Source organism: Cupressus sempervirens, chromosome 10 (assembly GCF_028749045.1).
Source record: "Cupressus sempervirens isolate cs-2001-9-10 chromosome 10, ASM2874904v1, whole genome shotgun sequence".
NCBI lineage: Eukaryota > Viridiplantae > Streptophyta > Pinopsida > Cupressales > Cupressaceae > Cupressus > Cupressus sempervirens.
The window spans coordinates 242,739,519-242,811,607 of NC_143127.1; the positions used below are offsets into that span (position 1 = coordinate 242,739,519).

General features: G+C 34.0%; 2 protein-coding genes across 2 annotated transcripts; one reads left to right on the forward strand and one right to left on the reverse strand.

The window, feature by feature from the left end:
• The first annotated feature begins 31,017 nt into the window (after window positions 1-31,017).
• Window positions 31,018-34,402, forward strand: LOC149533533 (protein NRT1/ PTR FAMILY 2.9-like). Its single transcript, XM_089804341.1, has 4 exons — window positions 31,018-31,258; window positions 31,532-31,749; window positions 31,835-32,400; window positions 33,324-34,402. The coding sequence occupies exons 1-4, from the start codon at window positions 31,018-31,020 to the stop codon at window positions 34,201-34,203; spliced, it is 1,905 nt and encodes a 634-aa protein (XP_089660467.1). The 3' UTR covers window positions 34,204-34,402.
• A 19,129-nt stretch (window positions 34,403-53,531) lies between these two features.
• Window positions 53,532-54,543, reverse strand: LOC149533534 (uncharacterized). The gene is made up of 2 exons (XM_089805883.1): window positions 54,450-54,543; window positions 53,532-54,352 (listed from the first exon to the last, which is right to left on the reverse strand). Exons 1-2 carry the CDS (start codon window positions 54,541-54,543, stop codon window positions 53,532-53,534), a joined length of 915 nt encoding a protein of 304 aa, XP_089662009.1.
• Window positions 54,544-72,089: the final 17,546 nt, after the last annotated feature.

Consider the following 72,089-nt stretch of genomic DNA (forward strand, 5'->3'; position numbering starts at 1 on the left):
ATTTTCACTTTCCTAGGTTGTTTAAAGTATTGGACAATCTGGTCTTTGCCTCTTCTTATCTCTAGTAAGGAGCATACCCCCAAAATTTGAAAAACAAAATTCATTGCAAACCTTGCATTCAAAAGAGAGTTATACCTTTCAATTCATGGGTCTTTGATAGATTACTACACTAACCCATTCTATTATTAACTTCTTTGTTCTCCACAAGCCATTAGGCAATCTAAGAGTCAATGTATAAACCAAAAAGAGATAAGGGAGACAAACAGTTAACCAACACACATCTTGGGAGATCACTTAAGACCATATAAAGATTTTTCAACTTGCAAAAAAAAATTTCTTAAATGAAATTCTCTAGTTGTGACATATAAATTTCTTCCTCAAAGTCACCATGAAGGAACATTGTCCTCACATCCATCTATTACACTTCTAGATCATACATTGTTGCAAGTTATAACAAGAATTGAATAGATATCAACTTTGCAACAAGAAAGAATATATTTGAATCATAGCCAATTCCCTCCAATTAAGAATACCCCTTAGCCACCAAATGTGTCTTGTAATTCTCAAAACTTTCATCTAAACCAATTTTTATTTTGAACACCCATTCACATCTAATAGGTTTTCATCCTTTAGGAAAAGGTACTAAATCCCATTTACTTTTCTTCTTTAAAGAAGTCATTTCTTCATCCATGGATTTTTATCTAGGAATTTGCATCATTCATACCCATAGCCTCTCTAATAGTCCTAGGTTCATCAACATTAGCAACCAAATGAAAAACACAACTGGAATCTAACAATAAATAACTAGATCTTTTTGGTGAATAATCAAACCTTTTTGGTGACCTCCTATCTTGTGTAGACCTCTTGTCTTACTATGGTTGTGGTTTTTCTTCTTCAAAACTTTTTAGAGTTTCTCAAAATCTCCTCATCATTAGGTTCAAGAGGAGTATTTAGTTCTTCTATCATAGGAGTAGGTAGAATATGAGCTACCTCCTTCAATTTCTCCTTTTTCTTAGGCTGCAACTCAACTGTGGAAGGTTTCATCTCTCAAAATATCACATTTCTACTATAGAGAACCTTTTGTGCCACTACATCACAAAGCTTGTATCCTTTCACACCAACACTATAACTAATGAAGATACACTTAACCACAATGTTCTCTAGCTTAGATCTCTTATGTACATCGAAACATCAATATAAGCTTCCCAACCAAGCGCTCTAAGATTTCTTAATAATGGATTTTTATGAGACCATGCCTCCATGGGTGTCTTGTCAACCAAATATGATGTAGGAGATATTTTGATTAAATAACATATATAGTGACGATTTCAGACCAAAATTTCTTCTCAAGGCTAATACTACTTAGCATACTCTAAGACCTCTCCATCAACATCATGTTCATCCTCTTAGAAATTCATTATTTTGTGGTGTGTATGGATTTTTCTTATGTTTCTCAATCTCGTGCTCTTTGCAAAACTTGTCAAATTCTATTGGACAAAACTCACCAACATTTCCAATCTTCAAACATTTAATCTTTCTTATAGTTTGATTTTGAACAAGATCCTTCAACTCCTTAAATCAACTAAAGACTTGAGCTTTACTTTTAAGGAAAAAAACAAAATTCCTTCTACTATATTCATCTATTATTGATAAAAAGTACATAGATCTAGATAATGAAGGAACATTCACAAGACCAAACACATCTTCATGAATATAGTCCAAAACCACAAAACACTTATGAGGACTAGAATAAAAAGAAACACAGTGTTGTTTTCCAAATACACAATGTTCACAGAAGTTGAACTTGATTACAATAATCAAGGCCTTGAATAAGGTTCTTAGATTTCATGGCTCTAAGATGCTTCTCACCAATATGACCAAGTTGTTAGTGCCACAACATTGTCTTCTTTGTAAGAAGCTTCATATTCAAAGAATGAGCACTTTTAGGTACCCAAAATACATGACCATCTTATGTAACTACTAAAGAATTCACTAATTGGTCCAATTTTAAGGATGAAGAATCCAAAGATTTCTTCTCCAGTTTATTATATAAGTTATTTCAATGTACTATGTGTACTTCTAGCTTGACAAGATGCCAATCTAAACACCTTTAGCCAACACCATAGCTTCTCTTGTCATCTTGCATCCACCATTTGAGAAAACAACTTGCATTCCCAAATCATTCAATTTACTCATTGAAAGAACATTCTTGCTAAACTAGGCATATGCATCTCACCATCAATTCTCTTCACTCTACCATTAGGAATTTTATTCTTGACTCTACTACAACCAACAATCTTGAGATGATATTTGTCACTGAAATACACCTTTTCACCATCATATTCTTCATACTTCGATAACCAACCCCTATTTGAGGTCATATAAAAAGAAATACTCAGCTCTTTAGTCACACATCTTCTTATGCATGAGTTTCCATGGCTGCAATAAAGGCATCTGAATCTTCTTAAGATGACTTTTTTGAGTTACAATTTGAGATGTTCTTTTTACCTTTCCTCTTTTCTCTTCCTTGCACTCTTTACAAAAAAGCACAGATTTGCCACAATTTCAAAATTTTGTCCTGGACTTTCTTGGAGACTTAGATATCCCTAGAAATTTGGATTTTGACCTTTTGATTTTCCATGAATAGAAAGGGATTACTTGGTCATCTCAAAAGATTGTGTTCACATCTCTTTAGATAACAATAAAGAACTCACATAATCAATTTTAAAACTTGTCGTGGTACTTCCAATTGCCATAACTAGGTGATCCCATGAGTCTCGCAAAGAGCATAACTAAAACATGCAACAATCCTTGTCTTCAACCTTATCAACAATAGAACTCAATAGAGCAATTAAGATATTAAATGCATTTAGGTGATTTGCAGTGGACCCTCTATCTTCCAGCTACTACAAAATACAATTTCTTTCACAAGAAAAATTTGTTTGCTAGAGACTTATCCTAGTAAAAATCTCCAAGCTTCTTCCAAAGAGATTTTGTAGTCTTCTCATCATGGACATTAAGGAGTATTGAATTTACCAAGAAAAGTCTATCCAAAACATTGGCCTTTTTATCCTTCAGATCCCAATCTTCTTGAGACATGTTGGTTGGTTTTGTTTCATATATTTCAACCCATAGATATATATCCATGAGCATATCTTCCATCTTCAACTTCCATAATTTAAAATTAATTCTATTCAAATTATCCATCTCAATTCTACTAGATGTGTTTTGCATCTTTCTTTCCTTCAACAAGACTTTTAAATAGTTTTCGAATGACTTCCACTCGATCAAAGATCATTACAAAAAAACCCACTACCTAGCAATGAGACCAAAACTAACTAAACTTTGATATCGATTGAAAGGAATAAGAGGTGCAAAATAATGCTTCCAAACACTAATCTTAGTGGATGAGAAATTCATAATTAATGATTATTTATGAAGATACATGGAAAGATTGCACTTCCAAACACACACTCAAAGAATAAACACATAACAGACCAATTTATGCAGGGAAAACCTTCGCAGATTTTTTAAAAATACACCATACCAAAAGACATTATTTTGTATTATTAGCAACAATGGTTACAATAGAATGCCAACACTAAGATCTTTAGGCATTTTCCAGGTCTACAACGAATTTGGAATAATGTGGATAGTTTAATTGTTTCTCTCAACTCTATTTTTAATCCTTTGCACAATACAATAATGCTTTCAAAGTATATCAAGCTAAAATAAAGATAACAATATATTTTGCTAAAATAGAGATCTTTTTTCCCCCCCCTTATTATACTCTAAATTTGAAGCATCACCTTTTAAACTAAAAAGGCAAGGCTAAAACTGTAATGCATAAGCATTAATTTACACAACAACTAGTAGTAAAAGCCTATCAAGGTTTGCATGATAAATATTGGTAGCTACAACCAAGAAACCACCTCCCAATCCACCGCTAATAGTATGTGTTGAAGATTATAATCTTCATCATGTGATCAATAGACTATGACTTCTACTATTCAAACTATTTCATGCATCATTATCTTCTCCATCTGGTTAGCAAGCTAAGACTTCCCCCAATGAAATTGGTTGAGACAATCATGTAATCTCAACAATTTTTTTTGGCTATGGTGTTGGCATGTCTTATCTCTATCTTGGAATGCTCTTGAAGGACCACTTCATAGCATTGACCAGATTGTAATATCTCTATTTATGTTCTAGCGAAGTCACTAGTACCATTCCCATGGAGATTGGAAATTGATAAATACAAAGGGTGATTGACTATAGTTACAATAGTCTTAGAGGTAGTATTCTTGTTGTCCTAGTGAATTGTTCATCTAGGGAGAGCCTAATTTTGGCATTCAATTCCTTGTACGATACTGTTTCACCAGAATTGTGTTCACTTGGTTGACTTTAAACATTGTGGTTCACTAATAAAAATATTGGAGGATCAATTTATTTTCTCTTTTATTGTACTGAATTACAGATCCTATCAGTAGGGGAAAACAAGTTTGAAGGTACAATTGTGGGTGTTATAGGGTGTAAGCTTCCCAAATTGCAATAGATGGAGTTGTTCTTCAATTAGTTAAGTGGCACCATCCCAAAATCTCTTGGAAATTGTTCCACACTCTATTTTATTTTGTTATATTATAATAAGTGAAGTCTATCAAAACTATCAATCAAATATTCTTTTAATTACATTTTATAAGTGAAGGGATATAAATATAAAAGCATCTATAGAAAGTAATTATAGAGAGATGAGGAAGTAAAGAGAGGGAGTATAGGAAATATGGATGGATAAAGATACAATGCGTGTTTGGAGATAAAGAGATGAAAATAGAGGAGAAGAGAGAAAGTAGGAGAAGATAAAGAGATAGACTAAAAGAGTTGGGAAGATGGAGATGAGATGATCAAAAGATAAGAACTTGGAAGAGGGATAAATATAAATATATAGATTGTGAGATGGGTTAATAATGAGATAAAAAGTTAAGGAGATATATAGGGAAAGGAGGATGGAGGCAGACAGAGAGACATCAACATAGATAAGTACATATGTACAAATAGATATGAAGATTGGGAGAGATAAAGAGTAGGAGACAAAAAAAATGGGGAGATAGATGGAGTGAGGGATAAAGAAATAGAGATTAAGATTTATGTGAAGAAAAAGAGAAAGATACGTGACCATCTAAATGGGGGAGATATATTAGGGATAGAGAGAGAAGGAGATGGGGGGATAATAAAATAGATATACACATATGGGGAGATATAGTGGGAGAAAAATGGGGATGTAGAGATTTAAATGTATATGATGTGAAAAATCAACTATTGCAGTCACTGATTATTAATCTCCTATCGTAAACGATTATTAAACTGCTGAAAACAAATTCTCAACTAATATTGAAAAATAACACAACTGCAACTTTACTTAAAATACGGAAAGAAATGCGCAACACAATGAACACAATATTTTTGGACAAATTGTCCCTGGAAAAACCCCTAAGGGAAAACTAGTTCTATAGATGAGGAATTATATTAAACTTCAGCAAATCAAGAGATACAAAATTCCTTGCCTCTTACTGGCAGAACTTCGACAACCTCCTAATTTCTCCCGCTGATATTCCTCACTGCTATCCCTGCGCTAACACTGCGCCCTTGCTAACACTACAAGACTGTTTGCTAACACTGCAAACGTTTCTCCCAAAGCTTCACATCCAAATGACCCAATGACCCCTTTCTATACTACTCCTGTTGGTAAACCAACGACCGAGATTAAATCTAACCAACGGCTGAGATTAAGACAACTCGACAACCAATAATAGAATTGGTTACAAAGTGTCCAAAAGGAATCACTAAAATTAGTAAATAATAACCATTTACTAATTTTTGGCAAGTGGACAAACAGCTGTCCAAACCACCCATAAATACAACCGCTATTCATAGATAAGGACAAACAGCTGTCCAAGCTACCCATAAATAGTGCTGCTATTTCCGGGTCAGAAATAACAGCTATCCAACTAACAATAATTAACACTCCCTCGTAGCGAGGAAGCTGTTCTGCATGACACCCATCTTATCTCTGAAGAAAATAAATTTGGCCTTTCCCAAAGCCTTCGTCGGAATGTCTGCTACCTGCTCATCTGTAGGTATGTATTGTAGTCGAACAACTCCCCTTTGTACACAATCTCTAATGAAGTGATATCTGATATCTATATGTTTAGACCTATCATGAAACACTGGATTCTCAGACAACTTGATGCAACTCTGATTGTCACAATGTATCACAGTAGTCTCAACCTTCTGACCAAACAAGGCTACTAACAACTTCCGAAGCCATATAGCTTCACATGTCGCCATGCTAGCTGCTATGTATTCTGCTTCTGCTAAACTTAGAGCCACAGACTTCTGCTTCCTGCTGAACCAAGATACAACTCCTGATCCCAAGCTGAAACAACACCCTGAAGTGCTCCTTTTGTCTGTTGTACTTCCTGCCCAATCTGTGTTAGTATAGCCTATCAACCTGATACCTTCACCTCGAACATATCTGATCCCATACTCGACTGTACTATGCAAGTAACGTAGCACATGCTTAGCCGCTATCCAATGCATTCTCTTTGGTTCAACCATGAACTGACTAAGAGAGTTAACTGAAAATTCTATATCTGGTTTAGTGTTGACCAAGTACATAAGCGAACCAATCAACTATCTATATAAAGTGGGATCTAGATCTTTCTCCTTAGATGTATCTACCTTCCTCCAATTCGTGATCATGGGTGTAGACATGGCTTTGCAATCCTCCATCCCAAATTTCTTCAAAATTTCAATGCAATATTTCCCTTGACCAAGGAAAATCTCCCCATCTGTCTGCCACACTTCCATGCCTAGAAGTAGTGCATAAGTCCTAAATCCTTCATCTCGAACTCTTCTGCAAGGTTCCTCTTGCAATCCACTATGAGCCCTAGTGAACCTGTAAGAAATAGGTCATCCACATAAAGAACAAGAATGAGAATCTCACCCCTAACCATCAAGTAGTAGAGATTAGCATCTGCTTCACTCTTCACAAAGCCCATTTTTTGCAAGTATGTATCAATGCACTCATACCACGCTCTAGGAGCCTGCTTGAGTCCATACAATGCTTTCTTCAATCTGCACACGTGGGTCTCTTTGCTGTGTGCTACAAAGCCTTCTGGTTGTTCTATGTATACCTCCTCCTTCAACTCACCATTGAGGAATGCTGTCTTGACATCCATTTGATGGATTTGCCATCCCATCTGTGCTACAAGTGAGATTACAGCTCGTATAGAAGTATACCTGGCAACTGGAGCAAATGTCTCCTCATAGTCTATTCCCTCCTTCTGAGAGAACCCCTTTGCCACGAACCTAGCCTTGTATTTCTCGATGCTACCATCTGCACCGTGCTTTATCTTATAGATCCAGCGTGATCCAACTACAGCCCTATCTGTTGGTCTAGGTACTACCTCCCACACATCATTCTGCATTATTGAAGAATATTCCTCAACCATAGCATCTTGCCATACCTGATGTTCTGCAGCTTCCTGATAGCTAGAAGGCTCACTATCTACCAACTGACTAACTAATGCCACATAGTCATTGAACTTGGCTGGTTGTCTTCGTTGTCTAGTACTCTTCCTAAGAGCTACCAAAAACTCCTGAGTATCCCTTTGTGTATCTGGAACTAGATGGTTCCTGCTGCCAACTGTAGAGGATGAAATGTCAACCTCTAAGTCTTCTAGATGCATTTCCTGTTGCCCTGTTGCTCCATACTCTGTGAATCTTCACTAACCGAGTCTTCATTCATACTGGTAACTGTACTTGAGCTTTGCTGCCCTTGACTTGGTCTTGGAGCTTCTGTTGGCTGCTCACTCTGATCATCTGCTGGCAAATCTCTAGATCTCCTGAATGCCTTGTCCTCCATGAACTTGACATCCCATCTGACAATAATTCTTTTAGTCCCTGGAATGAAAATCCTATATGCCTTTGAGGTCTCACTGTACCCAACAAAGTACCCCCTCTCTGCAGTCTGATCTAACTTTGTACGTGTATCTCCAGGAATATGACAATATGCCAAACTCTCGAATATCCTAAAGTGACTAACATCTGGCTTCTTCCCTGTGAAAGCCTCCTCTGGTGTCATCTTCCCTAGCACCTTGTGTGGAACTCTATTCTGAATGTAGACTGTTGTATTACATGCCTCTGCCCATAAGTAATGGGGCATGTCCTGGTCATGTAGCATAGCTCTTGCTGCCTCCGATATAGAACGGTTCTTCCTCTCAACAACTCCATTCTGCTATGAATTGTAAGGAACAATCCATTCTCTCTTGATTCCTTCTCTGGTGCAGAACTCCTGGAAGACATTTCCTTTGTACTCGCCTCCATTGTCTGACAGAAGAACCTTTATCTTTTTTCCTGTCGAGTTCTCCACAAGAGCCTTGAACTCTTGGAATCGACTGAAAACCTCATCTTTAGTCTTCAAGAAGTATATCCAAGTCTTTCTAGAGAAGTCATCAATAAAAGTAACATAGTACTCATATCCTCTGAGAGATTTCATTGACATCGGTCCACAAACATCTGAATGCATTAGATCAAGAACACCCTTAGATCTGGTGTCACTCTTTGGAAAAGATGCTTTCGCAAACTTCCCCAACACACATCCCTTACATACATCGTCATGCTCTGTGCTCACCTCTAGAACACCTGTCACGGTCTCACGAAGCAATCTAAGTGCTCCATGATGAATATGGCCCATCCTCCTATGCCATAGCTCTCCAAGATCTCTAGGATTACTGTTGCTCATAAGTGCCTGAGGAGTATCAAACTGCAATCTATAAAGGCGACCACTCCTAACTCCAATAGTTATGGGTGATTTCCAATCCTTGTGCTTAATCAACACATGTGTCCCTCTAAAGAGTACATTATACCCCCTATCCTGAAGAACAGATATAGAAAGCAAATTCATACCTAGGCCTGACACATATAACACATCATGAAGAGGAATTATCTTTCCATTCTCCCTCTGAAACTGAACAGTCCCTTTCCCATAGAAATCTAGATGTTGGTGTCCTCCTCCTTGTAACTGGAGAAGTACTCTCTAACTCCTGTCATATGAAATGGCGCCCCACTATCTATATACCAAACACATTGTGAGGTTGAGGTAACCATACAAGCTATGAGTGTAAACTCATCTTCCATTTTGCTGGAGAGTTCTTCTGCACTTGCTGAAGCTGCCACCTGCTTCTTACCCTTTTTCCTCTCTGGGCAATCACTGACATAGTGGCCAAACTCGTGACATCCAAAGCACTTGACCTTAGAAAGGTCCTTCTTCTTCTTTTCACTTTGTGAATTTGATCCTTTGCTAGATCCCTTCTTTGCTTTCCCTTTACCCGCTAGGGCAACGTTCTCTTGTTCCACCTCATTTTTTTGACTCTTGTTGGCCCCATTGACAAGACTTAGTCTAAACTCCTCCTGAGTGAAATCAGTCCATAGTTGATCCCAACTCGGTAAAGTATCTCATCCACTGACAACTTGAACAAAGACACTCCATTGTTTAGTAAACCCATTTAGGGCTATTCTCACTAGCTCATCATCACTAGGGCTATCTCCAACAGCTGCTAACTCATCCTTGACAAGTCTGAGCCTGGTGAGGTAACTTGTGACGTCTTCTCCCTGATTCATCCGAGTATTCTTTAGCTTCTCTCTGAGAATCAACTTCCTGTTGGTGGTAGCATTCTAGTACAGATTTAGAATGGCGTCCCACATCTTCTTCGCTATATCTAGCTCCAAGATATGTGGAACAATATGATCCTTGACACCATCAAGGATAATCCTCCTCGCTTTGGCATCGTCCTTCCTATATGCTGCAAGTTGTGTTGCATCCGTTGGTACAGGTACACCACTGGTAGCATAATCCTTGATACCATTCTCTTCCAACAATAAAGAAATTTTGGCCTTCCAGACACCAAAATTTGAGGCACCATCCGATCTATCCTGATCTCTCAAACCAACTGAAGCCATCTCAAGGGTTTAAAGCAATAATAAATCTAAAGAGATCAAAATTTCTTTCCTAAGGCAAAACTCTTCTACCCTTAACAATGCTCTGATACCATGTGAAAAATCAACTATTGCAGTCACTGATTATTAATCTCCTATCGTAAACAATTATTAAACTACTGAAAACAAATTTCCAGCTAATATTGAAAAATAACACAACTGCAACTTTACTTAAAATACGGAAAGAAATGCACAACACAATGAACACAATATTTTTGGACAAATTGTCTCTGGAAAAACCCCTAAGGGAAAACCAGTTCTACAGATGAGGAATTATATTAAACTTCAGCAAATCAAGAGATACAAAATTCCTTGCCTCTCACTGGCAGAACTCCGACAACCTCCTAATTTCTCCCGCTGATATTCCTCACTGCTATCTCTACGCTAACACTGCAAGACTGTTTGCTAACACTGCAAACGTTTCTCCCAAAGCTTCACATCCAAATGACCCAATGACCCCTTTCTATACTACTCCTGTTGGTAAACCAACGACCGAGATTAAATCTAACCAATGGCTGAGATTAAGACAACTCGACAACCAATAATAGAATTGGTTGCAAAGTGTCCAAAAGGAATCACTAAAATTAGTAAATAATAACCATTTACTAATTTTTGGCGAGTGGACAAACAGCTGTCCAAACCACCCATAAATACAGCCGCTATTCATAGATAAGGACGAACAACTGTCCAAGCTACCCATAAATAGTGCTGCTATTTCCGGATCAGAAATAACAGTTGTCTAACTAACAATAATTAACATATGAAAGGGGGCGATGGAGAGGGAGATTCATTTACATTTCGAGGGGACAAAGAAAGACATAAATAGAGATCAATATACAGAGAGAAGATTGGAAGGAAAATGATAGATAATGAGCGAGAGATAGAGATACAAAGAAAAATATTTATAAGGAGATATATAGGGAGACATATAAAGGCAATGCTACGTTTACACCGATCTTATCGTAAAATAAAATTAATGACGTTTTTTTCCCACTGTAAAACACTACAAATTAAGAGTGCGAACTTCAATCAAAGCGATCTGAGAAAATGGAAGACCGAAAGACAATTTTGACCATACAAAACAAGACGACTACATTATTGGGGTTTGTCGTGAAGGGGGAGAATGTCAGCGCTTCACGATTTCTCTTTGAAGGAATTCGTATCAAAGAGAAATCGAATGAAAAAGAAAGGTCTTGAGATAATATGACAGAATATTTAGGTCTACGTTTCACCACGAAATTGAAATTTTGCATTTCAACGTTTCCAAAAATTGCAGTTAAAATATTGCTGATGTTTTTAAATTTCTTGTGGTATAAATTTTCACAACATTTGGAAAAAATAATTTGTGATCCATATTAAACTGGCCATTATTATATTCAGCCTAGTCACTACCACATTGGCATCTACCATTCTAACACCTCTACCATTCTAACACCTGTCCGTTTGGTTCCTAGAAGATGATAGGAATTGGCTTTTTCAAAACTCGGATTTAAAAATTTGTACGTTTGTTTTAAAATTTGCAAAATGGAATTAGCATATGGGACTTCCAATTTTGCTTCAAGATTAGGTTTTCCACTTCTTAAAAAATGTAGGAATTAAAAATCAAAACCTGGTTATGTTTTTTAAGGAGTGTAAAAACAATAGATTGGACTGCTTTTTGAAATTTGCCTTCAACTCCAAGCTTATGCATAAAAAAGTGTCTTCACACGCATCTTCTGAGTGAAACAAAAGTAAAATCTCAAAAATTGGAATGAAGATATACAAAACCTTGATTTGGCTAAACCAAAGTTTGTAGAAATCCGGATTTTTTAAATTCCACGAACCAAACCGACTAGTGGATGGACTCTCAAATTCTGTGTGGATTATCCTCCATTTTTTTGCCACAGATGCTATAATGAGAAAACAGTAAAAAGTTTACATTGAATTATGTACAATCACTTATTGCTATAACATTGTCAAGTATGGTCTTATAATGGGACCATCTGAATAGCAAAAGACTCTGCAAAGTTATTGCAGCATTGTAGACTGATAAACGGACTCAGCTTTCAATATGAACACACTTTATTTCAATGTAGTCTTTCAAGGAAAATTTGGGAAAAAATATTTAAAAACATGGGAAATTGTGTAACCAATAGTAATGGCACAGAGGCCAACGAAGAACAAGAGCTCCTGTGAGAGCTAGAGTCCCTGCCCTCTAGAAAATAGAGAATTAAGGAAAAAATAAATGAGCCGAAAGGAAAATACATTCCTAAGTACAGCTAGACACCTCTAGAAGACTGATTCATAGACAAGTCATGTGCAATATCCTCTTGCAAGTAGAAAGTCAAAACAAGATGGCAATAACAAAATTGGATACAGAGATAGTTTGTTAGAGTTACCATTAAAATCAGCAGTTATCAGTAAGCAAAGTCTATAGCTCGGTTTAATCAAAAAAGTTGCTATATCGTTTGACTTTGATATAGATACAAAGAACAAATATTACATTGTGGCTACTGTATTAAGGCAACAGTACACGTACCGATGTCAACAAAGATATTCCTGTATCCGGCAAACCTAGTCAGAGAACGTCTAGTGAGAAGATTTATGAACCTAAATAACGTTTGCTACTTCAAAAGAACCAAAGCCTGCGATTGACTTTTCCTGGGGAGACTTCTGAATCTAAAGAAGATTTCTATCATACATACACGTTGTTCTGAAGTTTAAACTCGTAATTTCCTTAACAAATACGGAGTACAAAGAAGCTCTTTTATCTTACAGCCTTGTAATATTAGCTAACAACTTGACTCACAAAGATGAAGAGATTCCAATTAAGCTAGGTTAAACCGCAAGCTAAGGGCTGAAATTGACCCTAACAAGAATATGTAACATATCCAAAATCTGTAACTTGTGTATGCTTCCTTACATTCAGTTTTGCAGGGGCATTCTCTAAAACTTTTATTATATGAGAAAATGTATAAAATGTTTTGCCTGGTATATTGCCAAAGTTCTTAATTCAACGGTTCCTTCTCCAGGTGGTGGTCTGGGCAGCCATGACAGGATAAGGCTTACGCTTGCCGGCACTTTACACTATTCTCATACAGATATCCTGAAAAAAAACATGTGATTTTAACAGTGAAACAATCAAGCAATATTCTAAAAAATATGGACAAAAATCTTTTCAAATTGTCTCATGAAATTTTCAAGAATAGATAACAAATTTTATTAGATGAACAATCTACCAAATAAATGAATCGTTTTTGGTTTACGAATGCTGATAAATAATAAAGACTTTTAACCTTTTAGCCCACCTGGCGCCGTAGTCTCAGCTTCCTTTTTCTCTCCAAAGCACACTGTTCTTGAGAGTGTAGTTGAATAGTCTTTTCCCTATGTCGTCCCCTCTCTAGCAAGCGAATGAATCATATTAAGTTGGACTGTCGTAAGCCACAAATCTCTACGCTATAAACAAACAAAGCCACATACCTGGACAATGCCAAACCTTGTTGTAGACTTCGCTTACTGGTAACAGCTATACACCGTCTACGCCAGAATGAGAAAAAGGTTTTACACCCAGTTGTGATTTGAAGTTCTCCATGGCAGTGCCTTCTAGCGCTGTATTAAAGCCTCTGACAAGCTTGAACTGCTCGTCCAAATTTTTGCACGACTATTCAATGCACAGTAAATGCATGCCTATGTGTCTTATTGTTTTTTTCCCCCAATTTTCGTCTCCAGAAAATGATTTTCTGCTCGGCAAATTCGTTTTTAGCCAATCACAAATAACAAAATAACCACTAATAATATAATTATTAAATCAGACTTCAGGTTATGCAAGATATGACGCCTCCAAGGTGTGGAAAAAAATCCAAAATGGGTCATGTGGGAACATTAGTTCCCTCCCTTAATAAGGGGCGCAAGCGCCAAAGTTCTTGCCTTCATGATTTTATGGTTGATTGAAGTAGGTTTTGGTTAAAATATAATGTATTTAGTTTAATAAAATAACAAATAAATAGTAATGACAAATAGAATATTATAGTGGTAAGCTAAATTAAATTATATAACTGCAATGATATATATTAATTAAAATAGTAAAAGAATATATAAATAAATATTATAGTATCATGGTAAATTAAAATTAAATGACATCGTAAAGAACATTTATGAGACCAAAGATATTTATGAACTAATTATATATAAGATATAGATAAAATTATATATTTTTAAAAAAAAAGAATTAAATTGATTAGTTTTAATGATGAAATTGTTTGATATATCTTGTTTAAGCGATAAATTCATCTAATTCAAGAAGGTGGACAATATTCTTAAGCTTAAATCTAATGCATAAAAATAAATAAACATAAATTAATTTAAAAATAACATTCATGCTTTAAAAAAACCAAACACACTTATCATACCTTCTTTGACAACGTTTGCCACATTATTTTCACCACCAGCCATAGACACATTAAATTAGTTTGCTTCTAAAATGGTGAACTTCTAATACATATGATATGTAAGTGTTTTGTTTTTTATTTTGATAATTTTTAAAATATTTTTAACTTTTAATTATAATTATATTGATTTTAATTTTAACATTTTCTAAACTCAAATTTAAATTAATTAATTATAATTACCAAGAAATTTAATTTTCTATTAAAATCAAATTTAAACTTCGGATTTAAGGAAAGTTATAAATAAATATAATTACAGAAATAGTTCTATATTAACTTTCAAAATTTAGTGATTTTCATTTTTTAAATCAAAATTAAAATAAATTCAATTAAATGGTAATTAAATTAATTGCAATAATGGAGTCAAAATTAGAGAAAGTTTTTAAAACTTGCAACTTATTTTTTTTAAAATTTTATTTTTAATTCAAAATTCGATATAACATTTAAACACAAATATTAATTTATTTTCTTCACAAATAATTTATATTTATTATTGATTTTTTGAATTTTTCATCATTACATTATCAAAATCAAATTATCAAAACACTTATTAATTAATTCACATTACATTTTTTACATCAATGTATTAATTCGTCAAAATTACTTAATATCCAATCATTTTTGTAAAAAATCATCTTCTTGCACATACATTTAACATTTTATACTATTAAAAATTCCTAATGTGTTTCACCTATAACGTAAGATAGGGACTTAAGCTCTCCTAGAGCTCGACAAAGCTAAACAATTTGAACTTTATTAAAATTGATACAAAATTAGTATTATGTATTTTAAAGTATAAATTAAAAATATCAATATAATAAAAATTATATATAAAAATAAAAAATAAACAATAAATCTATTAAAAGCATTGGTTTAGATATGTCAAAATAAAAGAAACTAAATTCTAATTTAAACTTATATCTAAATTAAAATTAAAATAAATATGAAATTAAGCTATATAAAAAATAATTTTTGGAAATTGACAATTTAAAAGAGTTAAAATGTCTATATTTGATTAAAATACCTATACTTGATTAAAATATCTATATTTAATAGCATTTTACAAATTACAAAAATAAACATCAATTAAAAGTGATTGTTTTTTTTAAAAAAAGTTTGTCCACTAGTCACAAATGTGGAAAAGGTAAAATTGAAATTAATGCATTCATAAGGTGTTAGGAAAATGATTATTTTTTAATAAAATTTATCCACTTATCACAAGAAAAGAAAAGATAAAGTTGCAATTTATGCTTGCATTAATAGAGGTGTTGGAAAAAATAGTTGTATTTTTGTTGAAGAAAATTTTATTTTTTCATTGCCTTTTTCCTCATGAGCCAATAAGGTTTTCAAAAAATTGTATTTTCCAATTCCAAAAAATCATGCAAATTACAAAACCTTTTGCAAACATTACTATATGAATGAAATCTAAAATCTGATTGGTGCAGCTATTAATACAATGGACTAAGCGAAAGCATAAGTTACCTGCTGTAGGCAGGAACTAATAAGGTAGGGACTAATAATTGCACCAACACCAGCAAACTACAAAATAAAGATTGTTGACAACTAATGTAAACTTGCTGAAAATATGGTTTCATTTTGTATTATTTTGATGTCAATTCATCCAGGTATAGTTCCATATCATTACTCGTTGTGGGGCTGGATTAGTTAATGATTACAAGTAACATGTAGAGGATGCAAGAGGAGCCCGTGTAGCGCCAAAAACTATCTGGACTGTTAAAAGGGATATTATTTTTGTTATGTAATTAATGGCAAACACACATTGACCTACAATGGCAAGGATCGTAAATTTTCACTTTTATGGCTATAGATGTCTTCAGTACAAAGGCAATATATATTCAATCCTCCTATTAATGGCATTTCATTCTGTAATCTTCAAATGTGTAAGTTTAAATTCTTCCTTCATTTTTAGTCCTGCTGCCCATAGGCGGGGACTAATGTTTTCACTGCATTTCTCTATTAGTTTCTGCCTTTGGAGTTGGGCAAAATGTTAAACCAATGCCACAAAAATTGCATGCTTACTCTATTTCTATTTTCTACTAATTTTCTTCTGAATTTCACTACTCTTTTATTGGCTCAAGACACTTTTCTTGGTTGTCTTTTCATTTTGTTTGCATAAAAATAAGTTTAATTGTATTCCACCTATTTTTGGCAGCATTTAACACATGCCTCTTGTATGCTCCGCTGACATGACTGCATAGCCATGTATCCCCTTACTTTCGTAGCTCATGCTAGTTCCCTCAAAATAGTTGTTGTTGCTTGAATTCTTTTTATTATTAGAACTTGACTTTACCACTGGACATAATTCCTTCACTTTCATCTGCCGATTATCAGGTATGTCTTTCTGGCATCTTTGGCTAGCTGTTCCATTTTATTTTTTCCTTCTTTCATTCTTAATGTGCATCAATGTGCAAGATTTCAGAACTAACAGCTCTTCGTTGCGCTTATTCCATGATGGGGAACAGGCCCAACAATAGGGGAAAGGGTACCCATTCATTTCCCTCTCAACTTTGTGAAATCCATGAAACCATTCACATGTTAATCTTTTGGTGAGGTTTCATTTTTCGATTCATAGACACAAAATGTTGTCCACTATTTGTGCCCTTCTCATTTCATCAAGAATAAATTGAATTAGAAAATGGGATCTGCATTGACTAGGGCTTCCTTTTGTTACTTTCTAACTCCACTCGTTGCTTGCTCTAAAAAATGATATAATACCCATTTAGATGTAATTTTCTTGAATTCTTCTTATAGCATACAATGAATGCAATTCTCAAAAAATTTGATTCTGGAAGCACATTGACATTTTCATTTTGCGGTTGTGTTAGTTATCTGCTCAACAAGTCATAATACCATGAAATCTTAGTTTCCCCTCATGCCTCTTCATTTTTTCTACTATTCGGCTTCCAAGCGTATATTCAAGGGTTTCAATCTGGCTGGTCCGCCACCTTATCAGCAATGATAGAAAGAAAAAATGGCAGGTTGTGAAAGACAAAAACCATTTGTTGAAGATGACAGGCAAACAAGTACAATAATGTAGAAGATGAGGCTATACAACTATGCAAAGTATTTTATAAACAGTGAGGTTCAAATTCCATTTTTACCATGAACCTATACATTTTATTTATCATGCATTCAAAATGATATCCATTCTCATCTTTTGCATCTCTTGCAACAATTTTAACTTGCTTTTCTAATTTTTTGGATACTAAGCTTATTTTACGAAATATCATTACAATAAAATCCTTTGGCTGATTGAGAGGAATAGAAGAACTCTAGAACTAATGTTATCATATTTTCCAATGAACTTCTTCATGATGCTACTCTTTATCTTGAAGCTTCTTCTATTACCTTAAGTTACGAAGATGATTTCTCCAACTCTACATATGCGTTGGGGCTCTGTTTGGGCCTTTGACTATCATTCAATCTTGTTTTTTCATGCAACTAGCGCTAGGATTCTTGTGAGAATTTTTGTTGTTAGTTTCATGTTGTAGCCACTATGTTTTCCATTTTCCAAAGAACCCTACAATTTTGTTGATGCCATAAAATGCTCTACTTGTAGTAAATGTGAGCTCTCTTTATCCATCTAATGTTGTTGTATGGGTCTGATATTTGGTATTTCCCTTATTCTATCTCTGCACATTGTATCCATTTTGTTTTTAATAGGAAGAATTTGAGACCAGAATTTGTTTTGTTAGAACTCTCTCTTCAATAATTCAAAATAATTGCCCTCCAAATTATAATTTGGAAAACTATTATATACTTTATTTATAATTATAGTTGTATTCTTTAGTAGTGGGAATCAAATACAACTCAAAATGCATTGTGCAGTCTATGTAAAAATATTATTTTCTAGTTTATACTGTGACTTGACTAATAGAGATGTTCATTCCAACCCATCCTATATCTAAGGCAAAAAATTTTGATGTTGTGAGCACCATCAAATAGAAACAACATTAAATTTTGATGCTTCTATGTTTAAGTATTCTTCAGCTGCTGCTCTCACATGCAAATCACAGCTACTCTCTTCTCTACATTCCCTACTAGGTCTCTCTCTATATGGGCATACTATCATGTGCATTTAAACAATGTCTTTCATTGGCTGATCCATTCCAACTACCAGCCACCTCTCACGTGTGCATTTAAACAGTGTCTTCCATCGGCTCATCTAGCCCAACTAGCAACCACCTCATAGGGACTAGTGTTGCGCACACATCCCTTGTTATTTTTGTAAACTCTAAACATCAAATAGTTGGTGAGGTTAGTATTTTTTTAAATGATGTTACCATGAAATGCATATGTATCATCATAAAGAATATCTTTATATAAAGATATAGATTTTATATATGAAGGAAGTTATATTTATAAGAATAAATGTGCTAATAATATATTAAAGTTTAGAAGTTATTTTACAGTTTTTAAAGTGATTTGGTGGAGTTTGCAACCTTCCTTTCTAGGTGACAAAAGTATATGCACTATACATATAGATTTAATTAGACATTTCACTTCAACCCACACAAGCTTAGTTCATGGTTTGCAATATGTGGTTTTTCCTTCTATGATGATATCCCAAATGAATGGTTTGAAAACACAACCTTCATCTTTAGATAATAGAGAATTGCACCTCAACAAGATTCTACTCATCATAATATCTTATTGTATGATTGTGATAGGTTTTCATGGTATAACTACACATTGTATTTATCTACCTACACAAAATCTTCCTCTTTAGTTAATAGAGTTATGCCCATAGAAACAAAAGTGTAATCCTATTTTTATGTTGTAGAGTTTTGATAGGATCACATTCTTAAAATACTCTAGATACTTAGAATATGGGCAAAATTCAAGGGAAGGCAAATCCCTCTAGGGGTTAAATCTAGACCTAAGAGTAAATCTCATTGGTCCCCTTCTAAAACTATTAAATATCATCTCAGAAGGAAACCTTCTCCTTCATTTGATAAAAGTGTAGACAACTTGGGTAGGGTTGTATTCAAGAAGGAAATTAATGTTGAACCCCTATAGCTATTGGAAAATATACCCCTATAAAGTTTGTTTCTTCTATTCAAGAAAATCCCTCTATTGGTAGTTTATTGAATAATTTTCTCCATAGTTAAGAAGCTCTATTTAATTGGTTTATAGTGGAGTCAAAGTCTATTAAGAGTTGTTCCCTTTCTACTTAGAAGTTGGATTATATCCTTGCAAGTACCTATAATAAGGAATTTAAAATATGACCATAAAGAGAAAATTAAAAAATCCATTCCTAAAATTTAATATATTTTCAAGGAATTCCTTCTAGTTATGAGAATCATTAATAAAAAATGATGAGCTTGAACTCCTTCGTACCACTCTATAAAAGGAAAAGAGAACCCTTATTTTTTCTCCATACTAATTGAATCAATAATTCAAATATCTCATAGATGACATATGATTATGATCTAAACCCACACAAAAATATCAATATCTATAAGTATATTTCTCTTGTTATTCAATTTCATGATCATCTCAAAGTTGGGCATAGTAGAAAGAGCAGTGGCAATAAAGAACTTAGCATTTGTTTCTCCATTTGATACAAGGTTTTGAGTATAGCCTTAAGTAGCTACAAATATTTCTCCCATCGGAGAGTGTGTAGTTCTCAAGCATTAATATGATTTTCTTATCTCAAGAATTGAATAGGGTGGATAAAGGGGAGGATGATAAATGTGTAGCTCCATAAGAGCCATCTCTCATTAATAATCACTAAAAATTTGTAAGGAGAAATAAATGCATCCAATCTAAATAAAAGGTTATGTAAATCTTTATGGGGTGGGTGACCACTCACTCATGTGAAGTCAACCATCACCATGATAATAGAAAAAGTCCTTCTTAAATTAATTCTTCAATAAGTAAAAGGTCATAAAAATAAGTATAAGTATACATATTTAGAAGCTAAGGTAAGGGAAAAAAATAATATCTAAGATAATCAAAATAATTAAATTAATTTTCAATAAAAATTATGCAATATAGAATAAACCAATCTATTATGTCTATTTCACTAATTTTGTATTTGTGTTTAAATATTATAATAAAAATATTTTAAAATATTTAGTAGTTACAAATTAATTTAAAAAATTAATATTTTAAATAAAAATAAATAATGTACAATATTATAATTTTTATTTTATTTTTCTTTTCTAAATAATAATTTAGATTATCATTAGGCAACAGCCTATAACACAATTGTAGTTTGTGAGCCTCTCATGTGGGAGGTCTTGGGTTCGAACCTACTCAAACTTAACACTTAATAATAATTAATTTCAACACATAGTAATAATAATTAATCTAGGTTTATTTGGTTGTATTAAATAGGATTGAATTAGGGGTATAATTAACATTAGACTTGAATAATGATTCATTTTGTATTAATAACTATAAAATTAATTTAAACCTTTACCTTACGTTACTAATAATCCTAGTTCTAATTCACCAATAATCCTAATCCTATCAAAGAAGAACTATCAATGATTGGAATATTATAATCTATCTAGTATAATCTATTTCATAAACAAATTATTTTTTCAAATCATAAAAAATTTATGATGTATAATTTTAACAAAAAATAATCAACACAATGGTAACTTGCGAGCCTCTCATGTGGAAGGTCTTGGGTTCAAATCTACCTTCACATAACATTTTTAGCATTGGAAACTTTTGTCTCAAACGCATTACCATTAATGTGGAACTTTGCGCATGAGTTTGTTCTTGGATTTATGGGCTTCTCTCGACTATCGTATGGATTCACATGGCTCTCACCATCTTGAAACAAAGTGCAAATGCAGTGGTTTTCTTACTGGGTTTATCTCATTAGTCTCCTGGCCAAAAAATGCTAGTCTGGTGGAAACCCATACCTTTATGATATGGAGGAAAACTATTAATGCTAATAGGAATAAAGTTTCTTTTTCTTCTAGATAATTTTGTTTACTCTAGTCGAAGGCTATTAGCTAGGTGAAGCATGATCGAGATCGTGCCGGAATGTTCAGCCTTCCGAAAGTTGAGGTCGACAAAGTTTTTTTTCACAGTGCACGGTAAATTTATAGAGTTTTAAATTGCTTCCTTCGATTTTACAATTTGAAAATTATTCCTTAAACTGCATTTTCTTTACCACCAAGATATAATATTACATCTTTTCTAATTTGATGGGCTTGACTACTGCATAAAAATAAAAACCTAACATTTTATCATACTGTCGTTTGCTTTCGTTATTTGCTTGCTAAGTTGTTACCATTCAGATGTGCTTATATGATTGGTGGGTTGAAATCTATATCAAAAATGCATTATATCTAATTTTAATGTTATAGTGTGAATGGTTAAAAAGATCCAAAAGTAATTTATTTTCTTATAAATTTGTAATTCATCTTTCCCCTTACTTGAGCATGGCCCGTTTTATGCTTTAAAATACATAAAAAAATTATTTGGAATTGGATTGTATTAAAGAGACTATATTAAATAGGGATTTAAAAATTTGTTCAAATACTTTATGAATTTAATGTAATAGCTATTTTTAAAAAATTATATATTATATTATAATTTGAATAAAATATTAAGAATGTACCCAAAATTATTAAGTAAGATATAATATTAAGTAAAAAGATCATATTCAATATTCAATAGAAAACATTTAATTTTAATTAGTGAGATGTAAAATATAATTATCTATTAAATCACAGATTTAAATATATATGCATTTAAAAATATACATAAATTTATTTTCTATTTTACAACTAGAAAATTTATTCATTTTGAAATATAATGTTATATATAGAATATTATATTATGTATGTAGAGTATAGTTATTACCAAACTTAGATAATATTATTATTTTTTTGATAATTTTAGAATTTAAATAGTCAAACAAAGTGAAATTTTGCATAATATATATAATTGGAGTCTATTGATCACATGTTGTCATTAGGATCATATGATTGAATCAATAAAAGGAAGAGAGTGTGTGAGAGAGATGATACATCTATTTTTTTATTTTAAAACTAATATATATATTCATTTTGAAATATGTTTATATATAAATGACATTATATCATATATTTGAAATTTAATTATTACCAAACTTGGCTACTATAAATTTATTTTTTTGATAATTTTAAAATTTGAATAGTCAAATAAAGTGAAACCTAAGACAAAGGATGAGGAAGTGGAGAAGGCAAAGGAGAAGATAAATATGAAGAAGAGGAAGAAGAAAATGTAGCAAGAGGGAGAGGATAAAGGTGAGGAGGAAAATGAGGAGGAGGGGGGCATAAGAAGAAAAAGGAGATGGAAATGAGTAGAAAAAGAAAAATAAGAGGAGAAAGATTAGTAGGGGAAGAAGATGAAATTGGAGAAGGAGAAGAAGTGGAACTAAAAGGACAAGAATGAAAAGGAGAAGAAGAAACAAAGAAGACATAGATGAAAAAGACCTTGAGAAGAAGAGAAAGATGAGGATAAGAAGAATATAAATAATTGGAGGTGGTTTTCATAATATATATAATTGGACTATCTCTTTTGTGCTTTTGGTAGATCTCTTATTTGCATGTTGGTCTGGATCTTCTTTTGTCATTCTTACTTTAGAAGAGAGAGAGAGAGAGAGAGAGAGAGAGAGAGAGAGAGAGTTCATATGATTAAGTCAATAAAAATGATTGAAGCTCACTTCGACTAAAACCTTGCACTGTTTGGTGCAAGTGCTAGTATAAAGACTTCTAAAGTGAATACGTATAACCATGATGATATGATTTATAAGTGAAATTTTTCATAGTTTTTTTATAAAAATCACATATATTAATAGATTATAGATTAAAATACAAGTAATACAAATTATAAATATATATGGAGGAACTTTTGTGAAAAAAGTATACATTCAAAGTGTATAAAAATCTTACGAATTGTAGAATTTGAGTAAATATCATGAATTATAATACTTTCCTATTTATTTTTTACATTGCAATTGTTTAATATTAAATTAAAAATAAAATGAATTTTGTATACTAAGATGCAAGAGGTATGAGCTTCTACATCTGAAGAACATAACTATGTATTGGCTTAGTGAGAGAATTGGAAACATTCTCTAAATTGTCCATTGTCTATTATATTACTCAACCACTCTAAATCACTTTTTGAATATCAAAATAGAATTGGAAATCAATATAATTTGTGGGTGAATGGTACACTAACTTAAATAATGCTCTTAGTGCATTTGCCTCAGATATATGATGATGATGATGATGATGATTATTTACAAAAAATAGATCTTATGTGACATAAGGACTATTTTTTATCAATACACACTAATATCCAATATATCCTAGAATTGAGCAAACCCTTAAGGTAGGGTAACACCACGCAATGGTTTGTAAGGATGAAGCCACTCTGTGTCATATCTCCAAAGTATTCCAAATACAATATCATACTTCTTGCATATCTCTCACACTGACAATCACCCTCATTTTATATATACATCATAGAGGTAATAATATAATAGAAGGGTAAATCCTAATGAATGTCTACTTAACTCCTAAAATATTTAATCACCCAATATAACTATCCTAAGGGATATTTTCCAAATATTACCATCCCCTAACCACCTAAATATCTTATAATCTCATATCTATAGTTACAGATCATGTCTAATGCTTGATTATGTACATTATAAGTGATAATGTTTTTATAAAAAAATCAAACCATGCCACCATTTTAAAAACGTGTATTGTAATCATATTATTTCCTTTTAGATTGGGCAATGAGCATATCCTATTAGTTTTAAATCCAACTGAATACTCCTCTAAACAAAGTAACAATATAATTTATTATGGACCTATAATGTAAAATGTTCAACCTAGTCATTTTTGCATTATCAAATTCTTGTGTCTATTATGCTTCATGTAGCCACCCATCACCTACATTTTTGGATTTCTTTCCTTCTTCCTAAATCCCAGTTTCATTTTTTGCCTTTTAAATAATAATAATAATAGGACACCTTTGGCCTTCTTGAATAGAGGGTAAGAAAGGAATCCTCTTCCTTGACATTTTTCCCAAAATTTGAATTAGGGACATATTTTTTGAACTTACTGAGATATCTAAATTCTTGTTGGCCTACTTTAAGTATTTAGATTTGAATTATTGCGAGAGGTATAAAATAAATCCATCTTTTCTTATTTTGACAACAACAAGAAAGATTTCAAGTGCTCTCCTATTATTTTATATCCAAGCATTTAAGATCAAGTTTTCAAGAATTTGTCAAGTATTTGCAAAATCTTTGAAAAAAATATTTCCATTTTAGCAAGCATCTCTCCCATGATGGAAAAGTATGTAGAATACCTCGATCAAGAAAATTGATTAATTTGCATCTATACTCATTTAATCATCTATTCTTTGTGGCAATATTTGATCAATTATAAAATCTAAAATATTTTATGAGTATTAATGAAACTATGCATTTATGAAAGGAATAATTGATTCTTCTTTAGTTTTCAAGATTCCAAGTCAACATACAATTATATTCAAGTAATATATGAGCATCTCCATAGACATTGTAATCTAAAAAGTAGTTTATGAAGGTGTAAAATTTACAAGGTAGATCTAATATTTACCATATATTTACATCCTTTCATAGGTCAATTCCTCAATCATGATTTGACCAAGGAAACCCTCTTTAAACCCAATATTTTACAAAAATTTTTTTTTTGTGTGGAAGTGGGTAGAAATGCATCTTTTTAGATTTGGATAGTATAAGATTTGATTGATAATTTGCAATAGAGTTAAGTCAGATTTGTTGGGAATAGGATACAATTTCCTCTCTCTTCCTAGGAATGGGATGCCTTGGGTGACCTCTTCCCTACAATAAACTTCAAAATAAAATCAAAGGCTTGTCAATTTCTGTAATCTTAAACTTGTCATTTTTTCCTATCGTGTCTTCTATCTCACAGTATCAATCATTTTCTCACTAGTCAATTAATACATTGTAATGTCCCATTTTTTTGGAGGAGTTAAATTATAAAGTTATCAATTAAATATATATATATATATATATTACAAGGTAACTTTATAAATTAAATAAATAAAAAATCTTCTAGAGGTTGCTGGAAGAAGCGAAGAAAAATTAAAAAGGAGGCCGACCTATCAAGGGAAAAAGAATAAATAGGCATTGAGAGCTCATTGCCTATCATCAAGTTTTATTATTGAATTTTTACTGATGTGCGTTGTGGAACCTAAGGTTTCTGCAAGTAGTCACAATTGGCCATTGAGAACGAAAACTTTCAATTGGTACGCAATTTTGAGGGTGTGAAAGATCACCTGAATTATTGCAACTGTGGGAAGGATATTTCAGTCCTTTCACTTGTGCTTAATTGTAATTGCTGGTTTGGAGTTTCCAGTGGAGTTGCACTTTCATCATATCATCTTCAGCATTCAGTCTCCACCATTTGATCAATCCAAGTTCTTCATTTCAATTTGTAGTTGCAACAAGTTCTCAATTGTATACAACTAGTTAGGGTTTCTCTATAATGTGTTATGTCATAATGTTTTGGTGCTGAAATTTGCCATATCATTTGTAAAAATATTTGGTTTTCATTGAATGAATACATTGGCACTCTTATTTCTTTTATTTTAGCAATATATTTTAGCAATGTATTAAATTTAGGGTTTTTTTTAGTGGCCTATTGGTACGGGTCATTACATACATTCTATAAATATCAAAGGATCATTGTACACACTTAACATTTAAGTTTGATTTGAGCCTAGTGTGTCATATTCTTTCTAGTTGTGAAATAATATAGTAAATGTTTAGGTGTTCCACTAGGGAGACATTCTAGAATCTTTTTTTATTTTCCTAACCTTCTTTTTGTTATTTTATAATATGTACATAATATTTATATGTACATTTATGTGTGTACATAGTAAAATACATATATGCACAAACAAACACATGCACATACATATGCACACAGAGACATACATATGTATAAACAAACAAACACATACATACATATCTATACATATACACACACATACAAGTGTGTGTGTGTGTGTGTGTGTGTGTGAAAGGACATTGATACACATGCTTTCCTAGGTGGACCTATTTTAGATTGTCTTGTACCTCTTGATGATATAGATGTCAAACGATATGATAATAATTCTAATAAGTATTTTGATCTTTTGAAGACATATGAATCTTCACATGATATCCATAATGAGTCTTATTATTATTACACTTCATCTTTATCTTTATTTAACAAGAGTATATTAGTATTTCAAGATTAGTTTTATGGAATCAATATTTGATAGGAGTATCAAATTTATTTTAAATTAGTGATTTTTATGAAAAATGACATATTGGGCCTATGGATGCAAAATAGGATAGAACACATCCATATCATGTAATTGGAAATACAGTAGGTTTGGCTATATAGACCAAATATAGAGTCAAATAATGAGATTATGTTGTTTTTCGGTGTAAAAGAATCAATATTATGAAAATTTTGTTTAAGATCTTGGGTGAATAATGATAAAATGGTAGATTCTAGTGCGAATAATAAATTTTGGAACATAAAATAGAAACTGTAAGACAAATCTAGAGCAATGACAAAAAAAAAAACTAGAACTAAAAACTAAATTGGAACATGCTAGACCTAGATATATGGGTCCCTAGTTTTATGGTGTTTGTATGTGAAAAAAGGGTAAAAGTATATATCTATGTCACAATAGAGGATATTCAAACCTATTTTATCCAAAACTCAACTTTCTTCAAAAGTTATATATACCCTTTTATAGATCTTGAAGTCAATATTATTGTAATTAACTTTTTTAAATGGTAGACTTGATAAGGAAATTTTGATAGGAGAATAAAAATTTTGATTTCTTATAAGTTCCACTTTGAGTACTTATAATGGAGAAAATATACACAATTTTTTTTTTCTTCACTAGCTATGCATGTCATCTATAATATATTTTTAAATTAGAGGAAAAAAATTATTTCCATGTATTGGAGGCCCTTTTTTAGGTTTTCCCTTTCACTTTGGAGTAATCACAACCTATTATGGCATGATATGTGCTCTTTTACCAATTTATTTATCAAATTTTTAACTTGAAAATATGGAAATTGTGGAAAGAAGGTTGTCAAAAATGGAAGGATTCTCCTGAGTCACACAAAATATCATGTTTCCTTAGAAGGAAATATGATAAAATAGTGGAAATGTTGAAATGAAAATATTACCTCAAGTTGATACCCTTGGCATGAAGTCCAATAGAAATGATTAAAGTTGAGATAGAACATATGAATGAAGCTAAAAAAAATATTGTGTTTAAATACTATGCTCTTTGATTGTCAATGTATAATTGAAATTCTACATCGAATGTTGTTATAAGATATTTCTATTTCTATTTAGAGTTTTAAATGAGAGGAATTATATTTAGATTAAAATTACATATTTATTTAATTTGTAGGGAAGACCAACATATGAGGGAATTTTCCTACTATTTTCAAAGTTAATACCCATCTTATACTTACTAGGTCTAATATATATGGATGGTGTTGCCCAAAACCCTATTCCTTGAAAATTGAGCTTTAAAAAGATTTTGAATCTAGAATAATGCATACCTATTATCCCCCTAAAATCTAAAAAATTAGCACAATCAAGCATAATTTAGACTTAACTAATAAAGTGGGTCAAAACTTTTTCTAAAATTGTAAAACTATACAATTTGTGAGACTACATTTAGCCACAACTTTAGGATAAGTATAAATTTGGATTTGCAGACATGATAGTGTAAGAAGGATTTTTTTTCCTTTAAAACATTAAAAAATAAGATGTGTCAAAGCTTGGTAGGGGAGTAGTTCCCAAGATTTATTATTTTATCAATCTCCAATACCAAAATAAAGTACATGAAAAAAGTGAGCAATATGATCTTATAATTAGTAATACACAATGAGAAAAGAAAACACAAATATAGGGCATCAATTACTTGTAAGACCTACACATTCTTAGTAGAATCCATATTGAAAGACAATACATGATATCTAAGACTAGTAAGATCGCAAAATGTCTACTACAAGCTACATTACAAAAATACAAATCATGGACCCTAAAAGTAGTAAGATCATCAGATACCTACTAGGAAGCATCTTGATAAAGAGTCAGTAGAAAGGTATGTTATACAAGATGGCTCATGAAGAAGTAAGGGTCTTGGAGACGCAAAAATAATATACCCCATTGTGATTTTAACTACATTTTTTAAGGCACTTTAGTGTCCATTCACCTAGTACTTGTGTAGGTCAATATTAGCCTTTGCATCAAGCTTGTCCCTCTTGAGATGCTCATGACACATTTTCAATAGCTAACTTCTTGAGTTGATTTTACATTAACTAAATATTTTTCATGTCTCCTATCAGTTTTAGCTTACATGGATATTCATGAACCATGCTAGAATCTTGTGATATTGTAGCATTCAATGCCATTTCCAAGTGTTTTAGAACTTGTCACCTACTAAGATAAACATAAATGGATCGAGAAATTCTGAAATGACTCCAAGAATCTTTTTCTACCTTTTAAATTTTTTAGAATCAAAATTTTGAAGTATTAAATAATAAAAAATGATTGTATCTTTAAAATGCTTAATAAATTTTAATTACTAAACACTAATATGTTGGTATGTATGTGGATATTTTGATGTGCATCCTTTCCTTGATGAACCTATTTTAGATTCTTGTGTACCTCTAGATGATATAAAAGTTGAATACCATATGATAATTATGCTATTCAATACTTTTATCATTTTAAGATATATGAATGTTCAAGTGATGTTGACAATGAGTGTTATTTACATTATATGCTTCATCTTTAGAAACATTGTTTAATTGTTCACTTTTACTATTTCCTTGTGTAAAATCATTTATTAAGGGCTTAATTATTTGCATTCAACAAGACCATTATATTAATTTAAAATTAGATTTATGGAATGAATATCTAATAGGTGTATCAAAATTGAGATCTTGAGCCTATGGATGAAAAGTAGGATATGACACATTCATACATGTTGCAAAAGAAATCCAAAAAGTGAGCACAATCAAGCACAAATTAAGCATAATTGCCAAAGTGGGTCAAAGCTTTGTCTAAAATAGTAAAATGGTACAATTCATGAGACTACATTTAGCCACAACTTTAGTATGATTATGAGTTTACAACTGTAATAATTACAATGTAAGAAGAGGGAAACATTTCTTTCATCAAAACATTAAAGAAATAAAATGTGTCTAAGCTTGGTAGGACCAATAGCTCCTAAGACTTAAGTTCTTATTAATGTACAATATCAAAATAAAAGGCAAGAGAGAACTAAGCAATATGACTATGATAGGTAACACACAAGGAGCACACAAACACAAATGTAGGACATCTATGACATGTACAATCTACATATTCTTAATAAAAGCCATATTGAAAGATACAATATGACATCTAGGACTAGTAAGATCCTCAGATACTTACTACAAGCCACACTAGAAGCATACAAATAATGGACTCTACACCTAGTAAGATCATCAAGACTTACTAGGAGACATCTTGACAAAGAGTCAGAATGCTAGCAAGTTGTGCTATGCTAGATGGCTCATGAAGAAGTTAGGTTCTTGAAGACCCAAAAATTGCATACCTAGTTTTTATTTCAACTACATTTTTGTAGCCACTTTAGAGTTCATTCACTTAGCACTTGTATAGGTCAATTTTAGCCCTTCCATCAAGCTTTTCCCTCCCTGGATAATCAAGTCACCATTTCAATAGCTAACTTCTTGTGTTGATTTGACATTAAGTGCAGTTTTTTTAATGTCTCCTATCATTTTTCAGCTTCATGTCGGATATTCATGCACCATGCTATAATCTTGTGATATTATACAATTCAAATGCCATTTTCAAGTGTTTTACCACTTGTCCTATACTAGAATCAATGGAAAAACTCAAAATATTGTAAAATGACTAAGAATATTTTTACCTTTTGAGATTTTAGTACTGAAAAATTTTAGATATTAAATAATTATAAATATTTGTATCTTAAAAATTCTAATAAGATTGAGACACTGAAATAATGTGATTTATAATACATAGTAAATCTTAAACAATACTATAATATTTTAATTATGATAATTTACAACAACAATCAAATGGAATTTAAAATAAAACATTAAAGGCCTGCCATAAATAGAACTACCCTACAACTCTTGATATTATGCTATTGAATGTGAGGTCTACAACTAGCAGTCATTTCAGCATGAGATGCGCGACTCTTGTTTTGGACTCGAGCGATACACCACAGACCATGCTCAAAGTACCGTCTAAAACCTAAATACCCCAACATTGCCTCCTAACAATTTACAATCGAATTTTCGACTTGTTCCATCTTTTTTAATCTTCCACGTCATCAGCCTGTCATTCAATTCCTACGCGGGCTCTACGCGGTGTGAGTAATTCTTATATATAAACTGGGTAACACTATCTCACTCTCTCATTGAATGCTGACAGCCATGGCTTCACATGGCGACTTACACCTGCAACTGGAAATGGGTCACCAAGTCGAACTAAATTCAAGTGATAATAATCATGACAAAATAAGTGAGAGTGGAGCAGCTGTCTTACATGGTTTGACTCATCAGCCTGATGACACGAAAATGACAGTGTCAGTCCATCAAAAGGAGGAGCAAAAAGAAGCGATCAAACAGCAAGGAGGATGGAAAACTATGCCTTATATCATAGGTAATACGATCCATCTTTTGGTGGAGTTTAATAATAAATCTCTTCTCTCAAAACCCATATTATTCTTCGAAATTCCAACTTCTCAATCAGCTTAAAGCCTACGTCCATAGCAGAGATTCTTTTGATTGTTCTTTCTTAGTCCCTTAATCTTCTTCTGCCTGTTGTTTGTACATGATGCATCTTCTTATTTCGTACATAGTATAGTTATCTTATAGATCGACAATCTTAAAATTTAAATCCTACTCTGTCCTGATTTCATTTTCTTGTGTGTAGGAAACGAGGCGTGTGAGAAGTTGGCAACAATAGGCCTTTCTGCAAACATTGTGGTCTATTTAACTTCAAAATTCAACATGCCAAACGTTGAGGCTTCTTTAATTATTAATGTATGGTCGGGAACAACCAACATAACGCCACTGCTTGGTGCCTTCATCTCTAACTTTTACATTGGTCGCTACTGGACCATCGCCTTGGGCTGCATAGCTTCTCTATTTGTAAGGCACCATCACACTCACTTCGTTTTCTGCTATATTTGTTCATAAGTTTTTTGGATACAATTTTTAATGATGTGTGTTGCAGGGAATGATTCTTCTTACATTGACGGCCATTTTTCCTAGCTTGAGACCACCTCCATGTAATAATAGTGGGAATGGGCCTTGCGTGGGTGCTTCGTTAGGCCAAAACATCTTACTTTATTCCTCCTTTGTAATGATGGCCATCGGTGCGGGTGGGATCAGGCCACGCTCCGTAGCCTTCGGAGCAGATCAGTTTGACTACACAAGCGAAAAGGGAAAGAGAAGCATCCAGAGCTTCTTCAACTGGTACTTCTTTTCTTTCACCATAGCAGTCATGATATCAGTCACAATCATTGTGTATATTCAGGATAGTGTGAGTTGGAGTTGGGGACTGGGCATTCCATCTGCTCTCACGTTCCTTTCGGTGACCTGCTTCTTCCTCGGTAAGAGGATTTATATTCTCGTGAGTCCTGAAGGGAGTTCCATGACAAGTTTTGCACAAGTAATAGTCTGTGCAATAAAGAAACGCCATCTGCGATTACCTTTAGAGCAGGCTCGTGCAGAGGATTTCTACGACCCTCCGATGAAAGGGAGCCTCAAATCAAGAATGGCTCTAACCCACCAATTCATGTAAGCGCCTCTTTACTCGATTAAATAATGTCTTCTTTCTAATTTGGAAAAAGGAAGTCGCCTGTCTCATTATTCGTATTCATTGTTAGAATACGTAGTAGCCCCAGCTTTTAAGATAGCGTTTAATGCGCATAGCTGGGCAAATCTCACAAGAATTATACATAATTTATTGACCAAAAAAATCATTTTACAGTGAATAATATCCCAACTTTCTTTTGTACTAAGATGGGAGACCATCTAGAAATATCTAAGGGGAAAGACTGTGCAGAAATATCTAAGGTGAAAGACTGTGCAGAAATATCTAAGATGAAGGTCTAAATACATTGAAGCTGGAGTAGCACTAAGATGAAAGACCATCTAAAAATATCTAGTATTCAACCTATGTGAACATTCTTACATACAATACTAATTATGTTCCATTCATTCTCACCTAAATAGATTCTTATAAAACACTACTCATGAAACATGATTAATTTGTATTAAAAGATGTCTCCTAATTATAAAATAAGTCATCTAAGAAATCTGTATTAATAACATTTTTTTCACTTTATTTTCAATTTTTAAATTTTTTTTTTTTTTTTCCTCACTCCATTATGATCTCTTATTTATAAGAGAATCTTCAACTTTATCATTCACTTGCATATTAATGATCACTTAAATGTATTATAAAATGCCATACATAAAAACAGAATATATGTCAAATAAAAAGTAAATATAAGAATATCTAGAATATCTAGAAGAATAGACAAATTTCAGTACAGTAAATTTAACATGACCATTGTTGAAGAGGGTTCCAGAAGCATCACTAATTCGAAAGCCCAACATTGAGTACCGAGACGTGTAGAATTGAAACCCAATAGTATTGGATTCGGTATCCACTGATTAATTGTTTTGTCAAGCTGATTCTTTTTACTAATATGCAGGTTTCTGAACAAAGCAGCAGTGAAAACAGATGAAGATCTGAAATCAGAGAGATCAGTGGTGGATCCATGGAGACTGTGCAGCCTTCAGCAAGTCGAAGAGCTGAAATCAGTGATAAAGATAGCAACCATTTGGCTATCCGGAATAAACATCTCCGTCTGCTTGTCTCAACTCAACACATTCTCTGTATTGCAGGCAGAAACAATGGACAGGCATCTTGGAAAGAAGTTCAAAGTTCCTGCTGGTTCGTTCGGCATCTTCACATTGCTGGCGCTCACTTTCTTCTTACCATTCTACGACAGAGTGATAGTGCCATTTATCAGGCTTTTGAGAAAGGGTGGAAATGGGATAACTCCGTTGCAGAGAATAAGGTTCGGATATGTGATATGCATTTTGTTCATGGCGTCGGCGGCGGTTATTGAGACAAAGCGGCGCCACGTGGCATTGAGCCACGGTTTAATGGAGAAAGCAGAGGCTGTTGTTCCGATGTCGGCGTTTCTCTTGGTTCCTCAGTATTCCATCGCGGGGTTTGCAGAGGCATTCAGCATAGTGGGTCTCACTGAGCTTTTCTACAGTCAGTTTCCCGAAAACATGAGGAGTGTGGCCAGCGCGCTTTTCTTCCTTAACTCTTGGATCGGCAATTATGTGAGCAGCTTTCTGGTAGGCATAGTGCACAATTACACTGGCGGAAGGCATGGAGAGAGCTGGCTTGCTCAGAACCTGAACAAGGGCAGACTGGATTACTTTTATTGGCTTCTTGCGGGTCTTGCAGTTGTCAATTTGCTCTACTTTCTCATCTGCGCTCGTTGGTACATTTACAAAGCTATCGTTTCTAATCAGACGGAAACAATCGAAACCAGCAAAAAATTGTCGCCGGTGTGATTAGAATCACTCTTGTAGGCGAGACAATAAATGCACGGCTAATAATGACGTGCTACTCACTTTACCTTAGTCGTTAAAGTTGATATACATAATTGGTATTCAATAAACTAGCACGGAGGTTTAAGGGTCACGTCGAGATATACATTCTACTCATATTAACATAAATTTATGATCAATAATACACTTTGAATATTTTCTTATAATATTGTAGTCTAAGGAAAAAGAATTATAAACCTCCACGTCGATATATACATTCTACTCATATCAACATAAATTTATGATCAATAATACACTTTGAATATTTTCTTATAATATTGTAGTCTTAGAAAAAAGAACTCACTATTATATCTTTACACTTCTTTCAATGCATTACAAAAAATCATAGGTACATCCTTATTCACAAGGCATGTTTATGTAATTGCACACCTAAATGTTGCTCATGGGAAACTAAGAAGATTTATAAATTGAAGTCTAAAATAATTTTTTATTGAATTAAATTTTTCATTTCATCTCTTATTTAAATTTAATCTTATTTCTTATTAATAATTATATTATTATTGAATTACAATAAAATGTATTTTGTTTTTCTTTACATAAATTACTATATTAGTAAAAAATTGAAAAAATTTGCTATAAAGAATCGACTTATAAATATGTTTATTATCTTTTATTTACTATACAAACATTTTCTTATTACTATATTAACAAGTTTTAACTAACCCATAAATTTTAGAAAAACAAATAAATAAATACAATCCAAACCTACATATATTTAAAATAAATATAAATAAATAAAAATATTTAAAAAAATTAATTGATAAAATTTAAATGAAAAAATGGTAATCCTACACCAAACTCTAGAAAATAGAAGAAACCATTAAAGGGGAAAACTTGTGAACAAAAGACTCGTCTCGTAGTTGGAAACCCCACTTTCCATTAACATAATTGTAACGGATGAAATAAGTCACTCCTTTAAAGTCCAAACATCACAATAAAAAATTGTAATGCCCAAACCATTGTCACCAACTTTGACTAGTTACTAGCACTTCTGCCTAACATGTTCAAGGGTTAGCCAATTATTAAGACCACATTCTTTTAGTTTAATACAATAATTAATTATTTTAAAGTCTATAATCAAGCCAATATGGACACTAAACCCTAAGAGAATAATCCAAACAATGTGTACTAGTAAAAGAGTTTGTTCAGAGAGAAGATTGTTTCCTCCATTTCCCACTTCGCAAAATGCAATCTCCACAACCTCAAAACCCACACACTAAGGGCAACCAAACCAATATGGGATTCCATTAGTCCCTCACATTGGATTTGGCCCGAAACAACTCACATGGCATGAAATAGAGTCACTATATTTTCCATTATACATTGTGGTTATTTTCACATCTTGTGAATTGGGTAAGGCAATAACAATGTTCTCATTTTCAACTTCCAAGATAGGCATTAAATAGAGGAAAGAAAGTAAGACTCCAGCTAGGTGGATATGCAAAAAATTGCACTTGCTTTCCATGTCTCTTCTCCATGTCATTTCATATCCCCTTTGTTTATCCTTAAAAATAATTATCTAAATCATTTCTAGCAACCTAGTTAACTGTGTTTATAACTACTACTAAATGATTTATGAGAGCCACAAAGTTACTTAGTGTCTTCAACAATGTGTGGCCTTGTTGGAGTAACATTACTAGTTGTTTACACACGAGTTGTTCAAGTGTAAAGTTTCTCTACATGAACAAAGTTCATTGTCTTATTCTACTCTTGGCTTCTCCACAAGGAAGATTAGGCCAAGTTGCTTTGTGGAAGTTCTTAACAACAATAGGATGACCATGGAGTAGGCCTTGGTAGATAACATTGGAAGCCTTATTGCCATGTTTAGACATGATGTTGTCAACATAGAAGCCTCTAATGGCGGCTCTAAGTTGCTCCACCCTAAACTCTATGAAAATGGGCACATATTCCCACTTGTCCTTTTTCCCCATTTCCTTTCCTTACCTCTCCTCATACTATTTCAAATGATTTTTCGCAAATTAAAGAATTTATAAGAGGCATTAAAATATTGTCTCAAAATAATGCCAATGTTTCTAAAAATTTGATAATTTGATCTATGTTGGATCTCATTAGGTTCTGGTTTATGGGTATTGTGATTTTGTCCTAATTTTTTATTCTTGGTACTACTCATTCAACTCAAATAACAAGACCACACTTTCCTAATTAACCTAAGAATTTTGAATGATGGACAACCTTTCACCAACTATCTCACCTTGTTTTGTTTGGTCTTGCCCGTATAAGTAAAAATTCTTTTTGAAACCTCATTTGCATCCACTGAGTTTCTTACCCTTACAAATATTCAACAATTCTCAAGTATTGTCCTTCTCTAGCACAACCATCTCTTTATGCACAACCTTCTTCCAAGACTTCTTGTCTAAAGACTCTTACCCCTCTTCCATTATTCTAGGCTCGTCAATATTAGAAGTTAGAGCAAAAATGAATCAAAAAATTGATGGGCAATAATTTTGCATGTCAGATGCTTGCCTATGCTGAGTAGACCTCTTGACCAATAAAGTATGAGATGCTTCTACTTTTTCATATGAACTCTCATTTGTTTCAACTCCATAAATAAGTGCATGTTGAATATCTTGTTCAATCTTTATTGCACCTTCTTGAGTTTTGGTTCTAAAGCAACAAGACAACCAATGTTAAAGCATTGAAATCATGCCTTAGTTAAAACACATGTACCACAGGTTGCATACACCTTGTTCATTCTCTGATGGAGGAGTTTGTGACTAAGCTTCTTGCAGTGCTTAATTGGTTGTTCAGTCAACATCAACATAAGGCACCGAACATTTTTTATATTTCTAATTTAATTTATATATGGATCATATTGAAGGATATAAGGCAATGGGTGATAAGTTTGAAAGCATCGCTTAAAGAGAGATAACAACAGAAGAAAAGACGAGAACAAAAACACATCAAAAGATTAATACATTGAACTTCCCAAAATTGTTGATGCACATACAACCATATTTTGAAACTTAGAATCATCTATTTACAACAAAAGAAAATACCAGCAACCATTATGAAATAAACATAGAGAATATAAACATTTTGAGTTTAAGTGCACAAAAAGTCGAGATTAATAGTGAAGTGACAAAGTTAGATCACACACCCAGAGCTCTGTAATTTTGGAGTTGCAGTAATGCACTCTGATTTTGAAATGAATATGGGTAACCATTCAATGTAGACATGGCCAATCATTACAATCATGCCATATTCCCTCATTAGAACAATCACTGTACAAAAAGTGGCAATATAAATGTAGTACATGAAATATATAGAAGATCTATAATAGATGGAGCCCATAGAAGAATAAGAAGAAATAAACCATTGGCTTGTGCAATTATTTCTTCCAAACATATCATAAAATTTCAAATAAAAACCCATTTATTATCGCAGTAACTCTTGACAGTTCAATTGGCGAAGAAATCCTCTTAAGAGCTTACAGAATTCCCAGTAAATTTTGATCTAATTCATATATTGGGTGAAGCTAAATATCAGTCCAACGTTATGATTTTGGCTTCAAAAACCACATAATCGAGTTGGTTCTAGCATGATGTTTCGCAGATTTGTAGGCCGTTGACATTGCAGAGTGGTCACAGATTAATTTTATTGAAAGGGACGTTGTTCTGACTGCAAGAGAGGATTGAAGTGTTTTCTACTCAAATCATAATGGAAAATGGAGGCAAGATGCATTTGATTAAGTTGCTTGATTCAATATGGGCAACAATTAATTAAACAACTATCCATAGTCCATACCATAGATCAGCACACTTACTTTATTAATGATGTCAGAAACCAAGAATAAATGATTATATTTACATTTTACTTATAACACAAAAGATTCACCCTATGCACCCCTATGACGATCTTTTCCATTTTCTCCAAACCAATAGAGGTTTCTCTTCTTGTATGACATTTTAGATTTGTAGGTCATTTGACATTGTGAGTGGCATGGCCATTGATTATGATTATATTTTTTTTTCCAGAGCTTGAATTAGTGGGAGCATTGATGGAGGTAAGTTTTTGATCGATAAGAGGATTTTGACATGCTCTACTCAAAACAAAAGATATTCTAGTACTTAGACAAAAACTCATTTAATTGAGTTGTTATATATTTTTTTTTATAGTGGAAATAATGTACAGATTATATGGAATGCAATTTAGTACTTCAGGGAAACTACACTGCTGCTGATCACCATTGAATAATATCAAACAATCAGGTACAAATATAAAATTGCTTCTACAAATTTGTCAGCATTCTTCTTAAAAACTTGTATGAATATTCTTGGTGAATTGGCTGATTGTTGATTACTTCAATTTGCCTCTCTTGGTTGTTTGTAATGTCCCCATTTTAGCAGTTGACCAAGTGTCTGTGCGTTAGCCTTGTTCTACATGGTCCCGAGGGCTAACGAAGGGTTTAATGGGATCTTGGAGTGTTTTGGCCTAGTCATTTCTAGTTTGGGCCAAAACGAAGTTGATTTACTCAGTTTTAGGCATACTTACTATTTTTAGTAAGTTGGCAGGACACAATGCAGGTCAATTTTAGTGATTGGATTCGATACTCCTCGGTGAGAGCTTTCCAATGAGCTATCACTCGCATTATTCGGAGTCCGATTGCTAATACATTTTAATGCCTGAAGTTTTATTAAAGTAACGTCTAATTTAATTGTAAAATATTAAAGTGTTACTTTAATATTTATTTTATGGTGATGTGTACCCAAGGGAGACATAAGGGGTATTTTAATATATGTTTTATATATTACACATCTTTTATCCCACATTGCCCATATGAGTTGAGCGGACCCTTGGAAATAGAATAAAAGGAAGCATTTGTCACTTCATTAGGAGGTTGAATATGAGAAGAAATTGGTGTGTGAGTTGCAGCTCCGTTCTTGGCATTTGAGGACGTCTATCCTCTCTTGTAACATTCTAGACATCATTCCCTTGGGGTTTGGCCTTTTGAATTCTTTGTTATTGACTTCATTATCAGGCAGTTTAGTTGCATTTCTGGCTACAGGCAGATTTGGTATTTTACTCATATCTTCTTCACTACTTGTCTGATGCTTATGCCACTTTGAGGGAATGGTATTAAGAAGGTAGTGGACTGATTGAAGGACAAAGTATTGTAGCAGCAAGTTCGAAAGCATGGACTAGAGTATTATGTCAATACTGCTGAAGTAATTAGTGAGTTGTTAAATCTGCCATGTATTTGGTTTTATGAATTCTAAAAATAACATTTTATTAGTAGCAGTTCATTTCCACTTTGCATATTATTGTAGTTTCTTTCTTGTTTATGTTATATGATACCAATTCCATGCACAAAACACAACAAACAAATAAACGTTTGATTTCTGGAGTTATAAGGGGTTTAAAACATTAAACGGAGAAATAAGAGGTTGCATGCAAACTGTTTGACAAAATTCCTTTCAGCAAATTGGTTTAGTTTTTTGGGACATCCAGGGGTGCCCATTACAGTGGTATCAGAGCTATAAGTCCTACCATCCTGTGGAGGTCTTATAGGGAGTTTGGAACAGCCAGATAGAGGAAAAAAGTGTTTGACGAAATGTCAAAACACTAAAATTAGAAATAAATAAAAAACACAGGCTAAGCATTTATGTTTGAGCATGCGACAGGGGTCTTATAATTTCTGCGATACCAGAGCAAGACAAAATAGGATTTCAGACTTGCAAAGAAAACAGTCTAGTACATCCGTGCAAGTGGACATTGAATCCAACCATACAGAAATAGAGGAGATATTCTTTGATCAGAACAATAATATGGGTGATCAAGATGACAGGAATACAGGATTAGGTGGAGGCGGAAATGCTGGTCCAGATCAGAGGGAGGTACTGTTCAGATAGTTACTAGATACATTAGAGCAGGGGCAGCGTATGCAGCAGGAGCAGAATAGGCGAATGGACATGATGTTGTAGCTCATGGCTAGACAGATGGGTGTCAATATTAATCTAGGTGATGCCAACAACGGAAACAATAACAACGGGGGAAACAATAACCATGGAGGCCAAGGCAACAACAATGGTCTTGAGAATAACATTAATGGTAATAATGGACACGGCAACAATGGGAATGAGGCTGATAACTTTAGACACGTTGCACACCCAGCGCAGACTGCGAGCTCGAGACCTCTTCTCCCCACTTTCCCACCCAGAGATTCGGTTCAACCAGTAAACGAAACGTAGATTACCGAGTTACAGGATTAGTTCAGGAGGGACTGGGAGGCTAGTGGACCGGAGTTTCAGGTAGATATTTCTCTTAGAGATTATATGGACTTGAGGATGAGAAACATGCCTAAAGCAGGAGGGAGGAATCAAAACTTTGAGCTGAGGAAGAAAGTTGGAAAACTTTTTTTTACCTTATTATGATGCTTCAAGGAAGATGACTGCACGAGCTTGGGTGCAGAAGGTAGATACATACTTGCAGCTAAATCCTATGCCTAAGGAGGAGGCTATCAAGTATGCGGCTATGCACTTGGATGGCATTGCACATGAATGGTGGCATCATGGCATGGTGACTTTGAGGCATAATCAGATTACATCCTATGAGGAATTCACCGAAACATTGATTGGGAGATTTGACACTAAGGATCTTGAGTTACATTTCAAGGAGCTAGCGCAGTTAAAACAGTCAGGTTTTGTGGATGCTTACATTGCCGAGTTTCAACGCTTGTTTGTACTTGTTACTGATATCTCTCCTAGGAGATTGGTGGTGTTATTTTTTGATGGTCTTCCTGATCCATTACGAGGTTGGGTGAAGGGACATGATCCACTCACCTTAGCTGAAGCAACTAAAAAGGCACGAGATTTAGCCCCTTCAGTATACAAAGGAAAAAACCATTCAACAGATTCTTCCTACCGCAAGGACAAAGACAAAAAACCATTTCAGAAAGAGTATAGAAAAACCAAAGAAGGATCAAAAGGACTAGACAATGAAACCTTGAATGAACTTCGAAAGAAGAAGTTGTGCTTCCATTGTAGAGATCCTTGGGACTTATCTCATAAATGTTCGCTCAAGGCTAAGGCAAATCAAATGGAGTATTTTTCAGCAGAAGAGTGAGAGTCAGAAGGGGAGGATCAACACTCTGATTCAGATGAGGGTAACACTATAGAGGAGAGCAACATTCCTAAGGATGATAGATCATTGGCACGCTTGACAGGGGCCCAAAAGGAAATCACATTTAAGGTCAGGGGTACTATCCAGGGGCAGAAAGTGATATCTCTTATTGACACTGGGGCTACACATAACTTCATAGATGCACAGTTGGTAGCCAGGAGAGGGTTACAGACAGAGGAGCATGATGGGTTTAGAGTCATGGTGGCTAACGGTGATAAGTTATTATGCACTCGGAAGATATCTAATCTTCGCATCAGGTTTGGAGATGGCTACGAGTTGGAGGATGAGTTCTATGTTGTGGACATGGGAGATTATGATGTCATCCTCGGCATGACATGGATGGCTTCACTAGTTGAGTTCACACTCAATCTAGCAAAATTGGAGATGAGATTCCAGCATGAGGGTAGAACTGTGGTACTTAGAGGACTTTCAGATGGAGGTTGCAGAGTAGTGTCCTTGAGGAGAATGCAGAGACTTTTTTGTCATGATGACATAGAGTGGGCGGCAGAATGCTACATTATGCCAACTTCACCAGAGCCGCAAGAAAAGAGTCATCCACCAGATATCCAGAAGATACTTGATAGACACGCTAAATTATTTAGTGATATTCCTCATGGGGTTCCTCCTGACAGAGGGATGGAACATGTTATTGAGCTCGAGGAGGGAGCCAAACTAGTCATGATTACTCCCTATCGTCATCCTAAGAAACACAAGGATGAGATAGAGAAGACGATTAAGGATTTGTTGGAGATGGGGCATATCAGGCCCAGTAAGAGCCCCTTTACTTCAGCAGTAGTATTGGTAAAGAAGAAGGATGGGACGATGCGCATGTGCATCGATTACAGGGCACTGAATAAGAAAACAATTAAAAACAGGTATCCCATTCCTAGGATTGATGAGCTAATTGATGAGTTGCATGGGGCATGCTTCTTCACCAAAATTGATTTGCGATCCGGATACCATCAGATTAGGATGAGAGCAAAGGACATTGAGAAAACAGCCTTCCGATGTCACTATGGCCACTTTGAGTTCATGGTTATGCCATTTGGTCTAACCAATGCACTTGCTACATTTCAAAGTTGTATGAACTAGGTATTCAAGAAGCAGCTGAGGAGATTTGTCTTGATCTTCTTTGATGACATCTTGGTCTTCAGTAAGACCTGGGAGGAGCACTTACATCATCTGGAGGAGGTTTTATCTATTCTGGAGAGAGAGTCATTGTATGCCAAGGAATCTAAATGTGATTTTGGCATGACTGAGCTCCTTTACCTTGGGCATATCATTAGTGCAGATGGTGTTCGGGTTGATCCCGAAAAGATTAGAGCTATTGTAGAGTGGCCTACTCCCACAAACCTTACACAGCTTAAGGGATTCTTTGGTTTATGTGGTTTTTATAGGAGGTTTGTTAAGGGATTCTCATAGATTGCTACACCCTTGACAGATCTTACCAAGAAGGGAGCCTTCGTGTGGACAGGGGCAGCACAGAGGTGTTTTTAGCATTTCAAGTAGGTAATGTCTTCATGTCCAGTTCTAGCTCTACCGGATTTCACAAAGCCTTTTGAGCTTCATTGTGATGCATCAGGTGATGGGATTGGAGCAGTATTGATGCAGGAGAAGCATCCCATTAGATTCGAGAGTAGGAAGCTCCGGGGAGTTGAGGAAAGTTATTCTATCTATGACCGGGAGATGCTGGCCATAATGCATGCATTGGCCAAATTTTGATCATATTTGGTAGGCGGATGTTTTGTGATCAAGACTGATCACAACAGTATTAAATACTTCATGAGCCAGCGTGATCTTAATGACCGGCAACAAAAATGGGTGACTAAATTGCAGGCTTATGACTTTGACATAGAGTTTGTCAAAGGTAAGAAAAATGTGGTGGCTGATGCCTTATCTCGGAGACCTCACTTATGTGCTCTGGGAGAGATTTCGGGAGATTGGAGAGATCAGATTATAGTAGAGTATGTCGGAGATGCTTGGGCTTCTGGATTGATTTCAGGTACCATACAAGATGATCGCTATGAGGTGATAGATGGATTGATCAAAGTTCAGGACAAGGTTTATTTGATTCCATCATCACATTTGAGAGAGGCGATACTGAAGGCATTTCATGATGCACCCACAGTTGGACATCCGGGGGTCTTCAAGACCTACAAGCAGATCCGAGAGCGATTTTCATGGAAAGGGCTCAAGGATGATGTTCAGAGGTATGTCAGGGAGTGTGTGGTTTGTCAACAGAATAAGGGAGAGCACACATTTCTTGCAGGTTTATTACAGCCCTTGCCCATTCCTGATAGGAAATGGGAAAGTATTTCGATGGACTTCATCACTGGTTTACCATGAGTGCAGGGAAGGGATTGCATCTATGTGGTGGTGGACCGCTTGATGAAGTTTGCTCACTTCTTTGCTATTCCATCCACTTACACAGCAGCACAGGTGGCAGATCTTTTCTTTAGAGAGATATTCAGGTTACATGGGCTACCCAGATTCATTGTTAGCGACCAGGATAGTAAGTTTATGAGTGTTTTTTGGCAAGAGTTGTTTAGGTTGTGTGGTACAGATCTTACACCTAGCACTAGTTATCATCCACAAACAGATGGGCAAACGGAGATTGTGAATAAATGGGCGGAAGGATATTTGAGGAACTATGTAACTACATAACAAAAGGCTTGGATTAGATGGTTGCATATGGGAGAGTATTGTTATAACACCACTTATCATATGTCCATCAAGATGACTCCTTTTATGGCACTCTATGGTTATGAAGCACCTAGCTTCATGGATTTAGTTTTGGGGGACAGTAGAGTGCCCAAAGCCAAAAACTTATTGCAGGATAGTCAGGACATCCTGAAAGTGCTCAAAGAGAATATACAACATGCTCAGAATCAACAGAAATTGTATGCTGATCAGCACCGAATAGAGCATAGCTTGGAGGTAGGGGATATGGTTTACTTGAGGCTACAACCATATAGACAGTCATCGCTCAAGAAGAGCAGAGCTGAAAAGTTGAAACCTAGATTTTATGGTCCCTACAGGGTGATTCGCAAAGTGGGCAAAGTCGCCTATGAGCTTGAGCTTCCAGAGGGAAATCGAGTGCACAATGTGTTTCATGTGTCTAGGCTTAAGAAAGCCATTGGTTAGAGTGTAGTGCCTTCTGCAGATTTACCCCCTTTGGATGAGGAGGGGAAGCTTGTGTTAGTACCCAAGGCTATTCTGGACACCAGAGAGAGGAAGCTTAGAAACATGATAGTGAAGGAGTATTTGGTCAGATGGAAAGACCTGCCGGAGGAAGATTCTACATGGGAGAGTGAGTAGGTTATTTAGCAGGCTGGACTGAGATTGCTTGAGGACAAGCAATTTCAAGGGGGGCGGACTGTAATGTCCCCATTTTAGCAGTTGACCAAGTGTGTGTGTGTTAGCCTTGTTCTACATGGTCTCGAGGGCTAACGAAGGGTTTAATGGGATCCTAGAGTGTTTTGGCCTAGTCATTTCCAGTTTGGGCCAAAACGAAGTTGATTTACTCAGTTTCAGACATACTTACTATTTTTAGTAAGTTAGCAGGACACCGTGCAGGTCAATTTTGGTGATTGGATTTGATACTCCTCGGTGAGAGCTTTTCGATGAGCTATCACTCGCATTATTCGGAGTCCAATTGCTAATACATTTTAATGCCTGAAGTTTTATTAAAGTAACGTCTAATTTAATTGTAAAATATTAAAGTGTTACTTTAATATTTATTTTATGGTGATGTGTACCCAAGGGAGACATAAGGGGTATTTTAATATATGTTTTATATATTACACATCTTTTATCCCACATTGCCCATATGAGTTGAGCGGACCCTTGGAAATAGAATAAAAGGAAGCATTTGTCGCTTCATTAGGAGGTTGAATATGAGAAGAAATTGGTGTGTGAGTTGTAGCTCCATTCTTGGCATTTGAGGACGTCTATCCTCTCTTGTAACATTCTAGACGTCATTCCCTTGGGGTTTGGCCTTTGGAATTCTTTGTTATTGACTTCATTATCAGGCAGTTTAGTTGCATTTCCGACTACAGGCAGATTTGGTATTTTACTCATATCTTCTTCACTACTTGTCCGACGCTTATGCTACTTTGAGGGAATGGTATTACGAAGGTAGTGGACTGATTGAAGGACAAAGTATTGTAGCAGCAAGTTCGAAAGCATGGGCTGCAGTATTATGTCAATACTGCTGAAGTAATTAGTGAGTTGTTAAATCTGCCATGTATTTGGTTTTATGAATTCTGAAAATAACATTTTATTAGCAGCAGTTCATTTCCACTTTGCATATTATTGTAGTTTCTTTCTTGTTTATGTTATATGATACCAATTCCATGCACAAAACACAACAAACAAATAAACGTTTGATTTTTGGAGTTATAAGGGGTTTAAAACATTAAACGGAGAAATAAGAGGTTGCATGCAAACTATTTGACAAAATTCCTTTCAGCAAATTGGTTTAGTTTTTTGGGACATCCAGGGGTGCCCATTACATTGTTAGCAGCAAAAGTTGTAAGAACTGAAGTAAGACTCTATTAGTTGTCATAAGAATACAAGCGAGACCAATTATTTCGTACACTATATTAAGCTTCAAATTCTTCAACAACAGAAAATGATATCATATATTCAAAGAAACTATTTCCTACACTATATTAATGTTTGGCAGTATTTGCATACTACCCTGTGACTACTTACCTTAATCATCTTAATGGTTTTTTTGTACAGTTGTTGCTTATTGTGTTTCCAAAATTTGTCAAAATCATAGGTCTGTTAGTTTATGTAGTCTTATGTGTGAATGTTGATAGCATTATGTATTGTGATATTGCTATCAGGATTTAACTGTGTAGTTCTTGAGTCAAACTCTTTGACCCATATTTCATGAGTAGTGATTCAACACAAATCTATCTCTCATAAGAATAAATGGAACACTTAACACTCATTGGATCTAGGTGTTGCTCACAGAGGTGAAGTACTGGGACTTTCCAACAGGTCACCCATCCCAGTACTACTCCAGCTTGAGCACACTTAACTACAGAGTTTCCTCCATGGTTAAACCCACTCTGCTTGCAGCCCCATTTGCAAAACCTTCACCAAGTGTTGTGCCTTATGAACCATTTATCAACAACACTTGGTGAAGATTTTGCAAATGGGGCTGCAAGCAGAGTGGGTTTAACCATGGAGGAAACTCCGTAGTTAAGTGTTCTCAAGCTGGAGTAGTACTGAGATAGGTGACCTCTCTGGCTTCACCTCTGTGAGCATCACCTAGATCTAATGAGTGCTAAATGTTCCATTTAATCTCATGAGAGATAGATTCATGTTGAATCAGTACTCATGAAATATGGATCAAAGAATTTTACTCAAAAACTACACAGTAATCCTGATAGTAATATCACAATTTGACTTGCTGTAGAAATTATCTCCTAATTATCAACATTAAGTATATTCACGTTGTTAAAATTGAGGTAATGGCATGTCCCCTGTCTGCCATTGGGATAACTGGATCAAAATGTTAAAGTTTTGGAAATTGACAATTGCTACTGGAAAAGAAATATCATACTAACGCCCTGAACGACCATAGTAAACCAAAGGAACTGAAAAATAGGCCTAGTTAGAAGTTGGCACTATATGTTTAATACCGAAAAAGATTGTTGTTGCAGACGGAAAATAACAATTCCTATTTATAGGAACCCTGATGATTCTGATGGTCATTCTCATGAACTGACCTGAAATAACAATTTTAAACACATAAAATTTGGGGTTTTTGCACAGAGAGGGCATCTTTACATACACTGATTAAGAACAGCCTTCCAGATGGGCTAGAAGTTTAGAACAAATAGGTAAAAGATTTCAGCACTATATATACAATAACCTCCTTCGAAGATTCCGAGAGATGGGTGGGATTTATGATCTTAAATTAGGTATTTTTTCTATATGGACGGGACAGGAAGAAGACATTTCATGGTGGAGAATCCCCACTTGAACCACCGGTTTTTTTCCCGACCTGAACAGGAGACTTCCCGATGGAGGATCCCATAGAATCATAAGCAGTAAAGACAGTTGTTTATGATAAACAACGCAACCTCAGATGGCAACATTTCATTTTATTTTAAAAATATTTGTTAACTGGTTAACCAAGTGGTTTGTATGGCACCACATGTCGTAGAATGCATTCAAATGGTTAGCATTGTGTCGGATAAGGTTGACAACTTAGGCGTGAGGACGCTCTGCATAAATTCGCTACTGCCCTTTGTTTTCTTCCTCATGGATCATACGCCTCTTCCTTTAAGTAGGATGTTGGCATGTAAAGAAATACTATATAAAAATATGGCATTCGCTCTGATTTCTCGGTCACAAAATCTGGCGAATCTAGCGATTGTATAATTAATATTATTATGTACGACAAGCCTAATATCATGACATTTATAGTCTATTATAAACTATTATCATCTCGAACTGTTGCCTCTCCTTGGAAGGAAGCATCGACAAAAGAATCACGAGGTTCATTTTGAAACGGAATCCTCATTTGACTAGTGCGGCATACTATCCGAGGTTTACATAACATAAAAGGTTTTCAAGGAAATCACTCATTAATGGGATTTTTTAAGTGGTTAATACAAATAGATCGCTTATAAGGATTTAGTAGGTCCCCTCTTGTATAGTACTGTTGATGAGGGATAAAAAATGGGTTTGATTATTAAAAGGATATGTGATTTACAATTTGGATTAGAAGAAACACAAAAGATTTATTTGAATCCCTAAGTAAGTTATGGATTCCCTTATAGTAAGAATACTTCTGAAAAAGAGGAAAAGATTTGGAAATCTTGTCAAAATTTTACATCAATTAATTTAGTGAAGGAAGAAAAGGAAGAAGACCCAAGCTTAATGGAAAGAGAGTTTCCATTCTAAGGATAAAGTTGATGTAGTATAAAGATGTGAAGAAACCTTGAGAGAAGGTGAACAGCTTAATACTACTAGAGATAAACTAGGCTTCCAACAAAAAAGAAATCAACTATGGAGGTATAGAAGGTAAGGCCTAAGGCACCTCTAGGATAAATGACACACCATGTCCAATCTCTGGTAGATGTCTTAAATTTTAGCACCTCTGCATCACAATAATACACATAGGTAGCAACAAAAATCTTAAAATAAATTTGAAATTTACCAATCAAAGAAAGAGGCTTGGAGAGCCAATAATCCAACTTTTTTGAAATATTGGCAAGCACAACATTCTGAAGATCCACATCCAAGGCTTGGAAGGCAAAGGGGATGCCCAAGAAATGGAAAATCTCTCCCTGTTGAATCTGTGTCCAATTATATTGAGCAAGCCAAGGTGGAGCAATATGGAAGGACTACCTAGAGCATAAAGTTTTGTATCATTGAATGGACGACCCTGAAGCTAAGCAAAAAGTGTAGAGGCATTGTAAGGCATTAGAAATTTTTTTCCTCATCCTAAATGAGAGTGAGAAATGAGTCATTGATAAAGTGCCCATTGATAATTTGAGTAGGTGACTTAGGAAGGGAAATGCCTCTAACACGGGTAGATGAGATGGCATTGGAGAGAAGATACCCAAACCCTTTAGCAACAAGAAAAATACAATAGCAGAGCAAGAGGATATCTTTGGCGGATGGACCTAAAAAGAAAAAAGGCCTCAAATTGTGCATCATTGATGCTTATGCATGCAAATGTGACCCTTAAAAACATTTTGATTGACTCAAGAAACACCAAACCAAATCGAATGGCTTGAAGCATAGAACAAATGAAAGGTCATTCAATGCGATCATAAACCTTAGTAAAATCAATTTTGAGAAAAAGGGTTTTCTTCTTAGACCTACGAGCCCATCCATACCTTCCTAAATAACAATGATATTGTCAAGGATATATTTAGATATGATGAAACCAACATGCTTTAGGTACATAATCAAACACAAATGATAGAAAATTTTGAGAGTTAGGGCCTTAGCTATGACTTTGTAGGAGACATTCAATAAGGTGATAGGTCTTGAGTTGCAAATGTCTTTAGAATCTCTGGCTTTAGGTATGAATTTAATATTTCCTTTGCTAATAATGTTGCCTAGGGATTTAGAGTAGAAAGCTTCAAGGTAGACCTTAGGCAGATTAAGCCCAAAGGAATCCCACAAATATTTGTAAAATTCACATGGGAAGATATCACACCCAGGATCCTTTTCATCTTCATTGAGGTTTTTGAGGTAATAAGAATTTTCTCACAGAAAGCATAGTGCTCAATAGCAAACCAATTTGGAGTAATAGAAGTACATTCCTTCAAAGCTTGGTCCCTATCAGTTGAATTTTCCTACACTATAAACACCTTCTCATAGATTTGGATAAAATATTGAAGAATTTCATGAAGCTTAGAGAGAATCTATTGGCCTTTCCTAATTATTTTGATCCCCATAGAGGTATGACGAGTTCTAAGACCCTAGAAAAATTCCTTTGAAGCTTGGTCTCCAACTTCAAGCTAGTGGAGATGAGCCTCAATTTGAGCACCCCTAAAGGCATAATTTCTAGCAACTTGTTTCTAGTGGTGGAGATTTTTGAGATCAAGTTACAAGTATGAATCAAATAAATTTATGGCCAAGCCTTCAGAAGCCACATACAGGTCCTTGGTAGTAGCGTCACAAGACCACTTACAATATAAATAAAGTTTCCTACCATAGATGTAGAGAAATATCACTATATGAGAGATTGACCATTCCATCATTGAATCCATCCAATGTGGGTCTGAGGCCGAGGTTCCAAATTATAGACACACAAAATATGAGCCATAGTATGGTCATGACTTAGGAGTGACATGTTGATCAGAAATTAAATCTTAGAAGGATATCACTAAGATGTTTCCAAAATAATAGTAAATAAGATGGGATAGTTCCGTAGAGGAATGATAGATAATTCCATTTCTTTAGAAAAAGAGAAAATAAAATTGTTCAACTATCATCTAACAAGCAAGCCTTTTAAAGATCTCATTCTAGAACCAACTCTAGAATTAGACCAAGTATGCAAAACTCCACCACTATAGCAGCAATGAGCATTGGGATCAATGAGGCTCAATTTATTGCACATGTAGTACTAGGCTTCCCATTCTTGACTTGTCTAGTGGAAAAGCGAAATCCCATCTTTATCAAAAGCCAACTGTACCATATTGAAATTCACTCATAGATCAAAGTGGAAGGTGGTAGAAAATTTGTTATCCAACACCACGGCTGTAATCTTCAATAGCATCATTGGGAGCATAAACATTAACTATACCAAAGGAATGATTATTGACCGACATCAAAATCCATACTATCTATTGCATGCGGTCAAAACCATGAGAAATAATTGAAGAAATTAAAAAAAGAGAAGAGTAATGTAACAACACCGCCTCAACCAGCTTCATGTTGGGAAGGAAAAATAGCATTGTTTGGCCAAATAACACATCAACAAGAAGAGAGCAAAAACCCTTAAATTTTCACTTCCTAGAGAAACAAAATATCTAGGAAGCTAAGCCGGCGGCTGGTGTCATGCACATAATTTTTGCAATGAAGGTGTGGAAGACCTTGCACATTCCATGAGAGAAAATTCATGATAAAAGAAAATGCATGAAATCCTCATCCCCAAGAGAGGAGAAATTGCTCTGGAAGAAGGGTCTCGTTGCCAAGCTAGGAGAAGAAACTTTGTTGGAGAAGAATATCTACTAGAGATGATTCTCTGCTTCTTAGAGCTACCATCTAGATCTTGTCCATAACCATCTAGCCTGCAAGACTATCGCAAAGGATAGGAAATAATCATATAAGCCACCTGGATACTGTAGATCCAAGAGGGTCAAGAAACACCCACAAACACCACCATCACTTGTTCAACAAGATTTAAAATAGGTGGTGGCAAAAGAGGCACCAACGATGCGACTGACATAGTACTAGAAAAATATCCAATGAGGGCTAGATAGAAGAAGATGTCAGTTATTTTGAAGGAGATGGGATTTTAACCTTGTGTAGCATTGTTGTCCATTCATCTTGTTTTCCATTCTTCACAAGTTTAGCCTACATCTCCTTGGTTGTAGATAGCTTGTGAGGCATGACCAATAGGAAGTCCTTGATCTTATGCCTGGTAGATTGACATTGATAGAAAGTATTTGGCAAGTTCAAGTAAAGAACCTTTTGAGTGACGTTATGAGTCCTAACCTGAATGCAAATGGTTTCCTTGAGATCACAGAAAAGGTCAACTTCAACACAAACCCTCCTTCAAAGGTGAGCATTAAAAAACTTCTCTGATTCCATGCACACCACCTTGCTAAGGGTTTGTACATAATGACATAAGTAAAAGACCAACAAGGCATAGGGAGACCTAGAAGCATGACCCACATAGGGACCTTCAATTTCTTGTCATTTGAGACATAGAAGTCTTTGAACCAATGATTAAAAATAAGTTGTGAAAACCTAACTGTTTAGAGCTCATGGTTACAAACTGCATCAGCCTTAGAAGGGTTTGCAAATCGAAATAAAAAATCCCTTACTGAGGCTTTGAATGCCTTCAAGTTGGACCCCATGAGGAGTTCAGGCCTTGGTTACCCATTCTTTAGACATGCTTTAAGGAGGAGTTCTACCCATAAAATACCCAATCAAAGTATGTTTTTCTAACCAATCAAACACATTATCAAAATCCTGAATGTTAAGAACAATATCACGAGGGGTCTTACCCATGAAACACTTTTAAGAAAAACTTGTGAGGAGTTTTTTTGGAGGAGGTGCCTTAAGCATCTATTGCAACAACTCCAGCACTAACATCAACTGCTAGGATAAAGTTTAACAGAGGCATATTTAAAACTACTAATGGTCCCACAATAAATTCAATACGACAGGTGCAAAACACATAGATGGTCTCAAAAGGAAAGTCATTTTTGGGTTTTTGATACATATAGCTATTTTATATTTCAATGAAAGTGAATGATAAAAATCATCAAAACAATATGCCTATTAAATCAATTTGGTGGGATAACTTCTACATGCTTTTTTATGGACATTGATAAATTGATCTAATAATTTCAAAAATATAAAATTAAAAGTTATAATCTTCAATGGAAGAAAGTAAATATTTCTCACTTATTGAAATAATTTTTATTAAACTTTTTGAATTATTGATTTAGTTTTTGTGAATATTCTTAAGAAAATGAATCAGAATTGCTTCCAAAAGTATGATGTATTCATTGAATTTAATCCTACAAGTGTATATCATACTTTTCAATAGGATTATACTTGTATGGCTCATGTATCATAGTTCCAAATTGATCACATGATCAATTAACTAATTCATCTATTCAAGACAAGAAAATCAACCGTTTGGGACCATAATTAGAACTCTTTTAATTTGTCTTAATTTTTTGTAATCCATTAATGATTGTATGTGAAAAAACCCTAATTATCCTAACTTTTATGGAAATTTTTTTGTTTAGGACTATGTTCCTACCCTTGATCCTCCTATGTTTAGTCCATATGCTTAATTATTAAACAAGCCTATCTACCATTTTTAACAAAAGACATAGACTCTAGCTCCACCAGAACTCTTGTTATTATAAAAAGAAAACACTGTTATTTCAAATATAAAATATATTCAAAATTGACATAAGAACAATTTTGTTTTGAAAAAGTAATCATTTTTGCCTTATATATATTCGTAACTGGAAAAATTATTAATTTAAAAATGTTGATATTTTAACTCTTCAAAAAATGAATATTGTTCAAATTCTCATCCAAATCAGAAGAAAATTAGAAATAAACCGATAACCGCTGCTAGCTAAAATGACAATCGATAGCGAGTGAAACTAACGTGGGAGTCACATATACATGTTATCACAGTAGCAGTAAAAATAGAATAGTACTTTTCCACATTCGAGCAACACTTTTTTATTATATAATATTTTATATAAAAAATACATTTATTTCACTCAATGAATAGATTTATAATTTTTATATAACAATGATAAATTCTCATGTATCTGGACATAGATCACCAATGCTTTATCAACAATACGACCCTATCCGACAATCGAAACCACTCCATGGTGTGATTCAACGCATCCTCAGATGGTACCATTCAATAATAAAAAATATTATTCTTAACTGGTTAGCAAGTGGTTTATATGGCACCACATATGAGCCGTAGAAAGGGTAGTGCTGAAAATAGCATCTCTACTGCAAGCCACAATTTTCCACCATCCAAATGCCTCAATTTGAGCTCTCAAATGTCTCTTTTCCATCTCAACTTCCCCCAGATACAATCGCATGGCAGCCTCACTCCTCATCGCGCTCTGCAGAGTGACTCCCATATTCCCCGCGTACAAACCAGGCAGAATGCACTCGAATCCTGCAACTCCTTTCTCTCTTGTCAATACATGAAATCTTGACCCAAATCCAGACCCTCCCATTGCAGGCCCTCCCATAAATGCAGGAAAACCTAAATTCCTTAACATTGGGTCAACAATATCCAGGGAACTAACTTCATAAGGAAGCGTCTTGTTTAAAACAATCCCTTTGCACGTGGAAGAGTTGCCTGGGCACTTCAATACGAGGACGATAGCTTCTGAAAGGAAAGGATGGCGTTTCAATTCATCGGTGGCCACCAGAACGCATCCCTCTTCTATATTATCTATCTCATGACCCCACTCTCTACTATCAAAATTCCTGGCCCTCGGCTTGTTACCAGAAACCACACTTGAATTTGCACTAATCAAGCGAGCTCTGAATGTACGCCAATCATCCTCATGCTGCTGCTCTTCTACCAATGGTACCCGCGAATAATTAATACCCTCCATTTTGCCAATACTCGAGATATTTCTTGGAGAGAAATTCTGAGAGTCGACATCACGTTTGGGTGCTGAATGCTGCATGCACATTCTTACGCCCACACGCTCTTTCCTCCTCCCTATCCACACGTTATCTGCACATCAGTGATGAATATTATGCTCCAATTCTTTTAACAGTTTTGACACTTTGTCTAAATTATCTGGAATAATATGAAGAATTGGATTACTTACTTGTTGCACGGTCGCTCACTTTGTTAATTGCTGGACCTCCCCTGCCATGATGGTTGCTTGTGCTAAACGTTATTACCTTCTTAATACTTCCCATAATCGGTGCCTGCACTCAGAGAAATAGGCGATTCAAGCGCTTTGAACGAGGATTATGACTTATTGGCGAGTTGGTTCAGTTACGTTGGATATTTATGATAACAAGAACAACGCGTTGCGAATAGAGTGCAGTGAGAACACAGATTTGACCAAACCGCGTGCAGCATACGGTGCTTTGAATCAGAGTTGGCATTTTCTCAATAGACGATTGAAAATGCCAGGAATAGAAACAAACGACTTAAATCAAAATAATTTAATCTCCTGTTTTACTTGCGGAGCCGGATGATGCTCTGAAAAGTCGAGACCGAGCAATAATATTTTATGCTTTTCTTTAATTGAATAATGGAAAACATTGGATATTTTTGTTTTTTTTGAAAATATTGGTTTAAGGACGGTCGACCTTTTCAATCTTGAAGAAAGGTTCAATTAAATATAAATATACAAATTATTTTATAAATTTCAGTTTTTATTGGTCATGTAAAATGGTTGTATACTAGTATGTTGAAGGGTCACGTCTTGTCGATGACAATGTTTATGATAAAAATCTGAAATAATTACGAAAGATGTGGTCAAAGTTGGGTTTTGAACAATTATTGATTGAGTCAATGTCTTTGACTCTTCTTAAAATAAAAAAATTCATCGAATCTAAGATGCTACAACAAATAACTACAAATTAAAATTTAGATTATTTAATATGCATATTTTATTTACTCTCTATAATAATATTTATGAACATTATAATAATTTTTAAAAAGGTTCAGGTTTGTTTATAATTAGAATCGCATTTGTAAATTTATATATCAAAGAAAATATTCTATATTTTAATCGATTTTATTGAATCTTATTTTTTCATTGGTAACTTTATTATTATTTAGATAATGTCGTTGTCTTCTAAAGGACATTTAAATTATTGAGATACAAATAGTAAATCTATCTTGTGGATGTTGATGGTATTGTACCTATGTTATAATTTCTTTGAACTATCATGGATAACATAAAAGTTTTGATAATATAATTATTATTTGAATTAATTAATTGAACTAAGAGTGGTGATTCTTGGTAAAGAGACCACCAATATAGGGGCCATCCAAGATAACTTTGGACTCCTAGAACTTCTAATAAGTATGTTAAAATTTGTCAAAATTTTCAATGAAGCTCCATAGGTGAGTGAAGAGCTTAAAGCTAACCTTTTGACTTTTACCCATTTATGAAGCTCTTTATAGAACTCATAGATTATGAAATTGGAGACTCGTATTTGAATCTAGGTCATATGAATTATCATGGAGAAGCATCCTACTCTCAAAAAATGAGTGGAAGAAACAAAAATATTTCTTTAAACATCTCACCCACTACTTTAGTCCTTTTGTCTGGGTTCCAATAAAAATCTAAAGATTCTTATTCAATTATCTCATGTGTACTACTTAGTTCTTCACATCCACAAAAAAAAAACACCTGGATGCTCAAAATATATGCTATAGGAAACACTCATTATTATCTAATCCAATAACATGAACAGAGAGTATTTTCATAGACATGGACTAAATCTCCTTGAATTGAAAATGGGGCACCTTACCAGGACCAAAGGTAAAAGAAAGAGGGGGTTGAACATGAGGGAACATTAATTTATATGAATGCTGAGAAATTGTATGACTTTTCAAGAGATGTTTGCAAACCCATTTGCAAGGTCACATACTCTCTTTGCTCTCATCCTCCACAAGTACAATATTCATTAGTTTATCTTCATATTCTAATTTAATTTTATACATTGCTTTGGAATCCAAGGCCTTGAATTATTCAATATGTATATATAAAATCTACAATCACAATTCTATCATTGTAGCATAATTGTTGTGTATTTTATGTGCAATTGACTAAACCACCTAACTAAATCTTTCATCATTGCCGGTGTCCTAGTCTATGGTTCACTTTTTTGTTTTCCTTAATTTGAATGCATATTGTATTCTAGTTGAGACATCAAATTTTCCTAGTTTTCATGTAGTTTTACTTCACTAGCACCCTAAAGTTGTGTTGGAATCATGTGTGTTGTTGTCACTTATTGAAAAATCACAAGACTTATTCATTATGTCAAAGTCATTTTAGATTGCCACTGATTTCCACGATTATTTGAGTGTGTAATGCTTTTGAAGAATTAAAGTCTCATAATATTTTGGGAATCATAACTATCAAAGAGAACAACCTCTTCTCAGTGCAAATGAATATGCCATTTAAGTAGATGACAAATTGACACGTCAAAGGGGAGCTAGATATATTTTTTCTCATGGATAAGGATACTAATGTTATGAGTGTACCTTAGTTTTTGATTCATTTGAAGAATCAATGGGACTTGACAATATTTTTTAATTAGCTTTTATTTTGATAAATAATTTTAAAAGAATAGATTTGTGAGTGTTTCTAGGCCTTCTTTGGTCTGTACTCTCTAGGTGGCCTCCTAGCTTCATAACCAGTTCTTTCTTACATAATCATTTCTCCTCTCTTGGGTACAATGAAATAGTGTAGAGCTAGATGAATCCCCAATGGAGGTGATCTAGTTCCCAACAATAACAACGCAATGGATTAACACAACACAAGATATAAGATCTAATACCAAACTCAAGTCTTTATTCTTTAAACAATTGATTAAGAAGTGTGTTGGGTTATAAGGTTTTCCTGGTTATGGCCAAATAAAAAGAAAGTAATAGTTCTGTAATATCCCTCAAGATCCAACCAAACCCTAGCTAGTCCAGATTTGTAACACAACAACAATTTGGTAGAAACACCAAGCAAGATCTAAACTTGTGCTTGCAAACCACCAAGAAATCTCCTTGTTTCACAAGCCACAACTACTAGATGTTCTCACAAATTCACAACTTTATATTCTAAACACAAATCTCTTTACTCCATCTCTCTAACTAAATTCTCCTACAACTCTACCCAAGCCCTCCTTAAACACTTGCAATGCCACAAGTCAGCTTATTGCAAATCAAATCATCTAGAACCCAAAAAATACAATATGCAACAAGCCAACTTAAAAAAATCATTAAATACACCTAGGAAAAATAACTAAGACTTAAATAGGTCCACACACATCCCTACAATCACTCAATGGCATGATCACACTATTGAAAACAATTTGTTCAATTGTATATTTTCATTGATGTAGACAAATGTCACACTTTAACCGAGAACAACTAGTCTTAACCAAGCCCAATCAAGCACTATGGACATTTCCAATATCAACCAAGAAGATTTTGTGGGTATGTGTAGGATCATGGTCAACCAAACTATGCCCTTAAGTGACAATGAAAGATTGACAAATTGGGGTTATGTCAAATTGATGTGCAATTTTAAACGTGTTATGAACTTTTAATCAAACATTTGTGAGAAAAGATTATGTAGGAAATTGATCTTAGTTTCTGACTACTAGGCCTTATTGAAAGAGAAATCAAAAATTGATTGGTCAAAATTTTGAATTTTAATACAATAGTACAAAAAATTCAAGACAAAAATAAGAAGTAACCGTATGTTTGACCACCTTAATCAAAATCAAATGATAATATTTTTTAATAAGATTCTAGATATAAGCAGTAGACTCATACCCGGATGTGACACATATTTTTGGGTATTTTTATTTCAAATAATTAATTAATTATAAATTTTATACTATAGTATTTTCAAAGGAAAAAAAGTCTTGTGTTTGACCACCTTAACTAATTCAAAACTTGACGAAATTTTATTTTTCTTTTATTTTCCTTATAGTAGAAGAAGTATATAATATGACACATCTTTTGGATTTAAAAAATATTATACCATTTGAAAGTTATATTTGTTTTTCAACTAGTGTGCCAATCAACATTTTATGCATAACTCCATTAGAAAATGAATAATAATTACTTACTGAACTCGTAATTTGACACACATTACATTTATTGAAAGATAAGAACATTCTTAAGAAAGCCTTTTCATTTCATCAAATTTGGATGAAAAAAATCATCAAACACATGTTTGAAGTAAAAAACACACAAGAATATGCCAAAAGCATATTTTCAAGACATTTTAAAAGTTGACCATGTAGGGTTGGTATCCAAAGAAATACTAGGCCTTATAAAGGTATTAATATTTTGGTTTGGTATCAAGGTTGGTGGGAAAAAACTCAGAATAGATTTTGAAATGCTTTAAGGCATTTTAGAACTACATATTTTGTAGATCGCCACTTTTTGGAAAACCATGATCCTACACATACCTTTATAGCATAAACTGAATTAGGTTGGTCAATGAAGAGAGTTAGTGTAAATCGAATCAGGTTGGTCAATGAAGGAAGCTAGTATTAATCAAGTTTGGTCAATTATCAAAAAAAGTTTTGTATTAACCAAGTGTTCAGTCTAGTGTTAACCGACTGACATCATATTAATTTTGTTAATTATTTGGTTAATAGAAGCTGAATAAATGGATGTTTATTGATATTTTGAAAGGGTTTACAAGCCAAATTTTCCCAGCTTATAAAATATAAGAAAAGGTCAAGTTGTGGAGATAAAAGAGAAAATCAAGTTGAAAAAAAGAGATGAATATGTGAGCAAAAACAAGGTAGAGTAGAAAGTGTGAAGGTTAACCTACAAGGAAACATCTGATCAGGAAGGATCTAGAGGTTAAAATAGAATAGTGATCTAAATTTGCAAAGTTAGTCATTTTATCAATAAGGTCAAACTATTGTTTCTTTCTAACCATTGTAGTAGTAAAGAAATCTCTTAATAGAGTTGACTTAACAGTCATTTTTTAAATCATCTAACAAGGTAGTATTTCTTGATTGAAGTGTCTAAAGACCTCTAACAAGGCTACTCCTAATAGTGTGATTCAAATCCTCTAACAAAAAATCTCGGAGCAATAAGGAAAGCTAATAATACTTCTTGTAATTTTGGATCTTTGTTAATTTATATATTTTTCTATGTACGAAATTCATTTCCTACTCTTGGAACTCTTGTATGGGATAAAACAAGAGATTTCACAGAGAAAACAAATGTTTTCATTGAATAATTGTGTCAGAGTTTTGAGACTATAATGTATAATTACTTTGATGAGTTTAAGGGTTAGATGAAGATATTTTTTTCATGGCAGACATAGATCACACTTATGCACATGGAGTGTTAACAAGGGTTGCATGGTTAAGACCAATGCAATATGAAGTAAATGTTGATGAAGTCATTACATCAATTAATACACTCTTATCTACATAAATTGACAAGAATTTTGAGGCCTTTAGTAATTATGAGTCATCCAATCTTAGAATGGTGATGCAAACCAAAGTGGCCAAGATGGATAGGAAAAGAAAAAACATGATCACAGATCTTGAGGGAAAACTTGGTAAAGGATCACTTTAGATAATAGAGGACAAAGGTGAAGATGAAGATTCTAGTGAAGAAGAAGAAGAGGAAAAGTCTAAAGGTAAAGAGTTAGTTGTTGCCAATCCCAAGGCAACTAAGTAGAAGAAAATTGTGACAATTGATCCTAAAGTGAAGAGGGATCTTAAGAAAAGTGGAAAGAAGATAGTTGCACCTCCTACACTTGAGCCTAAGAGGAGGATAATCGCAAGATCCAAGAAAGTACAAACCCCAGATGCTAAGATAAAGAGAAGCCCAATAGAGAGAAAACAAGAAAAAGGGATCGAGTAGAGTCCAAAAAAAAGGCCTAGAAGGAAGTTGACTGTCACACCTAATGAGAGAAGGCTGAAGGAGAGAAGAAAAAGTATGATGATATAAGAAAGCTTCAAATTGTACCTAGATGACCTTCTATGATAATTGATTAGGTATGTGAAAACATTATAAACTCAGCTAGCATAGCAAGTTTTATGCAAATCAAATATGATTCTTTAGACAAGGAAGATCAGGAGAAAGTTGAAAAGGTCATGCTAGATATGATGGAAAAATTCAAATATATGCCTATAGAATTAGGAAAGTCTATTCTTGAAGATCTATATAATAAATTAGATGCAAAGTGGAAGTGAGCATCATCAACTAAAAGAAAAATAAGGGTAACCACATTGACCCAAAAAATGCTTGACTTAGGGAAGACACATATGTCCATTTGCCTAAGAGATTTTGCAAAGAAATTTGTGCATAAGGTAAGGGTATACAAAATCTTGATGAATAGGGTAGATGAGGTTAAATATGAGAGCATTTTGATATGGAAGAAAGCATCTGGTTTGTTACTTCCATTGACATCAGAGGAGATATAGGAAGAAGGGAGAGATGCTATTAAGCTAGATCAACAAGAAGATTATGATGCACTAGATAATTTGGTAGAGATAATAAGTACAAAGGATGGAGAGAGTGGAAAACAAGATCTTGTCACTATAAAAGATTCTCCTAATGTATCACCACAAAATTAGAATATCCTAACTGAGGAAGATTTGAAGAATACAGAAACAAACACCTCAAGCAAGCCTCTCCCATGCACCAATCTAGTTTTGTTACAAATTCAAGAGTTTCCAAGGATTGACAGTACATCAACTGATGGTTTACAAGTTACAACAGTCACAGTAGTTCCAGACATGAGTGCCAAGAAACAAGGAGAAGCCATTATTGTGTCACCCCAGTTCACTCATGTAGTTGATGGGAAAGACCAAGAGAAAGGTGAAGCAAATCATTTTGCACAAGATTGACTCATATGCTAATGTTGAAGAAAATAAGGAGGCTAACCTATCTAAGCTAGTAGAGATTAAGAATCCTAAAGAGAAAGAGGCTATCCAAGTCCTCATTGAATAACCAAGCATCGTTTATATTGATACATTGAATGCCACACATGTTCCATAGGTTACATCTACTCAACAAGAGAATAATTCCATTGAAAAACAAACACCTAAAATAGGTGCAAAGTGGAAATAAATAAAAATATCATTGTTGAGTGTCAGTACCCTACGGTCATAGTTGATGTATACAAAGTTTGAATCACCAGAGACTCCAATGAGTCTAGATGAGGTCATTACATTACCCAAACATGATCTTTGATAGTATGACATTGGAACAAATGCAAAATATACAAGCTTTATTGAATTGTAAAATAAAACAAGAATGGATAAAGAGGGAGTTCAAGCAGAAGAAGGTACTCCATGACATGAAACATAATTTTGTAGTTGCTTTTGATTTCCATGATGTAAATGAGAAAGAACCAATTTTGGAATAGTTAGTTCATATAGTTGAAAAAGTGAATAATGAGGATAAAGAGACCAATTAGAGAATGATGAGATTGTTTGAGATAACATTTAAGCACAAAGTTTTGGAGAAAGTCTCAACAAAAACTATAATAAAATAAGTTGAGCTTTCTGACCTTGAAATTAGTTTGGAAGGAATTATGTAGATTATTCATTCATTTTATATAAAACTTTGTGATATTGATTTCTTTACCATAGATAATCAAAGATCAATTGATCATTTACAAAAAGATCTGAAGGCTTGTGCAAATTCTTTGAGCACTAATGAAAGTTCAAACTCTCATTCATATAATAAAATGACCTTTGGTCAAGGAAGACTAGGCAAGTTGATGGCTAAAGACAAGAACATTAGAAATAAACTAATTTCAATACAAACCATGTTGCTACCTCATATGGAGGTGATGCAGAAGGAACTATTAGTTGCAACAAACCTAGTCAAGTGAGATCCACATCACTCTATTGCAGATAGTTTAGTGGATATAGCTGCCCAGCTAGAAATCCATATTTAGGTACTCAAATTAGCAAAAATCAAGATGAAATATTTAATTAGAGGTGATTTTAATAAATCAAAAAACATTTCTAGGTAAGTACCAATTGACCCCTACAAACCCCAAGCCATAAGTGTCAAAAGTAAGAGGGAAATCAGCGATCAGGATTAGAAATTAGTAGAATCAGCAATCAAAATGACACAATAAAATGGAAAATATCATTGATGACACATTCAAGGGGAAATCAAAATAAATAGGTATGAAGAGACATCTTCATATATTGTGTATAGAGAAATCAAGTTTTTGGAAACTAAATCTCAATCTAAGGGGGAGTGTTATTTTTGTTATTTTGAAAATTTGAATGGATTCTTAAATTATGACAAAGTGTTTTTCCCACTAATGACAAAGGGGGGAGATTTTTGATCTGTAAGCCTCGTTTCTTATTAGTGTCCAACACTTAGTAATTTTTTATGCAATGTTGGTCATTCATCACTGCGACCGAGCCACCTAATGAAGGTCAAGTTACATGGACTTGCTTATATTTTCTTTACATGTCAAACAAGTCAAAAGTTGCCAAGCACCCCAGTGTAGAATAAGTCACAATATGTGTTGAGTAACAGATAAGGAAGTTGAGAGAAGAAGAGATGGTTTATGTTAAGAGTGATTCAATATTTATTGAGCCTATAGAAGCTGAGGGACAACATGAATTTTAGTTATGACTAAGCATTGGGATATTCAATTTCTGAGTAAACCAGTTTTGGCATATGTGTTTCTTTGTTGGAAATATAAGACAAGTAACTGAGAGGGGAGGGGTGAATCAATTACTGCAAAAATAAATCCCAAAGCCCTTAGATGTTAGTACAAAAAAAAAAAAGATAATTGAATACTGCTGAAGCTTGGTAAACACACAAAATGTTGTAACTCCATAATAACTGAATTAGCTCGGTTAATGATTAACAAATAAACCTTTAGATGTTATCTATGATTACCATTACTTTAACTTAATCACAAACACAAAAAAGAAAATAGTATGAACACATTTGACACCAGAATTTAACATGGAAACCCAATTTGAGAAAAACCATCAATTGCAACTAGTTACTATTTTTCATTCTTTTGAAGTGAGCCCTGTTAGTAGCCAACCCTGTTAAAGGTTACAAAGCACACTATTAGGTGTGACTTGATTAGAGGATTTAATCACCCTATTAGGTGTGGCCTTGTTAGAGGTGTTGAGAACAATTCAATGGAATTGCCACCTTGTTAGAGGATTTGTAAATAGTTGTTAAGCCAACTCTATTAGGAGATTTAGATCACTACTACAATGGTTAGAGAGTAACAATGAGATGACCTAATTTAAATGCAATTGAATAATTGCTAATTACATATCTTTGTTCTAGCTTGTACTTGATCCTTCTTGATTGAATATATCTTTGTTGCTACACAAGGATATTCTACTTATCCTTCAAATTCACTTACTCTTCTCGTCATTAGATCTTCAATCACATCACCATTACTTGCACATTCACACTTTGAAATCACAACTTGATCTTATACTTATATCTTCCACTTTGTCAAGTCAGCTCAAATACAACTAAAAATAATTGATATTCATCACCTCAGTTGGTTGAAATCAATAGATAAATCAATTAACCTTGATACAAAAAAAAAAGAAAATCCTTCATTAGCCGAGCCGACTCAGTAGAAAATAACTCAAAAATGATTTCCTTTGTTAACCAATAGAAGCTCGGTTAATACTACAAACTCGCAAAAATCCTTTGGCAACTGAGTGAGCTCATTGCATCCAAATTTCCTTTGTTAAATGAGTGAGCTCGGTTAACACTCACTTTCTAGAACTTTTCCTTTGATGCCCAAGTGAACTTGGTAGACACTGCCTTATAAACTAGGCAAACATGGGAACACTCGGTAGACACTGAGAATTATCTTCATTGTTGATATCTGATTGAAAAGATAATTGATTAGAAAGATTGTTGAAGAAGACTGTGTATTTCAATCATTTCATTTGTCACTTATGTCGAGCTTGCTATTTGCTGGTAAGAAAATTGCTTATATATTTCAAGTATTATCACTTAGTTGATTGATGAGGAAGATTTCATCAATAAGATGTAACAAAAGTACTTAGAGGAAAGGTTGAGTTATGATTATGTAATGAAGTACAAGGATCAGTTAATATAGTGATAACATAATGTATTGATGATCTACTTGAGGTTACAAAATGGTTAATTGCACTTAGAAAGTTCAGAAGAATAAGTTAAAAAAGTTCATTTGTCAAGCTTAACCAAGTGGATAGTAGGTGTCGAGAAAAGTTAGTTCAAGCTTAGGAAAAAGTTAGTTGGAGCCGAGTGAAAACAAATTCTAGTGGATGCCGAGAAAGATAGTAGATGTTGAGTAATTTTTAGTTGATGCCGAGTGACACAATATGTGTCGAACATTAGAAGATTGATAATGTCAAGCTATTACATTACGACAAAGATCGAAGATTTTCCAAATAAAAGTTGACAATTTTGTTTTCTTAGAACTTGTAAACTAGGAGGAAGATAAGATTGATGAGTTGGTGGCACAGAATCTTATGTAAACCATTTTGGAGGCAAATTCAAATGGATTCTAAGAGAAGTTTCTAGAGAAGACAATATATGGGGTAGATACATTGTATCCTACCTAATCCATCAATAACCCTAATTTAGATGATGGATAATAAGTAGGAAAATGTTCTAATTTCTTGTATATAGGAATGTCTGGTCATGAAGCAAAGAAGTTAGAGTTTGGTGCAAAAATATGATTAGGAGAAGGACAAAGGAGTTTTGCTTCATCAAGTGACCCAAGAGAAGAGTCTGCAATGGTGTACTAAGCAAGAAGGCTTAAGACAATGAATGCTTGAAGGGTGAACAAGTTGTCAGAGATACAAAGAATGGATGCCAAGTAGAGTTGAGGATTGAATAGAGATCTATAATCTACAAGTAAGGTTATAACTTGTATCAGATCAAAGCTCTATTGTTACTTTCTAACAATTGTATTAGTCTAGGGTATATCCTTTGGAGTAAAGTTAACTTAACGATCATTGGAAAATCCTTTGATAGGATGGCATTCCAAGTGAATGGCCTAAAGCCCTCTAACAAAGCTTAGTTTTAACAGGGTGACTGAAATCCCTTAACTAGGTCACATTTAATAGTGTGTATTGTAACCTTTAACAGGTTTGGCCTTTAACATAACATCACTTTAGAAGAGTGAAAAAGGAGTAGCATGTTACTGGTGGTTTTTCTCAAATTGGGTTTCCACATTAAAGCATATTTCAAATGTGTTGATGGATGTGTTGTGTTTCATGCTTTACATTTTTGCAAGTTGATTTGACAATAACATATAAATTTTAGTTGATACACAATGAATGCATGCATGGGTATGAATGTTTTATGGGTTCACTGAATTGTGAAAAGTTTTATTTGTACATCTAGACCTTGAATAACTGATTCACCCCACTCTTAGTTATTCTAAAAATTATTCTAACAATTGGTATTAGAGCCATTTTCTTAAGAGGATTAGTTTTAAGGTACTAGAAGCACAAAGATCAAGATGTCAAGAAGAGAAGTACCCAAGATTAATGGAGATAACTTTTCTACATGGAAATTTTTTATAAAGCTACACCTTGGAGAACTTGAAGATCATGCACAATCTTGCATTTCAGTGGAGCATGTTGATCCAACAGGAGCCCTAACTACTAAAGATATGAAGAAAAAGAAAGAACACAATTAGGCAATGTTGGAGATCGCCTCTACCCTAAGCTATGTCAAATTTGATGATGTCAAAGGTCTTGACAGTGTAAAGAAGATGTGGGATGCCCTAGCCACCATCTATGAAGGAGACAAAAATGTTTAAAGAGCAAGGTTAGAGAGTCTCAGAGGTAAGTTTGATGACATGAGAATGGAAGAAGGTGAGAATATTGCTCAATACGTTGCTGGGATAAAAGAAGTTGTTAGCGCAATAAAAGGTGCTATTGGTAAAATAGATGATGATACTATGCTAAGAAAAGTCTTGAGGACATTATTGCCTATTTATGCCATTAGAGTTTCTACAATCCAAGAGTTAAGATGTATACCAGTAAATGATCTAACCCTTGAAGGTCTAGTAGGTAGACTCACTACTTTTGAGCTATCTAATTTTGGCAACTACAAACCAGAGAGTATTGAATCATCTTTCAAAGAAAAATTGTTATTGAAGGATTTTGAGGAGGTAAAGAAGAAGAAGAAGAAGAAAGATAAAATATGCATCTAGTAACAGTAGCATAGATGAGGAAGACATTGAAGGACTGAAAACATGGTTGGCAAGAAGATTTCATAGAGGAAAAGACAAGTTCAAAGGTAAGTTACCCATCATTTGTTTCAATTGCAATGAAGTTGGTCCTATTGCTGCAAGATGTACATAGAAGAAGAACTATAGAGAAGGAAACATGCACAAAAGTAGAAGAGAAGATGATGGTAGAGACTACAAAGACAAAGGTAAGAAGTCATGCTACATTTCTGATGAACATGACTTTGATGAACATGGTGATGAAGTGTTATATGTTGCAATGAAGGATGAATCTAATGAGGATGAGGTACCTGCACTTGTGACTTGTGTAAACAAGAATGATAAATGGATTATTGATAGTGGATGCTCATATCACATGATTAGAGACAAAAGTAAGTTCGTTACCTTAACTTGTTATGATGGAAATAGTGCAAGGTTTGGTAATGATGCACCATGTTTGATAAAAGGAAAAGGGTCTATCAAACTCATAGACAAGATTTCATGTGACAATGCTTACTATGTTGAAGGATTGAATTATAACTTGTTAAGTGTGTCACAATTGAATAATATGGGATGTAAAGTTGAGTTTGAAAATAAAACTGCCAAGACATATGACACAAATGGAAACATGATTGGAAAAGGTGATCAAACTAGAAGTAATCTATTCTATCTAGATATAGAAGATGCTACTTGTCTTATTGAAAAATTTGATGATGTATGGCTTTGGCACAAGAGATTATGTGATGGTAAATTTGATAATTTGATTAGTATCAGTAACATGAAAAGAATTAGAGGTTTTCCTAAGTTGAAGAAACCTGATAATATAATATGTAAACAATATCAACTAGGCAAGATGACAAAGTCAAGCCTTAAAAGTAAAGCTTATACCTTTAAGGAAATACTAAAAATTGTTCATATTAACATGTGTGAACCTATTGAAGTGCAAAGCTACAAAGGAGATAAGTACATAATTATATTTGTTGATGATTACTCTAGGATGATGACAGTCATATTTCTAAAGCAAAAATCTAATGCTTTTCAAATTTTTAAGTGGTACTTGGCAAGAGTTGAAAAAGAAATAGGTAAAAGTCTAAAATACTTGAGATTATATAGAGGAGGAGAATTCACTTCAAATGAGTTTGAGATGTTTTGTAATGATAGAAGAATCAAGAGATAAACATTTGCACCTAGGACCCCTCCACAAAATGGAATTGTTGAAAGAAGAAATAGGTCTATAATGGACTGTGTTGGAACACTTATGATGAAGAAGAACGTTGCTCTGAAATACTAGAGAGAAGCTGTAATTACTATTGTATATACCTTGAACCATTTGCAAGTCAAGAAGGGTACTTATTCAAAATCTTTTGAACTATGGTATGGATATCCACCTAATGTGAAATACTTTAAGGTATTTGGAAGCAAATGTTATATTTTTAAAGATGTTAGGATTGATGGAAAAATTGAAGAAGTTATATTCCTTAGTTACTCCACAAGAAGTAAAGTTTGCAAGTGTTTAAATGCTAACACTATCAAAATTGTGAAAAGTGCAAATGTGAATTTTGATGAGTTTACAAAAGTACATGAGGCTGAACCTACAAAGGAACTAGAAGAATACGAATCATTTATATACTTCTATGAAGGAATGCCTTCTGAAGAAGATGCTACAAATCAAGTTGCAAACCAATAGCAAGTCTCAATAATTGTCTAGTCACAATTTTGAATGTCAAGTTGCATTCAAGAACCGAGCTGCATTTAGATGTCAAATTGTAGAATGAAGAAAATGCACATTCTTATTCTGAGATTAATATACATCCAATAGATGTTGAAATACCCGACAGAGATGTACATAGTGACATTGAAGCTAAGAAACAAAATGTAGTTATAAGAACTGAGCCAAAATTGTCCAAATATGTCAAAAAACATCATCCTAGAGATCAAATCATTGGAGACAAATATGCAAGGCCAATGACAAGAAATAGATTGAAAATTGAGTCATGTTTGTTAAGCATGAAGGAACCTAAGATAGTAAAAGATGCATTGGAAGATGATGACAGTACAAGGCTATGATAGAAGAAATTCAATAGATAGAGAAGAATAAGACATGGAGTCTAGTCCCTAGACCAGAAGACAAGAATGTGATTGGCACCAAATGTGTATTCAAAAACAAGCTAGATGAGAATGGTGAAGTGACAAGAAACAAAGTAAGACTAGTTTGCAAAGGATATGCACAAGAAGAAGGAATTGACTATCATGAGACATTTGCCCCTATTGTAAGAATGGAAGGAGTGAGAATTCTACTTGCTTATGCTTCATACAAAGGTTTCAAATTTTATTAGATGGATGTTAATTCTACATTTCTAAATGGTATACTAGAAGAAGAAGTCTACATAGAACAACCTGAAGGATTTGTTGATAAAAATAATAAGAACATAGTATGTAGACTGCACAAAGCCTTATATGGATTGAAACAAGCACTAAGTGCATGGTATGAAAGACTTCATACTTATCTTGTCAAAATTGGATTTGAGAGGACTGATGATAACAACAATTTGTACATGAAAATAGATAAGGACAAAGGTATATTGTTATCTAAAATATTTTTTGATGATATCATATTTGGAGGACACGATGCTTTGTCTAAGGACTTTGCAAATCAGATAAAGAAAGAATTTGAAATGTTAATGTTTGGAGAGATCAAATTCTTTGTTGGACTACAAGTATATTAGATGAACTATGGTATATATATCACTCAATCAAAATATGTCAAAGAGATATTGAAGACATTTGGACTAGAGGATTCCAAACCAGTAAGTACACCTATGGTGACAACACTCAAGCTATCAAAGAATGATGATTCAACTAAGGTAAATCAAACATTATATAGATCCATGATTGACAAATTGCAATATGTAGTACACAACATACCTGATATTGCATTAGCAGTGGGGATAGTTGCAAGATTCTCTGCTAATCCCAGAGAGATTCACTTGATGGCTATGAAAAGAATAATGAGATACTTAAAAGGAACATAAGAGTTTGGTTTATACTATAAGAAGAATGAAAAGTTTGAACTGAGGGCCTACACTAACGTTGATTGGGCTGGAAACATTGATGATAGAAAAAGCACCAATGGAGGAACATTCTTCTTAAGTAAAAGACTTGTTACATGGACTAGTAAGAAGCAGAGTTGTACTTCCCAATCTACTACTAAAACAAAGTATGTTGCTGCTACTATTAACTACACAAACATTGTATGGATCAAACAACTACTTAAGGGAATGAAGGAAGAAATCACAGAATCGATGACACTTTATTCAAATAATAAAAGGGCTATAAATACATCAAAGAATCTTGTGATGCATACAAAGACAAAGAAAATTGCAATCAAGTATCATTATGTAAAGAAATTGGTTCAAGATAAAGAGGTGAAGATGGAATATATTAACACAAAGGAGAAAATTGTAGGTATCTTCACAAAAGCATTACCTAAGGATTCTTATGAGTATCTAAGAGGTAAACTTGGGGTGATACCCCTATCAAAGGCTATGTAAAAGATAGGGGGAGTGTCCTACATCAAACAAGATGACATTCATTTAATACAAATTGATGCATTGGATCTTGCTTTAGGAATTACCTAAAGTAATCACAAAACTAGAACTACAAAATAGTCCCAAGCAAGGTGATAGAGGGAGAAATTAAAAAAACTTGCAAAAGCCTATATCTGCATATATTAAAGATGCCAAGTGTTGAGTATATGTCTTTGGCATTGTTTTCAAAGAGAGAGAAAGTACATTAAACTGATCAAGTGCAAGAGGAACAATGGAGAAAGTACATCATCAGAAGATCAAGAAAGAAAGAGGGAGAAAGCAAAAAGAAATCAGAGAAAGGATTAGAACAAAGAGGGAGATATTATGTTGATCAATTCAATATGAAAGAGAGAATTATGAAGAAACTTAGAGGGAGTTATATTTTGTAACCTAATCAGAAGATGGAGATTGCTAATAGAGGGAGAAATTTCAATACAAGTTTTCTTTTTAGTATTATCTTATGGTTTTAACCTAGTTAGTTTGATTGAACAAGATGTTCATCATTTGTTTGACTTGGTTGATTAGTTTGGTTTGTCATCAATGCCAAAGAGGGAGATTGTTGATATCTGATTGAAAAGATCATTGATTAGAAAGATTGTTAAAGAAGACTATGTGTTTCAATCATTGTTTTGTCACTGATGTCAAACTTGCTATTTGTTGGTAAGACAATTGCTTACATATTTCAAGTACTATCACTTAGTTGATTAATGAGGAAGATTTGATTAACAAGATGTCACAAAAGTACCTAGAGGAAATGTTGATTTATGATTATGTAATGAAGTACAAGGATCAATTAAGATAGTGATAACATAATGTATTGATGATCTACTTGAGGTTACAAAATGGCTAGCTAGACTTAGAAAGTTTAGAAGAATAAGTTAAACAAAGCTTATTTACTAAGCTTGACCAAGTGGATAGTAGGTGTTGAGCAAAGTTAGTTCAAGCCAAGCAAAAAGTTAGTTGCAGTTGAATGAAAAAAATTTCTATTGGATGTCGAGCAAGATAGTAGATGCCAAGTAATTTTTAGTTGATGTTGAGCACTAGTAAAATCTTGTTGATGTTGTGTGATTTAAAAATTGATGTCGAGTGACACAATATGTGCCAAGCATCAGAAGATTAATAATGTTGAGCTGCTGCATTGTGACAAAGATTGAAGATTCACCAAATAAAAGTTGACAAGTTTGTTTTCTTGGAACTTGTGAATCTAAAGGTAGATAAGATTGATGAGCTGGTGGCATAGAATCTTATGTAAACCATTTTGGAGGCAAATTCAAATAAAGTCTAAGAAAAGTTTCTAAAGAAGACAAAATATGGGGTAGATACATTGTATCCTACCTAATCCATCAAAAACCCTAATTTAGACGATGGATAATGAGTGGGAAAATGTTCTAATTTCTTGTATATAGGAATTTTTGGTATCGAAGCAAAGAAGTTAGAGAGTTTGGTATGAAAATCTAATAAGGAGAAGGAGAAAGGGGTTTTGCTTGATCAAGTGACCCAAGAGAAGAGTTTGCAATGGCGTACTAAGCAATAAGGCATAAGAGGATGAATGCTTGAAGGTGAAAAAGTTGTTAGAGTTGCAAAGAATGGAAGCCAAGTAGAGTTGAGGACTAAATAGAGATCTATAATCTACAAGTAAGGTCATAAGTTGTATCAAATCAAGGCTCTACTGTTACTTTCTAACAATTGTATCAGTCTAGGGTAAATCCTTTGGAGTAAGGTTGACTTAACAGTCATTGGAAAATCCTTTAACAAGGTGGCATTCCAAATGAATGACCTAAAATCTTCTAACAAGGCTCACTTTTAACAAGGTGACTAAAATCCCTTAACTAGGTCACATTTAATAGTGTGTATTGTAACCTTTAACAGGGTTGGCCTTTAATAGGGCATCACTTTAGAAGAGTGAACACGGAGTAGCATGTTACTGGTGGTTTTTTCCAAATTAGTTTTCCACATTAAATCGTTGTGCCAA

Excerpts from the sequence above, each read along its gene's own strand:
- LOC149533533 (XM_089804341.1), top strand. The coding sequence starts at position 31,018 with ATGCTGACAGCCATGGCTTCACATGGCGACTTACACCTGCAACTGGAA. Across the intron at positions 31,259-31,531 it reads AACTATGCCTTATATCATAG|GAAACGAGGCGTGTGAGAAG; the intron begins GTAATACGATCC and ends TCTTGTGTGTAG. Across the intron at positions 32,401-33,323 it reads GCTCTAACCCACCAATTCAT|GTTTCTGAACAAAGCAGCAG; the intron begins GTAAGCGCCTCT and ends ACTAATATGCAG.
- LOC149533534 (XM_089805883.1), bottom strand. The coding sequence starts at position 54,543 with ATGGGAAGTATTAAGAAGGTAATAACGTTTAGCACAAGCAACCATCAT. Across the intron at positions 54,353-54,449 it reads AGTGAGCGACCGTGCAACAA|ATAACGTGTGGATAGGGAGG; the intron begins GTAAGTAATCCA and ends ACTGATGTGCAG.